The 72089-nt window shown below is 41.3% G+C and overlaps 1 protein-coding gene across 1 annotated transcript; it reads right to left on the bottom strand.

The window, feature by feature from the left end:
- Positions 1–16100: 16100 nt before the first annotated feature.
- LOC149287880 (sodium-dependent neutral amino acid transporter SLC6A17-like) lies at positions 16101–69942 on the bottom strand. Its single transcript, XM_089492237.1, has 11 exons — positions 69660–69942; positions 64581–64738; positions 63519–63645; positions 45188–45369; positions 42838–42948; positions 42235–42476; positions 37291–37483; positions 26651–26843; positions 23665–23824; positions 17513–17675; positions 16101–16469 (listed from the first exon to the last, which is right to left on the bottom strand). Exons 1-11 carry the CDS (start codon positions 69940–69942, stop codon positions 16101–16103), a joined length of 2181 nt encoding a protein of 726 aa, XP_089348363.1.
- Positions 69943–72089: the final 2147 nt, after the last annotated feature.

Raw genomic sequence — 72089 nt, 5'->3', positions numbered from 1 at the left:
AACATTTTTCCATCCGCATACCTGCCAACACACCTAAGATTTTGGTGGACAGTCCTGCTTTTTTCCAGTCCTGTCCAGTAAAAGTTGGGTTGTTGCAAAGTATGCCATTGTGAATAGGTAGCAAATGTTAGGCATGTACTACAAGTGGTCCAAAATCAATTTAAAAATGTAAAATAATCCCTATTCTTTTATTAAACATCTATGGATGATGATCTTGTGTATGATAAACGGAGGCCAAGTTCCTTGGAGCATTTGTCTCTAGGTCATTTTGTGTACAGTACACCTCAGTACGTGTGTGCAACTCTATTGGTCGTTTCGGCAGAGGGCTGGCCTGCCATCAACGAATGAAGTGCGTTCTGCAATTCACTCGTTGATGCCAGACCAGCCCCCTGCCGAAACGACCAATAGAGTTGCACACACGTTCCTTCACGGCAGCTGCTGCTGCTCCGATGTGTTGTTAACCACGTATTAACCCCTGCTAGGCAACCGGGAAGGAAACGAAGAGAAGACGGGCGAATATTCGCGGAATACGAAGGTTTTTTTCCCCCCAAAGACGAGCACGAAGACGAACACGAAGAGCCCCCTGGTGCCCAAGTCTAATAAAAACATTGGGTATTTCTAAACTCAGGACAAGTAGTAGAATCTATTTAGCTAGTTTCTTTACTTGCTTTTTTAGGTGAGTAAAAGATTTTTCAAATAAAAGTCATAAAATGTGTTTTTTTTCAATTTTTCACCATGTTTTTTGTTTATTTTTTTATAGTAAATAAGATGATACGATCAAAATAATGGTATCTGAAGAAAGCCCATCTTGTCCTGAAAAAAACAATATATAACTTATGTGGGTACACTAAATGGGTGAGGAGAAAATTACAGCTGAACACAAGCACCACAAAAGTGTCAAAACAGCCTCGATCCCACAGGGTACAAAACGAAAAATGAGCCCGGTTCTTAAGGGGTTAAGGCCAAAATGACTAGGAGAGAATGCATTACTTAAAGTTTTAGCTCTCCTACTTAAAAATCTAACACCCTTTTCTGCCAAAGGATTCAATATAGGATCTGAAAACAGGATAGGTAAACATGTATGTACAATATTACAAATCTGTGAGAAATCTTGAATATATGTAGTGAGAAAAGATAACGGATATGAAGCCAGACGCTTGACATGTGACTTTTGTGAACCCATATTTTGTAAAAGAGAGTTCCTATCAATTTTATTGACTAAGTGCTTGATGGTTGCCTTATGGTCATACCTGAATTTTAAAACATTAACAAACTCAGAAATTAAATCATTTTGTCCCTGCCAAATACGTATAAGATCATCAATATAGCGATAATACAGAAAAATATAAGAACCGAAGATGTTTGTATCTCCAAAAATGTGGGAGGCTTCCCACCAACCTAAATATAGGTTGGCGTATGAGGGAGCAAATTTAGCCCCCCATAGCGTATCCACATTTTTTGAGATAGAACATATCCTCTGTCATGGAGAGCCTGTATTGTGCGAGGGTTTGGCATTGGAAGGGTTAACAAAGCCAGATGTGTTTTACAGCCTACAGCTGACCCTCTTAAGCCACACAAACTGACCCACACCTTCTACATACCAGAGCTCTGCCATAAATTAATTAGGGTTCAGCCTCAGTGACCATTAGTGATATGGAATTTAGGATGATGGTGTTCTATGCTGGGTTTGGGTCATCTTGAGGACACGATGGGATATTTTTTGCCAGTTTAAACAGATGTATTTTAAAAATACATGTTTGATAGTAAGTGCTAGTCCTTTGTCACAAATGGAGGGGCGGAACTAAAATTAGTTTTTTTAAGAGAACCTCTCCTGGAACTTTCTATGGATTTGTAAATCACTGAAAGCTCTCATACGCAACAAGGACTTTGAAGTTCCTGCAGACACAGTGGCGTCTCCAGCTTTCATATTTAGGGGGCACATGGGGGACAGGGACCAAAGTAGAGGGGCCAATTATAAAACGCTACATATACACGCTATGTGTGTGTATATATATATATTAGGGATGCACCGATATATCAGTGGCCGAAATATATCTGCCGAAAAGGGCGTTATCGGCAAAATGCCAGAAAAAAAAACGGACGGAAATAATTATCCGCTAGGGCCAGGCTGCTTACCTGTGCGTTGGTCGCAGTGTGCCAGGAGAACCAGGAACCCAGCAGAGTCACATGAATGCACATCACATGACTCTGCTCCCTTCCTGGGAGGGGACAAGAGAAGTTTGTCGCACAGCAACACAGAAGGGAAGCAGCAGGACCCCTGCAGAAGTCTGCGAGTGAGAGATCTCTAGTTCGGGTAAGGGGGTGGGGGAGGGTGTATGAGCAAGTATGCGTGATTAAGGGAATGAATGAGTATATGAATGAGTGAATTAATGTTTGTAAATGAGTGTGTGATAGCATGGCATAGGGAGCCTGTAATCACACTCCTATCTTGTGCCCAGGTTCTAGCATGTACTGGCTGCCTGGGCGTGATAGGAGCGGATAGCTGTTAGCAATTATATATATATATATATATGTCCAATTTTGGTGTGTTAATCATACTTTTATTAAAAGTAAGTAACACACCAAAATTGGACAGAAAAATTCAATAACAATATATATATATATATATATATATATATATATATATATATGATTGTTAACAGCAATCACACTCCTATCATACCCAGGCAACAAGAACATGCTAGAACCTGGGCATGATAGGAGTGTGATTGCTGTTAGACTCAGCATTAAAGATATAGATGCAAAACCCCTAAATTACAGGCACAGATCACAGGTTGCACACCCCAAAGGCCAGCCCTGGGTTCCACATTGCCCACATAGAACCAGATCAGCACCCAGATTACACAGATAAGACGTGCCATCTTCGTCCCCAAACGGCCTAGCCTGAGCCATCTTTGTCTCCAAACACTGAAAACTCTCATACTCAACAAGGACTTTGAGGTTCCTGCAGAAGCAGTGGCGTCTCCAGCTTTCATATTTAGGGGGGCACATGGGGGGACAGGGACCAAAGTAGAGGGGCCAATTATAAAAGCTACATATACACTCTATGTGTGTGTGTATATATATATATATATATATATATATATATATTAGGGATGCACCGATATATCAGTGGCCGAAATATATCGGCCGAAAAAGGGCGTTATCGGCAAAATGCCAGAAAAAAACAAAAACGTCCCCAAACGGCCCAGCCTGAGCCATCTTTGTCTCCAAACAGCCCAGTTTAAAACATTTTTGTCCTCAAACAGCCTGTCCTGTGCCATCTTTGTCCTATAAACACACTGCATGTGCCATATTGGTCCCCAAGGCTCAAACACCCTGCTTGTGCAAGCTTTGCCTTTGTCTAAATCACTTATACATCTATGATACTGTCACGTTCTGCCCAGGCTGCGGAGCTGCATATCTGTCTTGTTTCAGTTTCCCTGTTTTGCTTCGATCCATTCCTGGATTTCCTTTTGCTCTGTTCTGATCTTCCATTCCTTGCTTCTGATTCAGCTCTTTGCTTCAGCTCTGTTTCCTTTATAAGGAGTGCCCCACCTGTGTGTTCTGTTTGTCTCAGTCTTCAGTCTAAGGTATGTCTCAGTGCTATGTGTTTGGTTTACATGTTTTGTTTGTTTCGTACCACTGCCAGCAGGGATTAGCGTTAGGACCCACCGTCATTGGAGTACTTTGGCGTAGTGGTGGGCTAAGCATACTATGGCCATATGATGTGACGGAATCTCCAATAGTTATCATACAGTCCTAGGCTAGTTTCTGTATTTATGTGTGTCAGTCTGTCCTGTATCCCCGGCAGCGGGGTGTCCTGTCCTGTATCCCCGGCAGCGGGGTGTCCTGTCTTGTTCCCTGTTGTGCCCTGTGTTATGAATATCTTGTCTGGTTATGTTTATTCCTTGTCTTGTTCACTGTTGTGCTCAATAACATGTATATCTTGTCTGGTTATGTTTCGTGCTTGGTCTCCCTGTCCCTTGCTTGTTATGTGTCTGCTATATTTCTCTGCTTAGCTTCCATACTCCCAGCCTGCAGCATCCTGCATATGAGTCTTGTGTGATGTCTCATGCCTGTTCCAGGGTGCCTGCAGGATTTGACTTTGTTCTGGACTACATCCGCTGCTATATCAGGGCACTGGTGTTTGGCTGCACATCCCTAGATACTCAACACCTGGGTGAGTGTGGTCGCCCTGCAACCAGGCCCTGTCCAAACTCCACTACTGCACTGTGACTCCTGCATACAATCCTCGGGCGCGCTGGGTCCTTTCAGTCATCTGTTTGGACCCAGTCCGTGACAGATACATGATACATACAAACACCTCTAAAATCCATCACTCACTCTCATTCACACAATCATTAATTCCCCCATTCATTCACAAATTAATCCACACAATTAATTCACACAATTCATCCACACATTTATTCATTCATTCTCTTACTCATCCACACATTTCATCCACACATTAATTCATTCTCTCACTCATTCACACCCATCATTTACACATATTAATCAATGCATTCTGACAAATTATTCAAGAAATTCATCCAGACATTAATTCATTATCTCACTAATTCACAACACACAATTCATCCACATGATTCATTCATTCTCTCGCTTATTCACACAATTCGTCCACACATTAATTCATTCTCTCGCTCATTCACACAATTCATCCATACATTAATTCATTGTCTCGCTCATTCACAACACACGATCATCCATACGTTAATTAATTTATTCTTTCACTCATTCACATAATTTAGCCACACATTTTTTAATTAATTGTCTCATTCATTCATATTTTCCCACCCTTCTCCAGAGAGTCTTCACTCCCTTACCTCGCCAGTCAACTGCAGCTTTCGGTGTGCCGCTCCCACTCCTTCTGCGTTCCTGCGTCCCCTGGCCAAGAAAATGGAGGTTGCACACACACTGTGTCTGTGGCAGCTGCCCCTTTTGCCACACATTAAAGACGGCCTTGATGATACATACATAGTAACATAGTAACATAGTTCATAAGGTTGAAAAAAGACCAAAGTCCATCAAGTTCAACCTATATACATATTGTGTCCCTACTGTGTTGATCAGAGGAAGGCAAAAAACCCTTATGAAGCAGATGCCAATTGCCCCATACCAGGGGGAAAATTCCTTCCCGACTCCAAATATGGCAATCAGAATAAATCCCTGGATCAACGTTCTGTCCCTATTAAGCTAATATCCATAACTTGTAATATTATTGCTTTCAAGAAACACGTCCAGGCTCCTTTTGAACTCTTTTATTGAGTTTACCATTACCACTTCCTCTGGCAGAGAGTTCCATAATCTCACCACTCTTACTGTAAAGAACCACCGTCTGTGCTGGTGTAGAAAACTTCTTTCCTCCAGCCGTGGAGGATGTCCCCTTGTTATAGATACAGTCCTGGGTATAAATAGGTCCTGGGAGTGATCTCTGTACTGCCCCCTTATATATTTATACATAGTTATTAAGTCCCCCCTAAGCGGTCTTTTTTCCAAACTAAATAACCCTAATTCTGATAATCTTTCTGGGTACTGTAGTCCTCCCATTCCCCTTATTACTCTGGTTGCCCGTCTTTGAACCCTCTCCAGCTCCACTATATCTTTTTTGTACACTGGTGCCCAGTACTGTACACAGTATTCCATGTGTGGTCTGACTAGTGACTTGTACAGTGGTAGAATTATTTCCTTGTCGTGGGCATCTATGCCCCTTTTGATGCACCCCATGATTTTATTTGCCTTAGCAGCAGCTGCCTGACACTGGTCGCTACAGGTAAATTTACTGTTAACTAAAACTCCTAAGTCCTTTTCCATCTCAGTCGTCCCAGTGTTCTCCCATTTAATACATATTCCCAGCCTGGATTTTTCTTCCCCATGTGCATAGCCTTACATTTATCTGTGTGGAACCTCATCTGCCACATCCCAGCCCAAGCCTCCAACCTATGCAGATCCATTTGTAATCGTGTACTGTCCTCTATTGTGTTAACCACGTTACAGAGCTTAGTATCGTCTGCAAAGATTGATACTTTACTATACAATCCCTCTACAAGGTCATTAATAAATATATTAAAAAGAATAGGACCCAAAACTGACCCCTGTGGTACCCCACTAGCAACAGTCACCCACTCAGAGTATGTACCATTAATAACCACCCTCTGTTTCCTATCACTGAGCCAGTTACGTACCCACATACACACATTCTCCCCCATCCCAAGCATTCTCATTTTATGTACCAGCCTTTTATGTGGCACCGTATCAAATGCTTTGGAAAAATCAAGATATACGACATCCAGCGATTCACCCTGATCCAGTCTTGAGCTCACCTCCTCATAAAAGCTGATCAGATTAGTTTGACAGGACCGATCCCTTGTAAACCCATGCTGATATGGAGTCATACATTTATTTTCATTGAGATACTCCAAAATAGCATCTCTTAGGAAACCCTCAAACAGTTTACACACAACAGAAGTTAAACTAACAGGCCTATAATTCCCCGGGTCACTTTTTGTCCCCTTTTTGAATATTGGCACAACATTTGCTATGCGCCAGTACTGGGGAACAGACCCTGTCCTTGAATATTAGAAATAGGGGTCTGTCTATTATATTACTTAACTCCCTTAGAACGCGGGACCTGGTGATGATGGATGATCGGCCGCACAGCTCGCACACCCCAAAGGCTCGTCCTGAGAGCTTCCAGCCGAAAAGCCTCTCTCTTTTGAACCACCATCATACCCCCTTCTCTGATTTTGTAATAACTGTCCTGATTATTTGAAAGGGAACATAAGGTCTTTATTTGTTAAATTAGGTTTAAACATCATGATTAACCAATTAATTATTGCGTAAATCTTGGGATACTGCATAATTGGTATTAAATATAGAAAAATCTTGATATAATTCATGATTTACAGTAGACATTAAAGACATGTTTTTTAACTGAGAAAAGTTTCACAAAATTATTTAAATCCACAACAGTCTTAAATAAATCAAATTGCACTGGAGGTGAAAAACCCAAAACTTGAGTAATAGAATCTCAGATTCTGATAGCTGATAATGTGATAAGTTAATAACATTTAACTGAGGAACCCTGAAGTCTTGCTTTTGTGTTCCAATTGATGGCTTCGTTTTTAAACCACCTTTTAATCGTTTGTTGGCCGAAACAGTAGGAGCCTCCGCTGAATCTCCCAAGATGTGGTCACTTTCTACATTCATTGAGGTCAGATGTGCCTCTCCCGAAAGGAGGTTAGTAGTGATTAGTAAGCAGGGCTCCATTAAGTTGCAGTATCTGTATTCAGCCTGCAGGGGAGAGCTCAGAGTTCTCAGGAGGGTCTGAAAAGACCCTCTTGGGAACTTGTTTATTTTTTAATGGGTGCCACTATCTTGTGAGAAACAAAATCTTTTGCATACAGTCCTGGAGTTACTTTCCTGAAAGTATATTAACTGACTTTTTACTAAGAAGGGCTTCTTAAATGGCATTGTTTCCAGGATGAAAATAAACTGTAATGACTAAAGGATTTTAAAAGAAGCAACTTGGATAAAATTGAAAGAGTGCCTCGACATCGAGGCATTACAGCAACGCCATTTCAGCGAAGAAAGTGATCGTTGATCACTTTCTAAGCTTATTTAATTTAATGACGGTTCAGGATCGTCAAAGGTCGTTAAGTGACCATTTTTGCGTGACAGTCCTGAACCGGCAAAGGTCGTTAAGGGGTTAATATTATACCCTGCAGCCAATATACATAAATATTAGCCCCTGCTGCCAATATATATAAATATTAGCCCCTGCAGCCAATATATATATTAATATTAGCCCCTGCTGCCGATATATATTAATATTAGACTCTGCTGCCGATATATATTAATATTAGTCCCTGCTGACAATATATATTAATATTAGCCCCTGCTGACAATATATATTAATATTAGCCCTTGCAGCCAATATATATAAATATTATACCCTGCTTCCAATATATATTAATATTAGCCCCTGCTGCCAATATATATATATATATATATATATATATATATATATGCCCCTGTTGCCAATATATTCTATAATGAAAAAACTGGACCCTACCCAAGCATTTCCTTGGGCCCCGCTCCACTCTCCCTAGCATGCAATCACTCCCTCCGCTACCACACCAAAAAGAAAATATTTGCCACACTGACTGCAGATCAGGGGAATACTGTGAGAGTCAGTGCAGTCTTCCCTCCTGACTGCACAGTGACTTTGAAAGGTCCTCTCCCCCATAATCATCCCCAGAGTCCCTTTGTCCCCTCATTCACTAAACCATACCTCTCTTTTACTTACTCCCTGTAGTTCAGGTATAGATCAAATTAACAACACATGGAAACAGCACATGCAACTGAATAAGACATACAAACCCTGTATTTGCAGGTATACATAAATAATGTATGGAAACAAAGCATTGCAGGTATAGATCAATAGAACACACAAACCCAGCATTGCAGGTATAGATCAACTGGAAATCACATGTAAACTCAGCACTGAAGGTATAGATCAAATAAACAACACATGGAAACAGCACTCCAGGTATTGATCAACTGAATAAGACATACAAATCCTGTATTTGCAGGTAAACATAAATAATTTATGGAAACATAGCATAGCAGATATAGATCCACAGAAAAACACAAAAACCCATCTTTGCAGGTATAGATTGGAATTCACATAAAAACTCAGCATTAAATGGATAGATAAAACCCCCTACAGGCATAGATCACAGGTTGCACACCCCAAAGTCAGCCCTGGCGTACACATTGCCCACATAGAACCTGAGCAGCACCCAAATTACACACATATATGACGTGCCACTGTTGTCCCCAAACAGCCCAACATGAGTCAACATTGTCCCCAAACAGCCAAGCATACGCCATCTTTGTCCCATAAGCACGCTACCTGTGCCATCTTTTTCCCATAAACACCCTGCATGTGCCATCTTGGTCCCCAATACTTAAACACACTGCACATAGTCCCTATCTACCGCTTCTCACTGCATCCTGCCCTATCTATCCCTTATCACTCCCTTCTGCCCTATCTACCCCTTCTCACTCCCTTCTCCCTATCTACCCCCTCCTCACTATCTACCCTCTCTCCCCCCGTCTTACTATCTACCCTCCCCCCTTTGAAGTTCACTCACCTTGTAGAATATGGCATTATATTCTGGCGCTCAGCATGAAATGCTGACACCGCGACCAAGACAGAGGCCTCGCGGAGGAGAGTAAGAGGTGCCGAATGGTTCAAAAGTTATTCTTGAGCGACCGATCGGCGCCTCTCTCTCTCCTCTGCGTCTATTGTGGTTGCACACAAAAAAAGACGCCGTTTCAATTGGGAGGGCACACGGGGGGGCACAGCATGATGTAAGGGGGGCATAGGAAAAGCTCTGAAAAAGAACAGAATCCTGGACACAATGTTTATTTTGACTGCATATATGACCCAGCCAGGATATATAGAATTTGTTTCTTGAAAGCTTTGATAAGGGGGTTGTAATTAGCTGCATATATTTTATAGTAATCAGAGGTTTGACAAGTCCCCAAATATTAGTTCGAGTGAGGGCGAAATGTTGGAGCTTTCATTGACATTCTCTCCCTGATTAAAGGATCACCGCAAGTGTCACTATTTCGGCGATAGTTATGCCTGCAGAGATGCGGAGGAAGAAAGAAGATACCTGATTGAGAAGAAGAGATGAAGGCAAGGAAGATGTGCATAAAAATGCGGAATTAGTCTGCATAGTAGGGAAACAGAGAGCGTGAGAGAATGAACAAGAATGCGAAAGTGAGTGAGAGAGTGAGAAAGAGTGAATGTGGGCACTGGGCAAAGAATTTCGTTCCTGAATTAGAAATTCCTCCGAATTTTCAGTTGAACTGAATGGGCAGAGAATTTGTTGCCCAAAATGGAATTGGCCAAAAACGACCTGAAAAATTTGTCTGAATAGTTTTTTGCTGATTTGCACATGTCTACTTTCCAGCAAAATGAGATTGTGACTGACTGTTTCTACTATTTGGCGGGGTAAATTGATGTTCAGGGCTTCACATTTTTGTAGTTAATCTTATATCCCAAGGCCTGTGGGAAGGATCCCAGAATAACATATACAGACAGCACACGCCACAAGCAGCCGTGTGAAAAAGAAAGTACACCCTCTTTGAATTCTATGGCTTTACATATCAGAACATCAATATAATGCGAACAATAGCACATGACATATTTCATTGTGTCGCGATTTATTCAACACAAAAAGGCCAAAATGGAGAAACCATGTGTGAAAAACGAAATACTATAGCTTCTAGAAAACCTTTAGCAGCAATTAGTCTCTCACATCATTGTGGAGGAATTTTGGCCACTCTTCTTCTGTTTGTTCTGGCCTAACATCTCCCCTTTCATCTTGTCTGTCCAAAGGACATTGTTTTAGAAGTCTTGTGGTTTGTTCAGATGCAACTTTGCAAACCTAAACCGTGCTGCTATGTTCTTTTTAGAGAGAATAGGCTTTCTCATGGCAACCCTTTAATATAATACTTGTTCAGTCTTTTTCTAATTGTACTGTCATGGACTTTAACATGCAACATGCTAACTTAGGCCTATAGAGTCTAAGATGTAACTCTTGTGTGTTTTTGCAATTTCTCTGGGCATTGCATGGTCTGACCTTGGGGTGAATTTGCTGGGATATCCACTCCTGGGAAGACTGGCAGCTCTTGAATGTTTTCCACTTTTAAATAATCTTTCTTACTGTAGAATGGCTTTAAATTGTCTGGAAATGACCGTATAACCCTTCCTAGATTAATGAGCTGCAACAATTGCTTCTCTAAAATCATTTTTGGTGTCTGTCCTTTTTGGCATAGTGTTAACACATACCTGATGCTACAGACCAGCAAACTGATAAAACATTGGCTTTTATAGAGGTGGTCACACTTGCTGATGATCGATTGTTCAAGGGCATTTGATTAGCAGCAGCTGTCTGCATCTTATTTCCTAGGGAAGCAGTAAGGATTTATTTAGTTTTTCACACATGGCTTCTCCATTTTGGCTTTATGGTCATGTGTTGTTGTTCATCTGAGCTGAACAGATGATTATTATGTCCTGATATGTAAAACTATAGAATTTAAACAAGGTGTACTTTTTTCACACGACTGTATATTGCCAGTTGACCAGGTTGAAGACTTTTTCAGCAACCAAGGCCACTAGAATGGATGATATACTTACATTTTTGGCTGCTTCATGATATGACTGTTGTCCAGAACCTCTCTGTTGTGAACCCCACCTGATCTGGATGGATGAGTGTTTCCCTCACGTTATTTAAACATAGTCACCCACATATTTTAATAGAAATGTAAGAAATTATGCGTCTTGTTCTGGGTTGTTGTGCCCCTGCATGTCATTGGGTGCAGTAAAGTATTATCATACAGATTTATTTGTAATGCCCTGTAGTTTGAAAGATAGAGAGACTATATTGCATCAAATTCCATATTCAAATTAAATTATTATTTTTTTAAACTTAGAAAATGAATAAGGTAGAAATAAAACATTTTTTTGTCCGAATTGATTTTGGTCACCATGCATGTCCAATATGCAAGAAAGTATTGATTATTGCTCACAAGTGAAAATATTACGCACATTCAGTGATGCAATAACAATCAACATACAGTATAAACACATTTTAGATGAGATTCTAAAGGATTTCATACAACACTAAATTACTTATTTTATTCAAGAAACAGGAATGATACATCAAAAGTTGCTACACACACCACTGCTAGAGTTATATTACAAATGTTCTTTGACCTTATGGTATGTATTCTATCTCTTCTATTGAACATAGAAATGAAATTATAACTGTTTCTGCTAGCATGCAGTCCGTTAGTGACTAGAGAGAGAGAAGGCAATAAAACAAAACAGTAAAACATATTTTTATTCATATATTTTTAATGTTTTGTAAATTAATAGTTCCAAGCGGGGGACATACTAGATGCAATTATTACTTAATGTATTTGAGTACTGTTCAATTAGTTATACATCATTGTTTTCTAAACTACAACAAAGCACAGAGTGGAGAGAAATGTTAAGATGACAGAAATTGTCACACAAAATAAGCAAGATATTATAGCTGAGGGCAGATAAAGAAATTGCCACATCATTAAGTGATACTGCAGCATTTAAGACGACTGTGTAGCATGCCACACCGGCATTTAGATTTTACACAAAGCCATGTTAATAATTTTGCAGGAGATCACAAATTTATTGTATTTTTCCTTTAGGTGATGCACAACCAAACCACTACAATCCTCAGTTACTGAACTGACAAATGTTACTTTCTCCTATTGGGTAACTTGGCTGTTCACAGTCATGATGGCTATACTATTACACGTAGCTGTAATATATATATATATATATATATAAAACAATAAAACAGAATATCATAGGGAATTATATATATATATATATATATGTGTGTTAATGGTGCTTTTTTAACTTTTCTACAGTAAAGTATATTTTAGATACACACTAACAAAAAGAAAATTCTTCTTGTGCTTATTGTTCACTTCAGGGCATTCTATTAGCCTAATTATGAAGCACAATTTGTGAGATTATTGCTAAAATGCTTCTTAGTTCTAACTGCTTTATCTAGAGATGCTAGATTAATAGTTGTGTTATTGCTGTCTCATTTATTATGTTGCATGACTAATCCTTTCATGAGACTGGACAATGCACTTGTGCTTTGAGCCAGGGATAGTAGAGCACGTCTAGTTGTCAGTGTGCTTTTCAGTTTGTGAAAACATCTCACCCAGTTTCCTTTTGTGCTTTTCAGGCTGTTGTATGTATTATTTTAAGCCTTTTATTGGGCAGATTTAATATGGGTTGAAATCCCCTTGGAGACAGATGAGTCTGTGCGCTGAAAAAATGAGAAGTCTAATTAGCCCATTAGATTGCTTGGCTTTGGTCCAGGCCATCAATTGTATGTGTCTGAATTCTATCAGGTAACACAGATGTGGTTAAACCCTCTTGAAGCAGGCTTTTGCCTTGCTATGAGCACATTCATTCTCCTGTTCCCACTGAGAAATATACACCAAATGACTTAGAAAATTGGTGGATGGTCACACAGATTAACCTAACCTTAACACACAGTGTTAACTAACCCTAACAGAAACTGCATATGTAATAGAAAGTGATGAGCAGAGCTAATTCCGCAAATCAACAATTAGCACTTCAGCTCCTAAAAGCTGGATTGTACAGTCACTTCTCACTAGAAAGTTATATTTTACAGTATACATTGCAAAATTATATTTACAAAATAACAAGAAGCATAGTTAACTTATTACTGGAAGGACATCATTTACACAGACATATACAATTAAATATACATTATCCACAACAGTATAACAATATATAGGTATACATACAGTATATTATCTCTAGCATAAGACCCTTTTTAAGGTGTCAATGTTTTAAACTGAATTATGAAAATAACCTCTCACTATTTAGTTTTGAGTACTAATTCCAGTAGATGAGGACTTGAGTATCAGCCTTTAATGCAAAAAGTTGCAGTGGAACATGCCAAAGTTTCTGCAATGGCAAAGAAAAGCAGAATATTCCTATAAAAAAAGCAACAAATGATTCCAAAGTTCCTAGTGACTGGCAGACTGATAAGAAGCAAAAAAGCAAAAGTAAACTGCAAATCTTGATATCAAACATAAGAATCTTACCTTCCACAGTATATATATGCCTTTATGGGTTACAAACATAACATATTAACCCTGAGTTGTAATATATATTTCCACTAAAGTGCATGGCTTATTTAAAATATATAATAATAATAATAATAAGCATCAAAGGTTGGTATCAAGTTGGATATAATTGTATTGACTTGTGTGACTAGTGTGATACACTTTTAGTGATTTGCATGTCCATATATTAGATTTATCTAAATTACACTTGGAGGCATGTGGGCAAGCCATAAATATGCTTGTGCTACCCCTACCAACCTTAAATCTCAGTAGATTATAGAAGGCCTAAAACAGTAACAAGACGGCATGCATCTGAATTTTCTCCATTAACTCCAAAAGATACGTGATGGTTTTAGGGAAGGTGACCATACAGTATAGCTTGCTCGCTAGGCTTCAGTAAGATACAGAGCTATAGGTTCAAGGTAGGGGTGCTTGTGCTTCAGAATTAAACAAACAATTGCTTGATCAGCAATGGAATTGTCATTACATACACAATGCCTAGGGCTGAAGTCAGTGTGGATTACATAGGAAAGGATGAGCTTTATTGGCCTCTCTTTTTCTTTGTTTCAAATCAAGCCATGGCAGGGAGTGCTCGAGTGCTGGCATTAGTGTAGAATTTAGTTTTTTGATGTATGTATAATTCGGATGGCACTAGCCCTAGTAGCTAAGTGCAGGACTCACTGTGGATTTGGTGTGCGGCAAGCCGTGTGTCCACCATACACAGAATATTACACCAGTGCTACTCCTGTGTCAGTACACCTAAGGACCCCAGGAAATCATCAATATCACATCAGTTAGTACCTTTGTGACCAATGACACAAATGAGTTACCAAAACCAGTGCTCTGTTCTCTGCTTTTCTCGTTCTCACTGTGACAGTGAGAAACAGACACACTAAGTAAAAGTGATATCCCTGGATACCAGGACCTAGGTATATATATATATATTTATATTTCTACCAGAAGCTAAAGGTTTATTTTTTATATATGTCATTTTTAATATATATATTGGATGGTTACTGTGTTGGGAATATATACCTGAATTGATGTTTTTTAATCCCTTTTTTAAAAATAAAAATCATCAAAAATAATGTATTACAAAAAAAAAGCCCTACTTATATATAATTTGTGTTGGTACATTAAATGATTTTAAGTTATTTCTTTCTCCATATGTTTATGTGCCCCCTTTTGGTGAGGTACACTAAATGAGAAATAATAGGAAATAACGGTTAAAGAAAGACATCACCAAGTATGAAACGTGCTGTAGTTCTATAGCATTAAAAAGGCCCTGGTCCTTAAGGGGTTAGGCAAAAAAGTTTGATAAGTTGCTTGATATATTTTATTACAGATGTGACATTTGTCACATGTATAGAGAATAGAGATAAAAAACATATGGGATAGAGAGATATTCTGAAGAGATGTACTTTTACATAATATGTGCACCTGTAACCTACATTACAATAGAACATATTGTAAGTTCTTGCTGCAATTAACCCATAATGAAATAATGTGTCACGATGTGATGTATTCACTCCTGCCTAGCAGATCTAATTGTTCTCTTTCCTCTCTAGACCCCAAATGAGTCAAAACTGCTTTAAAGATTAAAAAACAAAGCTTCTAAAATGAATATACTCTTAAGTACACCTGATGGATCACAAAGTAAATGTGAATTCTTATGTTTATGATGTTAGAAGTAGCCTTGCCATGATGAATAATAACAGGAAAATAATTAAAAGTTGAATTAATGTGTCATGTCTCTCCAAGAATTCTTATAGTCCATTAGAACCTTCCCACGTTCTGTGTTCAGAGCAAGATTTTTGGGCATGCCTTTATTAAAATATATATATATTAATATATATATATATATATATATATATATATATATACTATATATTAGTAATATATCAACACTGTAAAACTAAATGTCTTAATTACCCTATATGATGAATGCCTAAAACTCGTAAGGACAGTGGTTTACAAAACATATATTTTTCTGTGTATTAAAGCTTAATATAATATGAAATCCATTTGTAATAATGACATAGATACTTAGTGAATGTAAATTTACAATAAACATTATAAATAGAAGCATCTTAACCAAAGTCCACAAGTATTCAGAATTCTACAAATTGACTCAGCACAGGCTGCCATTTCTGTAGAGCTCAGGAAAGCACTCACTGTCCAGAACAATGGGTTTGTTGTCAGAAACAAAATCCTAACATTATGGAAACAATTATTTTAGATTTATAATCAGACTTTTCATGAAAATGTTTTCATGAAGTTTAATTTTTACAAATAAATAATCTAAATTGCAATTGACAATGTTGTGAGATGACAATAGGGAAAAATCACAGTTCCGACTCAGGGGTTGTTGCAAGGATGTAGCCACTTCCGTAGCGTCCATTAGCTGCTCCTCCTAAATCCAAAGGAGAGGTGTTTTCAGGGCCCAAGTATGTGCGATGAGTAGGCATTGGGGATGGGGTCTCACTGGGGACTTTACTTAAAATAAAGCGGGTTTCATCATTATCCTCCAAGTTGGAAATATCTTTCATCATGCGACCTTTTTTGTAGGAAACAGATAGTCTGTTTGAGCCATCTGGTATCAGTTGAAATTGCCACAGAAGGAAGATAATAGGGAATGGAAGCAGGGCTAGAATTATAAGGCAAATGAGAAGTGAAAGTGCCCAGGGTGGATATAACAAATACTGCTCTGTGGCCTGAAAAAGAAAAAGGAATATATTCCTGATGACAAGGGTAAACTTGGGAAATAACTTTTAATTTAAATTGTAGATTAAACCTAAACACATCAGCTGTTGTTTTGTTAAGAAAAGGTCTAGTCTGAAAACTGCACCTAAAAAAATGAAAATAACATTTAAAAGAAAACAACTTCCCCTATCCTGCAAATCCTTTTTGGTATTTTTCACTTTTGGCTTGTTTCTTATTTTCTTATTTTGGCTAAGTTTCTTATTACAGATGTGAATGCATTTGACAAACTGCAAAAGTTTTCTTAAAAACTGTGAATTAAGACAGCCTTGGCCCATAAGATGAGAGGGACTTAGATGAGGGCTTGTATATTGGTTCAAAATGTAAAAATGCAAATTGAATACAGTATCCCCATTGATATTGATAAAGAGGGCTACATTGGTTACAAAATATACTAAAACATATCCATACTGTTTGATGGTATTTATTAAGGTTATGATATAGAAACATTTGATAATCATATTCTCCTCTAACCAGGAGGTCGACTACACTCATTTTTGTCCTTATGTGGCTACCAAATAAGTGGCTGCTTTTAATTTTACTTATTGTCTTATATGATATTCTATAAATATTTAAAAGGAAACTCCTACTGTTGTTTTATTAATAGTATAAGATTCAAAATAAGTATTAAACATATTGGGCTGTTTTGAAGTGGTTTGCGTTGTTAATCCAGCTGGACATTTTGACTAATGAAACTCAATCCAGGAACAGACTCCCTAGCATTGCCACAAAGAATTAACTTGGTGTAGCGATTGTGCAGGGAAAGTTATCCAAAATCACATGACCGACAATAATAGTAGCCTCTTGGTCCGCAGATAAAAGAAAACTTATTGGAACAAAATGAGATAAACAGGTTTTTGTCAATGCTTACCTATATTATTGTAGCACTATATTTCATGCTCATGTCAAAAAATATTTATTCCCCAAGGACTTCTCTATTAATATATGATAACACAATACATACATTTCAGACCCTGTATAGGAAGTTCACACTCACCAGTTCCCTAATCCATGCACTGTAACCTGGAGGACTGATCCCAAGTTGGATAACACTAGTAGTCAGCAGAAGAGCCATGAAGATAGGTGAAATATATTTCCATGTATAAAAGTAGTAGGCATAGGGGCGGAATCCTAGCATATCTGTGAGCTCCTGCATAAACCTGCATAGGTAGAAAAAATCTGCTCTGTACATGGAACAAACATGACATCAACAAGCAGTGATTCTAGAACAAAATTGCTAAATGTTCATCGCACCATAGCAATGGATGGAATGGTTCAGTAAGTAGGATCATGACATTGGTGATAGGACACATATAAGAGACAGATCTTATGATAAGGTACTCATAGAGTTTTAAGAAGGGTAGGAGTCACTTTACGCAAGACAGGTCCAGTAATATTAACAACAGAAATACATCTGGCTAATCTAAACTAATAAATGGAAAAACATATCTAATACCAAAAGACCTGCACTGGGGGAACATCTGCTAACTCAGCCCACAAGGTTGCCATAGATCAAGTGGATGAGACTTAAGTCTGACAGGAGGAAGAGAACCTTCAAACACATATGTCTCCTGAATAGTCTGTATTATACATCTGCTAAAGGACCTCTGGCAATCCTAAATCCTTTCCCGCAAAAGAAACAGGTTGGTAACTCTGCAGAACTCTCCTCACATCTAAGGAATGCAACTCAGACTCTTTCACATTCTTAAATGTTAGGCAAAAAGATGACAAACATGATGTATTGATTCATATGAAAGGTAGAGAGTTTATTGGGAATAAATTCTGGTAGTAAGTGAAGTATCACGCCATCTTCCAAGATCTTTAGAAAAGGTGGACAGGAGGACAGGGCTTGTTGTTCATAGATGTGATTGCTACCAGAAACACTACATTCAATGGTGAGAGGGTAAAGGGAGGTCTTAGTGCCATCATTAGGAGTTTTGGACTGAGATCGTAATCTGGAGAGTGTCATAAAAAAAGGGTCCAGACCCAGAGATGAGGCCCCAAATCAAAGCCCCAAAAGATATTCAGTGCAGCAACATGAGCTCTAATAGTGGCCAGAGACAATGCTTTTGAGAAGCCTGAGCAGAGGAAAATTAGATAAGTTCCTAAGAGAGTACCATTATGAGAAGATCTTCCAAATGGTGGATATATTAGACGTTCCAAAAGGATGTTTATCACTCCATAAAAAAGTCTGCGTTTGAGTACAAGAGTGCACTCAATCTCTAGGCCCTCAGCTGAAGTAGTGTTGAAGGTGGGTGAAGCACAGGACCTTGAGAAAGCAGGTCTAGATGGTCCGGAAGATGAAGGAGTGGATTTAAGGACATCAACAAAAGATCTTTATACCATATTCTCCTCTGCAAATTTGGGGCAACCAGGGTGACATCTTCCCCGTCTGTCCTTATCTTCCTGATTACTCTGGACAGAAGTGGAAACAGAGGGAATATGTATCCTAGACTGCCTGGTCAATTTTGGGTAAAAGCATTAAATGCCAGGGGACCTCCTTCAGAAGAAAAAAGGCTTCGGTATTTCTGTTTCTTATAAAAGCCATCAAGTCTATGCATGGTAGGCTGAAACAAATTATAGTTCAAATTTGAAGGCTTCACCCCCAGGTGAAGATTCAGAGAACACTGAATGCGGACTGCTCCCAGAAGAGATTGTCTTCTGCCCAGACAAAAATGCATGCTGCTAGGTGCACTTGAGCAAAAGAAAAAACCTGCCTGTTCAGATAACCACCACAGTATTGTTGTCTGACTGAAGCAGCACCTATTTTTTGTAAATAGGTCACTAACAAGCCTGTAAGGGTTTCCAAACGGCCAACACATAAATAACTGATGTGGAGAGATGCTTACAAAGTTGACCAGGTTCTCTGAATGGAGAGACTTCCTAGGCATTCTCCCCAGCCGTGTAGACTCGTGTCTCTTGAAATCACCATCTAGAGAGGGGCCTTCCAGAACAGATCTCTAGAAACATGACTTATCTTTACCCATCACTAAAGAGAAACTCTGATGTGGCTTGGGAGAGAAACCATTCAGGTGAAAGAAGACCTGGAACAGTCACCTAATCTGGGTAGAAAAGTCTATGAAGGACAAGGAGTCTGGCCAAGGCCCAATAAACGGTGTATCTTTTCTAATGGAAGCAAATCTGTAAAGTGGCATCCACCATTGTCTCCGAATATATTAGTCTCTGAGAAGGAAATAGGTGTGACTTTTGAAAGTTCACAAAACAGCAGCGTTGTTAAAGAACCTGAATTGAACTGTTAACCTGGAAATGTAGAGTGGTGGGAGACAGGGTTGCCAGAAACAAGTCATCCAGATGACTACAGCCAGCACCTTTGTAAATACCTGAGGGGCTGCAGACAGTCCGAATAGAAGGGCAGACAGTGAAGATGGACAACCTAATGAGAAGTGGTTGGGAGCAATAAGGATGTTCAAATAAGCATCTTGAAGGTCTTTTGTAGACAAAGTGTCCTGGATGGAGCAATGTTGTTTTTAAAGCCTCCTCTTGAACTTTAAAGAAAGGATTAATCTGTTCAACAAACAGAGGTCTATAATGAGACAGAAGGCCCCAGAGACTTTTGGTACCAGAGAAACCAGAGAATAAATTCCCAAGCCTACTTCTGCTAAAACAGGCAACAACAAGCACTCCCTTTGTCTGTAACTCCTAAATCATGTCCCAGAACACTTGGAATCTTAGAACGTTGAATGGAGGGGGATACATTCACAAATCTCTGGGGGGGAAGCAGAGAGAACTCGCTAACATAGCCCGGTTAAATTCAACGTTCTTGTAATGATCTTCCGTGCTGGACTAAAAAGGAGAACCCTCCCCTACACAGGATGCCTAGTAATAGGACATAGAGGGTGCTGGTTGAACCCTTTTTTCTTTATTTTTAAGGAAGGGACCTTTGTGCACATAAGGCTTCTCCTTGTAGGATCTGGAACATCTACATATTTCCTGGTCTTTAGAAGGATGAAAGGAGCTAGACTTCAATCCAGGGGAATTTTTACACTGAGGTAGCCAGTATTTCTCTCCCAAGACCGGCTCCAGTAGGTCTTCCGGGTCTTTGCTGAATACGTTTTTTCCCAGGAACAGAATTCTGCACAGCTTATTCTTAGACACTGAGCCTGCGACCCAAGACTTCAGCCTATAAGGCTCTCTGTGTCACCACACACAAAGTGGAGGTCTTGGCTTTATCAAGCAATTCCCTTTCCTCTTCAGAAGATAATGCCTCAAGTCATACTTTTGGGTTCAGAAGAAGAACCAAGATCCATTCTTTCCTGCTTAGAAACTGAAAGGCCAAAGGAAGATAGCACAACTGATGTTGACGGAGGAAGGTGAGGCTTGAAGTTCAGACCAGAACCAGAATTGCCTACATTCTCTCTCTGGGTCTCGAACACGTGGCACAAATTTTGTATTTGGAATCACTTAGGAGCTTCTTGCAAGAAGAGATGCTACTTGTTTGGACCTAGAGGAGACCTTCCTAGGAGCTTCCTTTCTCAGTCTGTTTTTAAGTTATGGTAGTGATAAAACACAACTGCCAGCAACTGGCATCTGTCCATTTAATTATGGTACCTTTGGCCTAGCAAACATGCCCTGCATTTGAAAGACCATATGAGGCAAAATTAAATTTAAGGGCAAGCACGTCTGATGTAACAAGCCTGCATGCATTTGCCCAGAAGACCAGAGCCTACCTCCCCTTCCTACCGAAGGAAAAAAGAGGCCTCCGGACTAGGAGTAGCCAGCCCAATGACCCTCCTTAGGTGTAGTGGAAGCAGCCAGGGACCTGAGTAAATCCTTCACCTACGAAACATACCATGGGAGGGGAAATGCCTAAAGCAATGAATGAGAGAAGTTAATATAAATGGAGGTGCAGAAACCTATAAAAGTATACAAAAATGATTTTAATCAAACATCATATATCATATGATTATGAAAATATTTACAGTCCAAAGAAAGTTCAAAAATAAAGACAAAAAAATGCAAAGAGACAGAAAAGCTGTTCTGTGGAGGCACAACCAATGTTTCTCTTACTCTATCACTGCATTTTTTTGGTTCTCTTTTTGCATTTTTTTCTGTTTCTTGCCTCTTTTTTTCTCTATTTTTGGACTGTTTGAATTTTTTTGTACTTTTATAAGGTTGTGCACCTCAGTTTATATTAATTATTGAGACTGTTGCATTTAATATTAAGTATTTTTCTGCTTTAGTTGAGTGCCTCTCTATACTTTTGTAGGGCCCCCTTTTGACTGACTGGCTTTACTTCCCCAATTACTAGAGCATGCAGGGAGCAGGGAAACCGGTTCTCCCATGAACTTAACAACACAAAGAAGTGGAAGAGATACAGCTCGTACCTAGAGTAGGGCAGGAAAACAATGAAGGGGCAATTGGGAAGGGGATGTTGTTATTGGTTTTCCTGCCCTATCTGAGGGAGGAACCACATCTCATATTAAATGCTGCAGGTACATTGTTACAGAGCTTCTAGCTCGGTGGATTTAGGCAACCACAGTTGCTTCTCTCTCTTCATGTAATCTCAGACAGACTCAATGATTTTAAGATCAAGGCTCTGTGGGGGGCATACGATCACTTCCCAGACTTCTTGTTCACTTTTATGCTTAAGATAGTTCTTAATGACTTTGGCTGTATGTTGTTGTTGCCATGCAGCAGAATAAAGTTGGGGCCAACCAGATGCCTCCCTGATGGTATTGCAACGGCTTTTGTGCCAGAAGCTGTTCCATTAGATCAGACAGCAGAAAGCCGGCGATGCTGGCTTCTGCTGTCAGGAAGGAATCCAGGCTGTCAAACAAAAGCCTGATCTCCCGTGCAGCGGCAGGGATGTGTCCCTGCCGCTGCAAGAAGGGCAGGACGTAGCGGTACGTCCATAGAGGATTCTTTGGATGCATTTTTTGGACGTACTGTTACGTCCATAGGGGACTGAATGGGTTAAAGAAAGCTACAATAAAATATGTTTTACTTTTATTCTGTTGGTGTTTGGAGTTTCTTGTTCACTCTCATTCTACAAACATAGGTAAATGAACACACACTCAAACATACATTTACATACTTATGTTAACACACACATTTCCACATATACACTCATGGTAATACACACATACATGGTGCAGAAAAATGGCAGCAGGTGCTTTGGACTGATGATACAAAATTTGAAAGTAAGGCAGTAAGTTCACAGAAGGACTGGAAAGCGTTACAAGAATTAATGTTTGCAGGCTACAATGAAACATGGTGGAGGTTCCTTGCAACTTTGGGGCTCCATTCTTGCAAATTAAGTAGGAGATTTTGTCAGTGGTCTTCTCAATGCTGATAAGTACAGGCAGATATTTATTCATCATGCCATACCATCAGGGAGGGATGTGATTGGCCCCAAATGTATTTCGTAGCATCACAACAACCCCAGACATACAGCCAAAATCATTAAGAACTATATTCAGTGTAAAGAAGAACAAGAAGTCCTGGAAGACTGCAAAACTGTGTGCAAGTGTACCTAGAAGAACTGATGCTGTTTTGGTCACACCAAATATTGACTTGATTTAGGTTTTTCTACTGTCAATGATAAAAATAAACTATTAAAATGCCTATTTTGTAGTACTCTTACTGCACATCATTTTTTCACACCTGCCTAAACTTTTACACAATACTGTAAATGTAATATAAGTGTTATGGACCTCAGATCCCTTCTTGAGATTGAATCTGAAAAAGAAACCTTTGAGGTCCAAAGACGTTACACATTTTTCTGTGTTGGCCACATAACAAAGTACTAGATTCCATCTTCTTTTGGACCAATACAGTCATATCTTGTTAATGTATAGTTCACAGTTCAGTTGGGATTTGTCAATATCTTCTAACAACATTGTGGAGGATCATAGAGGTTCAACATTCTACTACTGTTGTATAAGATGTATATAGCAATCTATTTTAAAAAGTAACACAATATCCATGGCCAATGTTCCCTCTAAAGTAAACAAGATACCAAACTTAATAGTGACAAGTTAAACTATGCCTCCTATTGATACATATACATGTTCTAGTAAATTGTTAAAGTGCCTCCCACCTTCTTTATTTACAGAATTAAACAAAAATATGAGTTAGAAAGGTCAAGGTTTAAGGTGACTGACAGACATGGTATAGTTGGATTCTTACTTCTTTGTGCCATAAACCCAAGCTACTGCAATGTTTTCCAGGATGACGACAATGGTGAGTGGTAGTGTGGCAGAGTAATCATCAAACATGTTGACGAAATAATTTCCAGAACGCTGAACAAAGATCAAGCCCAGCAGGAAGGCAAGGATGCAGCAGCTGACTACAATTATTAGCAGAAAGAAAAATTATATGGTGAAATTATGTGTGGTGCACAAGTGCAACAGTACACACATGCAAATTATCCAGGCAATGTGCAGCAGACCAAGACAAAAAACAAATCTCATCCCAAATTATTTTTGAAAATTGGTGCATAACGTATAACATAGCTGTAGAGTGTAAGAGTTTGAATGTTTTACTTATGTGCTAAGCCGTAAATCTGCATTCCACAGATTTGTAGAAAGGCTGCATTAAAGGAAACTACTTATGTCACACTTACCCAACCTATAATATCTTTTTTTATTATTAGTTTTAGAGAGTGTGCAAAAGCACAGTGTTGTGAAGGAATTGGTTTCATTCATCCAACTCTCATGAAAATGATGGTTACATTTCAACCCATTTGCTTGCTGGCTTAGATGTAATGTGCTAAGCCATTTAAGTCACAAACAAGTTTGAAAGTCTATGTACTTTGTGGCCATGTAGGTGATTAAATCACAATAGCCAACTCTGCAGATGGCTAGTAAACTACAATCAATTCTTACAATATTTTATTAGCCTAATATCAGGAAAAGGTTTATGTACAGCTACTAGTATTTTTATAAGCATTTATGTTTTGAACTCTCATCTTATATATAAAAAATTCACACAAAAACACTTGAATAGCTAACAGTTCTTGACCGTACCTCCAAAAAAGTGGAAAAGAAAAGAATAAATGTGAAGGGAGAGTGAATGGAATTAACAGAGGGTTGGAACTGATGGGGAGTGAAATGTAATAGAGAAACAAGAAAACATGGCTCGTCCCATAGGGTGTGTTGACAGCGGCATAACAAAAAATACCACTGCCCCACTGGAAGAGGATGGGGCCCCAAGCTCCTCCTACACACACATACAAAGTAATTGACTTACACACCGACACACACCGATGTTCTGTTTCTTAACGGATCATAAAAGGTGGTACACTGTACCGCTCACCATCTGATGTTAGACCGGATTTTTTTGGTAGCAGATCTTTTCCAGTACAACGCTCCAACTGGGAGATATGGCTCTGGATGGAAGGTAGCCATCCAGAGATGGTGAGCGGTACAGTGTACCACCTTTTATGATCCGTTAAGAAAAAGAACATCTGTTTTACCAAATAAGGCACCTGCCAGTGATTCTATAAAGACATAGTGCTTACTGCCTACCCCAAGGGATTCATACCATCAGCACGATGTTTTGAATTATTCAGTGCTGAAACACTGTTGATACAAATTTATGTTGCAGGACAATTGCTACAAGGTTTTTTAGTTGGATACAATTTTTTATAGGTTTTTCTTATATGGGACTTTATACTTATTAAGCCTGAACCATGTACCAATATTGATTAGGAGTGTTATATTATTATATGTTTTATTATACATTTTTTGGTATTTCTTTTTTTCTGTTTAATTAAGCAACTGAGTCTAGCCACAAGGGACCTGTGGTTTTTTAGTCTGACAGTTGTGATTTTATTAAAAGTGGTTTTTATACTGTCACATATATTTCTTGATTTTTCTTATTTCCCTAAACTGCCATTTCCAAATGTCATTGTGGTTTACTGAGGACTGATACAATTGTTTTAGTATTTTTCCATATGTTGATTCCACTTGAGGTATAGGTGGTGTTTCAGTTAACCTCGTTATCTTGATCGTGAGCTGAACTGTGTTGTGTGTGTTTTTTTCATTCAGGATTGGTACTGTTACCTTACCGGCGGTTCCAGCGTTGCCGCGAGCAGGGGAGCCGAGACGCAGCCCGCGCGTTCAGCCCCCTGCTCGTTCTGTTCGAGGGAAGACGCGTTGTGGTCCGTCCTGCCGTTAGACGCGCGCCCCCGTGTGGTGATCTAAGGTTAGACGGGACGCGCGTCTCAGCAGCATGAGAGCCGTTCGCGCATGCGTGAACGGCTATCTCATGAATATTTATGCCGCGTCTTAAAGGGGTACTTATCTCTTTTCCTCCTCCCCCTAATTTAGGGGGTAGGAGGATCCTGAGCTAGAGGACTATTTAAACCTTCAGTCTGCATGTACCCCTTGCCTGTGATAGTGCCTTTATTGCCTTCACTAGCGTTCCAGAATCTTATTTGCCTTTTCGTTGCCTGAACTTTGCTTGAACCTGACCATCCGTTGTTTGCTGCCTGCCCTGACCTCTGCTTGTGACCCCGACTATCCGTTGTCTGCTGCCTGCCCCGACTTCTGCTCGTGACCCCGGCTATCCTTTGTTTGCTGCCTGTCCTGACCTCTGCTTGTGACCCCGACTATCCGATTGCCAGCTCCTAGTACCATCTGGTTACTCCTGTACTGCTCGTCATCACCACTTGGGGGCGCCTTTCCTTGTACTGCAGCGTGGATCCACAGCCTGAACCACCGTTAGTGACAGGTACTCCCAATACCAAGCTACAAGAGTCCCTGTTGCCTAATTATTTATTTGTTTGGAGGTGGGAATTAAGAGACTAAATTGAAAAAGAGATGGTTCAGAAATGTGCGGCCTTAGAAAGGGAAAGAATGGTGGAATGTGAAGATGGACACAGGAATGGGGGGAGTAAAAGAGTAATTGTTCAGCAACTTCAATTATATATCTATCCACAGATTTTATTTCATAATATGTGCATGAGTTGACTAAAAATGTGATTGGAAGCCCTATGAATGTTCTGTAGCCCACATGAACAAGTGAATACTTGGGCATATCATCAATATGGCACGGTTCTGCTTTGGAAATAATTTGTAATAATTTAAATTTCTAATTAATGAAGCCAAGAATACCTATTTTAGGGTTACATAAAACAGTGTCAATGTTCCTGTACTTTAGAGCAACTTACCTGTCAAAACTTCTTTTCGTACTTTAAATGTGTCTACAATGGGTGTTATTATACCGGACATTGTGCCAATCATGCTTCCTAGACCAAGGTTAATCAACATGAAGAAAAACATAACAGACCAGAAGGGAGAAGCTGGAAAATGGGTCATGGCTTCGGTGAATGCAATAAAAGCCAATCCTGTTCCTTGCACTGCCTGTAGAAACAGCAGGAAAAAAATAAAAAAATATTGTATATTATATCCAATCAATTAATATCAATTTATCATTTTTAAAAAAAAAAAGGCTAAAATAACAACTAAAAAGGCTACATCTCCTATAACCTTTATCATGATTCCGGTTGAGGGAGATGAGAGCTGTAGTGCATGGGGAGCTCATGAGGAAGATTTCTGTTTCCTGTGACTGCTTTAGGCTAGGTTTCCACTTGGTTTTTTAATGCTAAAAACGCCCATAAAAACGCCCATAAAAACGCCAATAGCGCCACCTGGCGTTTTTTTTGTGGAAAAACGCAGCAGCCAGATGTTAGCTGTTTTTCAATAGGAAATCGCAAAATGCCATTTCCACTTGGCGTTTTTCTGTCTGGCGTTTTTTCAGTCCTCTTTGGCGTTTTTCTGCTTTTTTGGGCTCTGTGGCAGTTTTTCAAAATCGCAGCATGTTGACACTCTGGCGTTTTTTCAAGGAAATCTTGGCGTTTTTCTCCAATAGAAGTCTATGGGAGAGAAAAAACGCCATGAAAAAGCCATGTGGGTTTATTGCCTTGGCGTTTTTTATGGCGTTTTTTCCACAGTTACAATGCAGAGGATGGACCCAGTATCTGTGTGTCCTACGAGAAATAGGCTGAAAACAAACAGTTTCACACAAAACAAAGTTCATATTGAATTTTACACCATTTGGAACAAACATGCCATTACAAACAAACATACCCGACGCATCAACTGGATCCTGCGTGCCAAAAGCAACAGCAAACAATTTGCACCATCATTTGGTGCCAATCTTCCTAGAGGAGCAGACATTCGGAATAAAGCATGCCTTACAAACCACAGAAAAGAGACAAAGGGGTCTACCAAGTAAATGACATTGGGGGCAGATACTTGCCATTTATCCTAATCCCTTTTAGCTGGGTGAAACTGCTAACTTGTAAAGGCTGGAAAAACTGCCTAAGGTCAAAAAAAGCAATTTCCACAGAAAGGCTAAAACGCCAGAAAAAACTCCAGAAAAAAACGCCAAAACGCAGGAAAATGCAGTGGCAGTTTTCTTGGCGTTTTTCATCAAGAAAAAAAAACGCAGGACAAAAACCCAAGTGGAAACCTAGCCTTATAGCGGTATCATAAAATAAAAAAACTTTCATAAAGAGAAAGTCCCATGGCAAAAAAATTTCAATGCAATGTTATATACAGTATTGTACTTTAATACAATTTGTTTTATTCAATTTTGATCCAATAAAACTTAGTTCATTTGCAGACCTGGAAGCTGTAATTATTGTCATTTCCTTACTCAAATACCACTGGGGTGTCTATTTTTTAAAAATATATGGTTGTATTAAGCACACTGAATTGGCCAGGCTCAAAGATGTACCAGATAGAACATTGGCACAGGATCACCAAATGTCAAAGTTCAACTTTAAAAAATGCTATTGCCCCAAATTTGTCCCTTTTGCCCCCAGACAGCCAGGCAAACCCATGCATGGGCAGTATCACTGTACTCAAAAGATGGTGCTGAACACATATTGGGGTGTTGTGTGACAGTGACATATACCAGGACCTGTAAATTCATACCTGAAGTAAAATATGTGTGGAAAAAAATGCAAAAGCAAAGTTTGACAAAGACTAGTGGTAGAATTAGTGCATGGAAATAGTTAAAATACTAGCATTTGAAATATCTATTTAGCAGGTTTTTGTGTATAGATGAGTAAAAGATTTTTTAATAAAAGTCAGAAAAAGTCATTTTTTCTCCAATTTTCACCATATTTTATACTTTTTTTTATAGTAAATGATATGATACAATCAAAATAATGAGCCCTTGTCCTGAAAAAAACAATATATAACTTGTGTGGGTTCAGTAAAAGGGAAAGAAGAAATTTACAGCTAAACACAAGCACCGCAGAAATGTCAAAACAGCTATTGTCATGAAGGGTACAAAAAATAAAATCAGCCATGTCATGAAGATGTTAATCAATGTGTCAGTGCTTGGGTGTCAAGATCCTCACGGTGGAATCTATGAGGGCGCACGCGCGCCCCCGCCTCTCTTGATCCATCCCTGAGTGGAGAAGGCAGGGTACGCGTGCCGATGACGCCACACACAGGGCGGGCGACCCCTGGCGGTAGATTTAAAAACCGGCACTGAGTATTACTCAGTGCTCAGTTATTGTGCCTGACAGAGTTATTCTACGTTTGCTATTGCTACTTATCTGATTCCTGTTACCGACCCCTGGCTATTGATTACTGGACTACGTTGCTCCCTCCCATCCTGACCCCTGACTATTGATTTCTCGACTACGCTGCTCTCTCTACCGTGAGTACCATACACCGATGCATTTAGCTGATCGGTCCCTGTCTGTTTGTGAAGCATCCTGCATACCGGGTTCCTCATCCCATCTCCTGACATTGGGTGATTAAGACTGGGCCATTCCTTATTAAAAGTTGGCTTTATATGGGGTCAGGAACAAAAAAAACCTCTTAAAATATGCACTAGAACTTTTTAAATAAGAAAACAGCACAATATTTTTGAAAACTAATTTTTATCTCATACTAGTAACAACAAAAATACAAGCAGTTCTCTTTAACCATGTATTTAGTACAAGAAATCTTTAAAATTATTTTCCTTGGAAGGCTTTTCACAAGATGTGTGTGTGTCTGTATGTGAATACCTGAGTGTGTCTGCAGGAATTTGTGCCTTTTTAGCCAAAAAAGCGTGTGAAATCAGGCACTGACTTTGGGCAGGAAGGCCTGGCTTGCAGTTCAGGTTCCAATTAATCCCAAAGGAGTTTAATGGGGTTAAGGCCACTTGAGTTCTTCCACAGCAGACTCATCAAACTATACCTGGATAGACCCTCTTTGAACTCATGCAACGTAATTTGCATGATGGCACTTGTGGTTGCTCTTCGGAGCAGTCACAAGGCTATCAGGGTAGGGGGGGATATGTTGCTACATGCCTCGATATTGAGGCATGTCAGCAACACCGTTTATGGTTAGGAAGTGATTCCGATCAGTTCCAAAGTTGTTTTAGCCGGGTGCCGCCATTTTTCTTGTGGGGGGGCTTTCCTCCCCAGATCCATGGTCAGCCTCACTTGTGAGGCTTCCATGGATGCTGCAAAGCCACCGATCGCGGCTGTTTAACAGCAGCGCGTACATGTACGGGCATTGTCATTATCACGTTGCAGTGCAAGCCTGTACATGTACGGGCTTTGTCATTAAGAGGTAAATGTGTGTGTCTGGGTATGTTAGTGTGTGCATCTGTCTGAGTATGTGTGTGTATGTGTGTCTAGGTAAGTTAGTGTGAGTGTCTGAGTGCCTTAGAATGTGTATCTGGGTGTGTGTTAGTGTGAGTGCCCCAAGATCAGTTTCTAAATCTAGTACTGGGGCTGCCTGCAGGTACCCAGGTGTCTTTGTCTACAGTTTTCTTTTGGAAGAGGGGCAGTGAAATATGTCCCTAGCCGAAAGATTGGTGACACCAACAAACTCACATTCACACATATAGATAAACTCTCTTCATCTCTTCTTTTCTTTCCATTTCCCAGAACACCAACATTCTAACAAACACCATATGCTGACACTAAATACTAACCTACACACTCATAGCGTGGTTGGGGGAAAAAGTAAGATTTTGTTTTAAAAGAATCAAAAAATATTTTTTGTTTTGATCAGACTTTTTTCAACAAATTTAATCTGCTAGTGAAATGCACACCCACAAAACAGACTAGGGATAAATATACAAAATATGCTGAACTATGGTTTGGTTGATGCTCATTAGGGAAAACTGAGTGTTTACTTACTTTCAGCTTTGGTTTTAAACAGTCATATAGAAAACACTAACATGGCAGCTTTTTTGTCCCTAAGAGATTTCTCAATGTGGAATGTACAATGCAGATAGGAGAATATATGTGTTCTACTCCAACTGATGACACCACAGCAGTTTTCTGCTATTTCACTATGTGCATGTTGCTTTCTTTCAATGTAGCTTTCAACAGGGCCAGCTTTACCTATGGACAGGGTAGCTATTACTGCTTGAACACCATCTGAATTGTAGACTGGGGTAGTTGTGGCTAATGTTTACCACCCCGTGGTCATAAAAACGTCCCTATTAATGGGTAACTAACATTTGCCTCCTACCAGGAAACCCCTCTCCAGAGCTTAAAAATGATAGGGAGGGGAGGAGGTAAGGAAGTACTGGGGTGGAAGAAGGGAAAGGTGGGAAGGATATCCTCCCCCCATGGAGCAGCTGTTAAGAATGTATTCCTTTTTGACCAACACCATTATTTCAGAACATCGCAGATCTACTTATATATTACACCTATTTAGAAAGGACTTCATAAGGATTCAGTATCATGTGTAGTAGTGTTTCAGTTAATTACAGAATCTACTAAACTGTAAGGTGGTTCCATTTTCTCTCATGCATTAGAGGGCACTGGCAACCATCTTGGGAGAAACAGTAGATGAAGTCCAAAATACACTCTGCATTTTTTTAATCTAGTATTCTATTTATTAGCCTGTTTATTTGCTGTGAACTCTCCAGCTGTTTCTCACTTTTATTTGAAAAATGATCTACAAAAAGCAAATCAAAAACATGCTAACTAGATTCTAATATTTGTCCTGAGTTTAGAAATATCCAATGTTTTTGGGGGTTCTGCAAGTTATAGGGCAATAAGTACAAGTAGCATTTTGCTATTTCAAAACAATTTTTTTCAAATCTGGTAATCTTGTCTTCATATCCTATTTGGATTCAGTTTACCAAATCAAAGCACAGATTCTTTGAAAACTAGACACCCCAGAGTATTTGAGATGCTAGTATTTTAACATTTTCCTTGCACTAATTCTACTACCACACAAATTGTACTTCATCATAAATTTAAAGCTCATGGTATATGTCATTTCAAAACAAGAACCCAATATGTGTTTAGCAACATCTGTGTACAGTGATATCACCCATACACAAATTTGTCAGGTTATTTGGGGCTAAAAGGTTAGATTTGGGATATGTGCAATTCAGTTTTTTAACTTGGAATTTTGACATGCTATCCTTCTGCCCCATGTCCTATTTTGGATGTCTTTAAAGATGCTGTAGGTTAAAGGTGAGTCCAGAAGATGTTAGGGTGTCACATCTCGTCCGGAGCGAGCCACCAGGGTGCCCGAGGCGTCGCGCTCCCGTCCGAAGCGCGGCGCCCGAGTACCAGCTGCATCGCGGTCCCGTCCGGAGCGCGTCGCCCAAGTACCCGCTGCGTTGCGGTCCCATCCGGGGCGTGTCACCCGAGTACTCGCGGCGTCGCGCTCCCGTTCGGAGTTTGTCACCTGAGTACCTGTGTACCATTCGTCCACGTCGGGCAGAGTCTTAGCAGCGCCACTGCATCCTCACACACGGCGGTTCACAAGAACGAACCGCCGCTAAGTGAAGGACGTATACAACGTGTGACAAACCCTGTAGCATGAGGGCTATACATGTCACATTTAGGGGTCCTAAGCACAGTCCTCTTGGGCAATCAGAGTCGGGAACACCAGCTTGTCAGAAAACAGCGCTTTATTTTAACTGCTCAAACCCCAAAACCAAATCATAAAAACAAAACCTAGCCCCCAATTGGAGCCCTCTCTACCTAAACTATGCTGGTCCAGACTGATCAGCCTAATCACCCACTAACTTGACCTCCCAGACAGACCCAGCTACGCCAGGCTCTGGAAAACCTCTCCAGACAGCACACAAAATGTCCAGGCAGGTATTGCCTCACTTGGCTCAGGGATGGTCTTCTTGTTCAGGGCCCCTCTTTGCCCTAGGAGCGCAGGGAACTTCCTCTTTCCCCAACAGCCTCCCTCAGTATCAAGCTCCAGGGGTTTTTAATGCCCAGCACCTTTGCCTGATGCCGGCCCCATAGGAATCCCGGACCGGATCCTGCAGATTTCTTGCCTCCTGGAAAACCCGACATGGAATTTCCACAGAATAAGGAAACGGAGCATTGGCTCACCCTGCTCTCCAATTGCTCCAACCCAGGGACCCATATGTATAATCTGCATAGCAGCTGTACCCAGATGCCATGCTAATCATCTCCCTGGGGTTCACAGTCTCACAAACGCTACACGCCACGACCCCTTCCTCTCCCACACCCCCATGGAGGAGACGAAACGTCTCTTGGACGTCGTCAAGGTTGGGGGCTGGATCTAGAAGGGCGGCTGATTTAAAATACTTGTTCAGTGCTCAGTTGTTCTAACGACTGCGCTGTATACTTACCTGCTTAACGGTGTTCTCTGCTGGATTTCTGTTGCCGACCATTGCATGTATTTTGACCTTGGTGACCTCTCTGCTCCTGACCCGGATTGACTGACCATTCTCTGCCTGATACCCAGTACCGACCCTTGCTTGTATTTTGACCTCGTTGACCTCTCTGCTCCTGACCCGGATTGCCTGACCATTCTCTGCCTGATACCCGGTACCGACCCTTGCTTGTATTTTGACCTCTTGACCTCTCTGCTCCTGACCCGGATTGACTGACCATTCTCTGCCTGTTGCCCGGACAATACTATCTGTTGCACTGTGCTGTCTATGCCGCTCCTACCCAGGAGTCGTCCATACCTTTTGAGCACACTAAAGAGACTGATACCTCATTCCCTGCATCCTGGTTTCCTCCCCTGTTCAAACGTAATATAACAACTGGGCCCTTATAGAAACCGCAGGGTTAGCTGTGGCTGCTCTTACCCAGCAGATGGCGACATTCACTCAGTCCTTACATGAAGTCCAAAGAGGACAGAATGAACTGCAACAACAGATAGTACAAATGCAAGGTGCACCTCAATGTTCAACTATACACCGGAGACCGCATGAAATACAAGACTTTCATAACCTCGTGTCAGATCTTGTTCGGCCTCAAACTGAGAAACTATACTACAGATTATATCAAGATCCACACGGTTATCTCGCTATTGTCTGAGGAACCACAACTCTGGGCCCATCACCTGCTCTGCAGCAACAGCCCTGTACTGGAAACGTGGACTGGAAATGTGGACTTCCTTCCGACAGGCCATGGATGCCCTATACGATGAACCTTTCAGGACCACTTCCGCTACAAGTGCCTTAAGGGCCCTTTGTCAAGGCAAAAGACCGTTAGAAGACTACATAGCAGAATTCCGGTGTGTCTCCCTAGAGACAACATGGAACGAATCAGCACTGCATGACCAGTTACAGTTGGGTCTGTCGGATTCTAAACGTGATGAACTTGCCGACTCTGCTATCCTGTCCTCCTTGGAGGACTTCGCCAGGTTGTGTATACAGATCGACAGGAGGTTACAGGAGAGAGAGGCCAGACGACTATCGTCTCATTCTCAGGCTTGGTCCTCCACCAGATCACAAACCAAAACTACACCCAAAGAAACCACAGAGGAACCTATGCAGATAGGACTCATCTGAGGTCCCTTGTCTGGTGCCGAAAAGGAACGATGTCGGTCTCTTGATCTCTGTCTCTATTGTGGCACTAAGGGCCACTACTCCAACGAGTGTCGAAACCGGAGACGACCATCCAGGGGTAAGGGTACTGTCAATTCCTGCCACCCACGGTGTTTCTCCACCTTCACCCCATCATGTGTCTCTCTCCATTTCATTGCAGTGGAAGGGGGATTCCATCGCTCTCTCAACGATGATTGACTCTGGAGCCAGCAATAACATACTCGACACCAGCTTAATCCAGCAGAACGGCATACCCGTCCAGAGGAAGACGACACCTTCACTCTCAAGGACTATATCGACGAGAACCTAGCCAAAGGCTTCATCAGACCTTCCACATCCCCTGCTGGAGCAGGGATATTCTTCATTCCCAAGAAGGATTACGTCCTTGCGTTGACTACAGGGAGCTGAATAATGTGACGGTAAAAAATTGATACCCTCTACCGTTGATCCCAGAACTCATGGAACGTGTTGGCACCGCCTCCTTCTTCACCAAAATAGACCTGAGAGAAGCGTACAATCTGGTGAGGATAAAAGAGGGACATGAATGGAGGACAGCTTTCAGATCCTGATACGGACATTTCGAGTACCTAGTCATGAATGATGTGTTCCGAGACATGTTGGATCAGTTCGTTGTTGTTTATCTGGACGACATACCGATTTACTCTCCGTCGCTGTTAGAACACAGAGAACACGCGCCTCAGAGATAACGAACTATACGCTAAACCCGAGAAGTGCGTGTTTGAAACACAGTCAGTAGAGTTTTTGGGCTTCATATTAACCTCTACACGGGTGGAGAGGGATCCAAAAAAGGTCAACGCCATCCTTCAGTGGCCTTCCCCGATGGACAGGAAGGGTGTTCAGAGGTTCGTCGGTTTTGCAAACTTTTATCGGAAGTTCATCCGGAACTTCTCCGGAACTTTCTCGCAAAGGGCTGATACCGCAGACTCGCAAGGTGGTCCTTGTTCTTCACCAGGTTTCAACTCCACATTACCTACAGACCAGGTGCACGGAACACCAAAGCGGACTCGATATCCTGAATGTGCGACGTATCCTTGTCTCGTCATCAAGACGAGGAGACCGTGTTACGACCCGGGCATTTCTTGGCTTGTACCCGCTCTTTCTGGGACTTGTTTCATCCCCAAGCGTCTGACCCTGTTCCCCCAGAGAACCATCAATTTCACAAGAAAGACGGGTACTACTTCCGTGTGGACCTACTCTACGTGCCTCCCGCAGCTCTTCTCCGAGTTCTACAACACTGCCATGACACACCAGCAGCAGGACATGGAGGTGTTGCCCAAACCACAGACCTGATAAAAAGATCGTTTTGGTGGCCCACTCTATGTAACGATAGAAGATACATAGGCCCGTACTTCGTGACATGTACACCTTCATCCGTGACAGTCGAATTGCAATTGTCTCCAACGATGAAGATCCATCTCATCTTTCATGTCTCGTTACTGAAACCCTGGCACGATAACCCTTTCCCGGGACGATGTCTTGATCCTCCTGCTCCAGTTACCATAGACAATACGGAGGAATATGAAATAGCATGTATAATGGATTCCAGACGATACCAGGGACGCCTTCAATACCTTATTCGGTGGAAGGGATATGACATTAGCGACAATTCATGGGAAGACACCCGGGATCTACACGCGGAGGACCCGATACGTGCTTTTCACTCCGGCCATCCCAGTAAACCAGGCCCCTTGAGGAGCCGGAGGCCCCTCCTCAGGGGGGGAGCCTGTCACGGTCCCGTCCAGAGCGCGTTGCCAGAGTGCCCGCAGCGTCGCGCTCCCGTCCGGAATGCGTCGCCTGAGTACCCGCAGTGTTGCGGTCCCGTCCGGGGCGTGTCGCCCGAGTACTTGCGCACGCCACGCCACCCTTCCTCTCCCAGACCCCCATGGAGGAGACAAAATGTCTATTGGATGTCGTCACAGTTAGGGGGCGGGATCTAGAAGGGCGGCTGATTTAAAAACTGAGCACCGATACTTGTTCAGTGCTCAGTTGTTCTAACGACTGCGCTGTATACTTCCTGCTTAACAGTGTTCTCTGCTGGATTTCTGTTGCCAACCATTGCATGTATTTTGACCTCGTGACCTCTCTGCTCCTGACCCGGATTGCCTGACCATTCTCTGCCTGATACCCGGTACCGACTCATGCTTGTATTTTGACCTCGTTGACCTCTCTGCTCCTGAGCATTCTCTGCCTGATTCCTGGACAATACTATCTGTTGCACTGTGCTGTCTACTCCGCTCCTACCCAGGAGTCGTCCATACCTTTTGAGCACACTAAAGAGACTGATACCTCATTCCCTGCATCCTGGTTTCCTCACCTGTTCAAACATAATATAGGGACATCCCTTTTGGTAACACCCCGTGAATGTCATTCCCCAATCAAAAAATGTCCCCGAATTTTGTCTGATTCAAACAGCCAGTTAACAAAGTTTGTTGCCCAAATACAAACACGTCAAAAACAAAACAGAAATTATATCAGAATCAATTCTGCTTGCCGTGCACAAGTCTAATACTAATACACTCTCATTCTCCTCCCTACTCTTCCTCTCACAGATCTGCCCCTCTCACAGTTCTCACAACTCTTCCCCTCTCATTGTTCTCCATCTCCTCCTCTCACATTGGCCCTCCCCCCCTCTTACCTTGCACACAGCCTGTGCAATCTGCCGTCCTTCCACTCCTGGGTTTATATACCTGCCACAAATCCAACAGAAGGCACAATCCTATTGTGGGAAAATGTCCCTTTGGCTCATTACACTCTCTGTCTCAATTTAGGGAATAAGTGGTTCTCTACCTCTGTACTAGGGTATACTATGCTTACTCTTAGCCAAGAGGATAACTCCTCAAAATGTGGCTAGTGGACAGGGGTTTACTAGTTATTTTGTGACTTAATGAAAGATTTTTATTAAAAATGGGAAGACACAAAGAAAAAAAACATTGTACCTTCCTTCAACCGATGTGTTATGGTGATATGGTATATCATAGTTACCTTGTTAAGTTCATCCTCTAATAAGCAGGCTTCAAGATGCAAGTTTTGGAAATCATCTTCTTTAACAGTTTTGATGACTTGATACATTTCCGCATAGTCAGCTGTTGTCAGGTGAGAAAAATTTACATGCGATGGAATAAGATCATAGCTTAAAATGTGAGAGTTGAGAAAGCCAAGAATTTTTTCTGCATTACTGGAAGATAATATAAAACAAGTGTTAAAATCTGAAAAAAAGGACCCAAATAAGTAATCCTTTAGAGAGAACAAATACAAAGTTGTATAGATCAAATATAATTTGGTCTTACATGAAAGAGTGTGTTATAAAATTTACAGGACATGATAATATATTATTTCACAAAATAAATTTAAAGTAAATTTTTTGTTTTAAGCAGGGTTGTGTAGGAAGTTTACATTTTTTGGCTACTACAGAAAGAGGCCATATTTTTAGAAGGGCCAGTTTTAAACAAATATGGATATTTTAAGAAAAATTCATTCATAGCCAAGTCATTCATTCATTGCTGGAGTGGCATTGTGTTGAGTGGCAAGAAATTCACAGAACCAAGTGCTATTTTAAGCCAATTAATGTGCTCCACTGGCACTTTTTTTACTTTCAGATTTCAACAAGGTGCCAGGAATCATCCAGGATATAGTATACATAGTATAAAGATCTGTATCTGGCATCTCTCCCCTGAATGGATACTATAGTATGCTGTGAATTTTTTATGTAGCCATTTCTGCAGGTACACTGTATGATCAAAAGTATGTGCGCACCAGACTATCACACCTATATGAGGTTGTTGGACATCCAATTAGAAAACTTTGGGCAATAATATGGAGTTCAACCCTTTGTAGCTATAACAGCCTCCACATGATTTTGGAGTATGTCTATGGGAATTTGTACCCATTCAGCTGAAAGAGCATGTGTGATGTTGGATGTAAAGGCCTGGCTCACAATCAGCGTTCCAATTCTCCCTGAAGGTGTTCAACTGGGTTATGGTCATTTGTGTTCCTCCTCATGAAACTCATCAAACCATGTTTTTATAGGCCTTGCTTTGTGCACAGAGTCACAGGAAAGCTGACACTGAACATGCCATATGATTGGGAAATTAGTTGTTTGCCTTATTCTTCAATAATATTTAACATTTAATGTCAGCCATGTACTTTCCAGTAACTGGGATCAGTACATATTTTTTTATTGTTTTTTAAATACTTTTTTAGAAGCACTAATATTAGCAAGTCTACTGCTATTAGTCCCTGAGGACAAAATATGTTTGCAAGAGCCCCATGGTTGATGAGTGTCCACATTCCATTATCAGCTTATCATTTTCACTCATATGCTATATGACCAAAAGTATGTGGACACTTGACCATCACACCTATCGGAGTTTGCTGGGTATGCAATTCCAAAACATGGGCATTAACACTAAAGAATGAATGGGAAGGGGCAGCTGCTCTTCATCGGTTGATGCCAGACGAGCCCCCTGCCGGCGACCAATAGAGTCGCTCTTACGGACCTTTAAATCCTGGCGCCAAAGCCAGGTGTCACGTTCTGCCCAGGCTGCGGAGCTGCATATCTGTCTTGCTTCAGTTTCCCTGTTTTGCTTCGATCCATTCCTGGATTTCCTTATGCTCTGTTCTTATCTTCCATTCCTTTCTTCTGCTTTAGCTCTTTGCTTCAGCTCTGTTTCCTTTTTAAGGTGTGCCCCACCTGTGTGTTCTGTTTGTCTCAGTCTACAGTCTAAGGTATGTCTCAGTGGATTACATGTTTGGTTTGTTTCGTACCACTGTCAGCAGGGATTAGCGTTAGGACCCACCGTCATTGGAGTACTTTGGCGTAGTGGTGGGCTAAGCATACTATGGCCATATGATGTGACGGAATCTCCAATTGCTATCTCATAGTTCTAGGCTAGTTCCTGTATTCATGTTTGTCTGTCTCTTATGTTTCTTGCCTGGTCTCCCTATGCCTTGCTTGATATGTTTCAGCCATATTCTCTGCTTAGCTTCCACACTCCCAGTCTGCAGCATCCCGCACATGAGTCTTGTGCTATGTCTCATGCCTGTTCCAGGGTGCCTGCAGGAATTACCTTCATTCTGGTTTATATCCGCTGCGATATTAGGGCGCTGGTATCTGGCTGCACAACCCTAGGTGCTCAACACCTGGGTGAGTGTGGTCACCCTGTGTAAGGCACGTACCGTCTTCCGTCAGATCCTCCTCCTCCGCCTCCGGTAGATATTGCAGGAGAGCATGAATACGAGGTTCAGCACATTCTCGATTCCCGAGTAAAGAACGGCCGCTTGGAATATCTCATACATTGGAGGGGCTATGGGGCGACGGATCGTTCCTGGGAACCTATAAGTAATATACATGCTCCTGCCAAACTCCGTGCTTTCCATCGTAACCACCCAGATCGCCCCAAACCTGATCGCCCCCGGAGGGGTCGTCTGGGAGGGGGGCTCTGTAAGGCACGTACCGTCCAGCGTACGGTACGCGCCGTCCGAGGTCCGGGACGTACCTCCCGGGGCAGACCGCATCTGCTTGCGGCAGCCTCCTGGTCCTGGTCACCAGCGCGGGCAGCGTGCTCTTCACTCCCCGCGTCCACGCGGGGAGCCGGGGAACACGTCGGCGACGCGGTCCGGGTTCCCATGAAGGGGGCGGCGCTTCGGCACGCCGCCCTAAGTCCTCCTCCTCCTGCTAACTGTATGCCGGAGGGAGGGGGAGGAGTGGGGACAGAGTGGGGGCATCTCTGGTGCCGTCCCATAGGAAAGAGGTGGTTGGGGGCGGTACGGAGGGTGGAGATCCAGACGTGACGTCAGACGCCACGTCTGGGATCTCTATAAAACTCCCAAGCTCCCTTATGTCGGCGCTCAGATATTCTGTACTCGAAAGGAGGGGTTGCTTTACTTCCGCGACAAGATTTTTGTGCCTCCTCCGGTATGTCAGGAGGTAATCCGTCTTCACCACTCTACTTTGGCTGCAGGACACGGAGGTTCACGAAAGACGGTGGAGTTAATCCAACGTCTCTTTTGGTGGCCGGCTATGCGTAAAGAGATTATCGCCTATGTTTCAGCTTGCCAAGTGTGTGCCACCTCCAAGACCTCACGTCAACGACCTGCCGGACTCCTTCAACCTCTACCAGTACCTGAACGACCATGGACTGATATTTCAATGGATTTTATTGTAGACTTACCTGATTCACATGGGTATACAACCATCTTGGTAGTAGTAGATCGGTTCACTAAGATGGCCCACTTCTTACCAGCCAAGGGTCTACCCAACTCTTCTGAAACAGCCACCTTATTCCTCAAAGAGATCTTCCGTCTTCATGGCTTACCCCGCTCAATCACAACTGACCGTGGAACACAGTTCACCTCTCGTTTCTGGCGTGCCTTCTGTAAAGGACTACAAATACAGCCCAACTATTCCTCCTCCTTTCATCCGCAGAGCAACGGGCAAACTGAGCGAGTTAATCAAATACTCGAACAATATCTACGTTGCTATATAACCTATCTTCAAGATGACTGGGTCCAATTGTTGCCAACAGCAGAATACGCCTATAATAATCAAACACAAAGGACTATTGGCTGTTCTCCATTTTTCGCCAACTTTGGGTATCACCCTGCTTCCTTGCCAGCTGCTCCTACTTCCGATTCAGTGCCTGAGGCTGCAACCAGACTTCAACATCTCATCCGGTCCTTTAATACCACACGAACCAAGAGACATACAAGATCTATGCCGATCGTCTCCGTTCTCCAACCCCGTGCTACCAAAAAGGAGACAAAGTATGGCTCTCCACTACACATCTTCGTCTATCCTGCCCATCGAAGAAACTCGGTCCTCGTTTCATTGGTCCCTTTTCCGTCCTTGAGATGGTTGGTTCTGCTGCGGTCCGCCTCCAGCTACCCAATAAATACCGTATCCATCCTGTTTTCCACATTTCCCTTGTGAAACCGTGGAGGCCCTCGTCAGATCCTCCTCCTCCGCCTCCGGTAGAGATTCCAGGAGAGAATGAATACGAGGTTCAGCACATTCTCGATTCCTGAGTAAATAACGGCCGCATGAAATATCTCATACATTGGAGGGGCTATGGGGAGGGAGTGTTAAATGGGGCATAAGGCATTGCCTGTGACCCGACTACGCTATATTTGATTGCTGCCTGAACCTGATCTCTGCCTGTGACCCGACTACGCTATTGATTGCTGCCTGAACCTGATCTCTGCCTGTGACCCGACTATGCTATTGATTGCTGCCTGAACCTGATCTCTGCCTGTGACCCGACTACGCTTTTATCTCCACTACTCTGGACTGTTTTCACTTACCTCTGGTAGTCCTGCATTCTGGGCTCCTTCTACCCTGCTAATACAGACGCCAGCTAGTGTCTGACACCCTGCAACCAGGCCCTGTCCAACTCCACTACTGCACTGTGACTCCTGTATACAATCTTCGGGCGTGCTGGGTCCTTTCAGTCATCTGTTTGGACCCAGTCCGTGACACCAGGTTTCCTGCTTAGTGATCCCTCACCCTTATAAAGCCAAAAACGAGCATCGGGTTAGAGTGTTAGGGATTTATTTTTCTCACATTATTAGTTTTTGTTTCTGGTCAGAGTGTTAGGGATCTATTTTTCTCACACCATTAGCTTTTATCCCTTGTGGATTCTTGTATTAACCCCTGCTATACTACAGAATACTTAAAATAGGCTAGAGACAGTGACCTGAATGGGGGGGGGCAGGGAGTTGAGCTAGAATATATTTAAAGATTTTGTCTTAACTAATAGGCTAGCCTAGTGTATATACGAACACGAAGCAACGAAGATTCTTTGCGTTTGTTTGTTTTACAAATGAAAATGCAACAGTCCTGTTAGTTTTTATTTTCTCCCGAATATGAATGCAGAAGTCTAATATATACCCACAAAATGTATTGTTGAGCACCTGCCTAAGTGTACTTACTGAACCACACATTTTTCATTCATCACATTGGCTTTGAACCCAAGCACAGCAAACACAACAAGGGTCGCCAAGACGGACGTGAAGAAGTTGATAAAAGAGACCAGAGCTGCATCAAATTGGCAGTTATTGTCTTGCTTGTTGTAGCTGGAAAATGCAATGACCCCACCAAATCCTAGTCCAAGAGCAAAAAACACTTGTGTGGCTGCCTCTCTCCAAACCTGAGGGTCTAGCATCTTCTCAACCTGAAGTATGAAATGGGGTAAGAAGCAAAAAACTAATAAATAACCCTCTGCATTCTTATTATTATTATAAAATACATTGTTAATAAACTATCCAAAAATATATATATTTTTAAAAATAATATTAAAACCATTATCATTCGCTATTACATCCGCTATTACATCCTCTATAAACAGTGAGCTGACAATTACTTAAAAAATGAACAAGATACATTTTGCCTTTTCTGCAAGGGATTTATTCTTACCAGTCCATTAAATACACCAGGAAAAATTAGTATTAAGGCTCTGTGTGGGATGTAGTGTCAACCATGATAATGTTGTGTGCTAACATCGCCAAATACTTAAAATAAAAATAACACTTTACCTTTGGGGTCAACATGTGAAGAATGCCATCAACAGACCCCCGTAACAACAACACACGGACCAGAAAACAAATCAGGACTACGTATGGAAAGAGAGAGCTGAAGTACATTACCTAAAGAAATAGCAAATAGTGAGTAAGTAGGAAGGCAACATATTAAAACACCAGGGTAAGAAAGCAGAGTGATTGCCATAGCTGGGAACTCTGGTTTTGACCTAGACCATGCCTATCCCCCCCATTAAGACTGTCTGGGGCTAGTCCCACCCCATGTGGCTACAATGATGACTAGCCATGTCCCCTGTGAAGACACTCTCCCAGAAGAGGGAGAGCTATGGGTAGCCATTTTTAGGAAGTTACCATGTATCGGAATGGGTTTCATAGCTTGGGGCTCTAGTAGCCTAAAGAAGAAAGTAGTTTTGCCATTATGCATATCTTTGGATGTATCTCAAATTGAGTATTATGTACAGTACCAGAGTCCCCTTCTCCAGAAGAAAATAGTGTTCAGAGAAAGACTATTAATATGGTGAATACCAATTTTATAATTATGATTATAAGACGACCCCCCCAAAATCTGAATATTAATTTATGAAAAAAAGAAAAAGCCTGAATGTAAGATGACCCTATAGGAAAAAAGTTTACCAAGAAAATGTTAATTCATGTAAACTATGTTAACAATTTTTTTTAAATAAAAGCTATGATTGAGAAAAATATTTTGTTTTTATTTCCTTTTTTTTTCAACCTGCCCCCCCAATTATGCACATCTGCCCCCTGGCTTGCCACTCTGCCCCGGAAATGTCTTATACCCCCTATATGCCACTGTGCCCTATGATATGCCTTTTAACCCTCTAAATGCCACTGTGCCCCATGATATGCCTTTTGACCCCCTATGTGCCACTCTGCCTCCAGAATTGCCTTATACTCTGGCATTTAGGGGGTTAAAAGGCATATTATGGGGCAGAGTGGCATATAGGGAGGTATAAGGCATTTCAGGAGGCAGAGTGGGGTATAGAGGGTTAAAAGGCATTTCTGGAGACACAGTGGTATTAAGGGGGTTATAAGGCATTTCACACAGCACTCTGCCTCCAGAAATGCCTTATGCCCCCATTTAACACTCCCTCCCCCTCCCTCCTCCAAACTTACCGGAGTTTCTGAGTCCCCGGTGCGTAGTCCGGGCAGCGTGTAGAGCGCTACGCGATTCGCGTACACAACTTCCGCTGCAGCCGGGAGGAGGTGCGGTAAGCAGCGGGGGTTGTCTGCGTCCATCGTGCAGACCTTCCCTGGCTGTCAGAGATCACGGGGAACTCTGATCTCTGAGAGCTATCATTTATTAATATATAGCATTCTAGAAGAGGTGGTAGAGGTTAATATAGTGAGGGAATTTAAACATGCATGAGATGGGCAAGGTCAAGGACCAAAGACTGAGGTTTGCACAGGAGATAAAGATTAGCAGACTAGTTGAATGTTTCTTATCTGCTTTCAAATTACCGCATTTGCTCGATTATAGAACATAGAACAAATGCTCTGAAAAATAACCCTCGTCTTATAATCGGGGTTGTCTTATAATCAGACCTTAAATGGGGTCTGACTATGAGACTAAGATCCAGATCCCTCGCAGCGTTGCAGGGAACCTGGATCCTCCTGTCTTATGCACCCCATTTAACACCCCCCCAAACTTAGCGGTGCTTCTGACTCCCTGGTGTGTAGTCAGGGCAGCGGGTAGACATATACGCGATTCTCGTAGGCAACGTCCGCTGCAGCCAGAAGGAGGTGCGGTCTGTTAAATGGGGGGCATAAGGCATTTCTGTAGGCAGAGTGCTCTATGATATGCCTTTTAACCCCCGTAATGCCACTCTGCCTCCAGATATGCGTTTTAACCACCTTGATGCAACTCTGCCTCCAGAAATGCCTTTTTACCTTCTATACGCCATTCTGCCCCCTGAAATGCCTTATACCTCCCTATTTGCCACTCTGCCCCATAATATGCCTTTTAACCCCCTAAATGCCAGAGTGGCATAAAGGGGTATAAGGGATTTCTGGAGGCAGAGTGGCACATAGGTGGTCAAAAGGCATATCATGGGGCACAGTGGCATATAGAGGGTTAAAAGGCATATAATGGGGCACAGTGGCATATAGGGGGTATAAGGCATTTCTGGGGCAGAGTGGCAAGCCTAGGGGCAGATGTTTGATTATGAATCCTTCAAAACCAACTTACCCCTGTCACAGACAAATATGCTGACATGAAAATTTTCACTATATAACAAAGCATAAGTAACTTAGATATAAACCATTCTCATGGTTATACAAACTGAGAGTGGTTAATACATTTACTTTAAAAATATAATCTCCCTCTTACTTTGCCAGATGATTGGATGCCTTTGATCATGGCCATTCCAACAATGCTCCACGCACACAGTAGACACAGTGTCATTTTCCAGTTAAGATTGCCGCCTTCTGAAATATTATCTGAGATATCTAGAGCTTCCCTATACCAGAAATATGTTGTGGCTGAGCTTTTATCACATTCTGGTTGCACTCCTAAAACAAAAATAATTTATCATAACAAAAATCTTTTTGACATGATTTTCAAAGGGCAATGTCCAACTAAAGATAGCTACAGACCCCTAGAGGTACCCTTAAGAATAACAGAATTGATCAAATGGACTGGATAAAAAATGCTGGCCCGTTCAATACATTTTGACCAATTAAAATATTATTTTCTTAGTCAATATAAATCAATAGATTGGGTTCTATGTATATTATAATTATTGTTATCATTAATTATGCATTCTATTCCATTCCCTTTTTAGCTAATACTTGTACCTGTATATGTGCAGTGTCCACAGTCAGGACCAGCACTGACCAACAGATACTCCAAACCAAGTCTTAATTTATATGCTGAACATAAAACTGACCAGTATTCTCGAGGGGTTAAAGAATCTTATAGTCAATACACATTTATATATCATTAAACTCTGTTTCTTTTACCCCCAGCCAAGTGCTTGTGTAGAAATTAAATGAGCTATCATTCTGCTGTTTGTGGGGAATGTAGAAGGTATCATAACACTTTTAAATACAGTAAGGACAAGTGTTTTGCCATGTGAAAAGTACAATTAATGAAGCTGTCATTCTGATTAAATGAACAATTCCATATACATGTGTCATACACCTCATGGATACACTGTAAAATGTTTAGTTTTAAGTGTCAACTCTCAGTAATGTGGAAACCATAGTAAAGTATGTTATGGGTACTTCAATATCCATTCTTTAAAAAAAGGGAAAAATAAAGTACCTACCTTAGAGAGAAGCTACAGAGCTGCAGCCACCTTTTCCCTCCATGGTCGAATAATTCTTGCTTATGCAACCGATCAGTGGCAGAAAAGTGCTTGTATAGAAATCATAGGTTTTTAGACAGGATCAGTGGCGTCTCCAGCTTTCAGATTTAGGGGGGACACATGGGGGGCCAGGGACCAAAGTAGGGGGGCCAATTATAAAACGGCACATATACACTATATATATATATATATATATATATAATATATACATACACACGTTAGACGTGCATTTTTAACTACATAATAGTAAAGACCGTGATTGAAATATGATTTCAAAATAACAGCTAAACTGGCAGTTATTTTTCATTCTTTAATATTAGCCCGTGCTGACAATATATATATAAATATTAGACCCTGCTGCCGATATATAGAAATATTACACCCTGCTTCTGATATATATTAATATTAACCCCTTCTGTGGATATATATTGATATTAGCCCCTGCTGCGGATATATACTTATGTTATACCCTGCTGCCGATATACATAAAAATTATACCCTGCTGCCGATATATATTAATATTTGACCCTGCTGCCAATATATATTAATATTAGCCCCTACTGCCAATATATATTATTAGTCCCTTCAGCCAATGTATATATAATTAGCCCCTGTAGCCAATATATATAATTAGCCCCTGCAGCCAATATATATTAATATTAGCCCCTGCTGCCAATATATATATAAATAATAGACCCTGCTGCCAATATGAATATAAATACTAGACCCTGCTGCTAATAAATATTAATATTAGCCCCTGCTGCCAATATATGTTAATATTAGTTCCTGCTGCCAATATATATTAGCCCCTGCTGCCGATATATATAAATATTAGCCCCTGCTGCCGATATATATAGTATTAGTCCCTGCTTCCTATATATATTAATATTAGCCCCTGCAGCCAATATATATTAACCCCTTAATGACAATTGCCGGTCCTGGCACGGCACGGAAAAGCATGTGCTTTACTATCGCTTTCTGCACCCAAAAAGCGTTGCTGAATGCCTCGACCTCGAGGCATTCAGCAACGCCGCGATCGGCACGAAGGGGCCATCTCTGGCCCCTCCACGGGGCGTCAACATCCGCCATACTTTGTATGGCGGCGGACGCCCGTTTTAAAAGCGTTTAGGAGGCGATCGACGATCGCCTCCTAAACTTAAATGGTGTCGCTGGAATGCCTCGATCAGGAGGCATCCAGCGACACCAAACACTAACCTTTTGATGGGCTGTGACCGCTCCGGAGAGCGGTCACAGCCGCAGCTGCCGGCAATCTTCGCCATCAAGGAAGATGGCCGCCGTCCTGTAACAGGAACCACAAATTTTAAAAGTTCGCTAGATGGTCCAGACCATCTAGAGAACTTTGGCTCCACTTGCAGGTTGAATACAGGTACTGCATTCACCATGCAAGTCAATGGAGCCCAGCTTTCTAATCACAGTGTGATTAGTAAAAATAAATTAAAAAATAAAATAAAATTAATAATAATTAGAAAAAAATAGTAAAAAAACAGTAAAATGTAAAAATCATTTCCCACTGATGTCACTATCAGGGGAACCTCCAAGTTGAAAAAAAATGTTAAATTTTTTTTAAAAAAAATAAAATAAATAAATATATATATATATATAAAAAATATATTTTTGTGAGCAAGTCCTAAAATTAGCATATTAGCTTAAAACAATTCTCGCATGGAAAGAGTTAAAATACTGGCATAGTAAATGCCCGTGGGGTGTCTACTTTTAAAAAATGTATGATTTGATGGGGTAAATTGAATGGGCCAGGTTCAACAACGTCCCAATTAACACGGGGGGAAGGATGGCCACACATCTAATTTCCAATTAGAAAAATGCACACGTACCAAATGTGGCCTTTTAGTTCCCCCAAAAAATGACACACCCATGCATGTGGGGTATCACTGCACTCAGGAGATGTTGCTGAACACATTATGGGGTGTCGTGTGACAGCGGCATATACCAGGAGCTGTAAATTCATACATAAAGTAGGTGTGTGTGGGAAAAATACACACACAAAAATATTACTGCAAACTTTGAAAAAATGCTGGTGGTAAAATATGTGCATGCAAAGAGTTAAAATACCAGCATTTAAAATACCCTGTGGTGTCTAGTTTTGAAAAATATATGGTTTTGTTGGGCACACTGAAATGGCCTGGCTCAAAGATGTACCAAATAGGGCATGGGCAGTGGATCCCAAATGCCAAAGTTCAACATTGAAAAAAGCGCATGCCCCAAATGTGGCCCTTTTGCCCCAAAACAGCCAGGCAAAATCATTCATGTGAGGTATCGCTGTACTCAGGAGATGTTGCTGAACACATATTGGGGTGTTTTGTGATAGTGACATATACGAGAACATTTTAATTCATACCTGAATTAAAATGTGTGTGGAAAACCAAATGCAAAAAAATGACTACCACAAAGTTTGACAAAGACTGGTGGTAGATATGGTGCATGGAAAGAGTTAAAATACTAGCATTTGAAATACCCTGGGGTGTCTAGTTTTCAAAAATATATGGGTTTATTGGGCACACTGAAATGGCCCGGCTCAAAGATGTACCAAATAGGGCATGGGCAGTGGATCCCCAAATGCCAAAGTTCAACATTGAAAAATGCGCATGCCCCAAATGTGGCCCTTTTGCCCCCAAACAGCCAGGCAAAATCATTCATGTGGGGTATCGCTGCGCTCAGGAGATGTTGCTGAACACATATTGGGGTGTTTTGTGATAGTGACATAAACTAGAACATTTTAATTCATACCTGAAGTAAAATGTGTATGACAAAACAAATGCAAAAAAATGACTACCATAAAGTTTGACAAAGACTGGTGGTAGATATGGTGCATGGAAAGAGTTAAAATACTAGCATTTGGAATACCCTGGGCTGTCTAGTTTTCAAAAATATATGACTTGATGGGGTAAATTGCATTGGCCGGGTTCAAAGATACCCGAAATGGCACATGGGGGGAAGAATTACCAGATTTGGAAAAAATGGCTTTGAAATAGCAAAACGCTACCTGTACTTATTGCCCCATAATGGGTAGAAAAAAGCAAAAAAACATAAAAACATTGGGTATTTCTAAACTCAGGACAAATAGTAGAATCTATTTAGCAGGTTTTTTCATTACCTTTTATAGATGAGTAAAAGATTTTTCAACTAAAAGTTAGAAACAGTCATTTTTTTCTAAATTTTTCACCATATTTTATAATTTTTTTAATAGTAAATAATATGATACAATCAAAACAATGTCATCTAAAGAAAGCCCTTCTTGTCCTGAAAAAAACAATATCTAATGTGTGTGGGTTCAGTAAACGGGAAAGAAGAAAATTACAGCTAAACACAAGCAGCGCAGAAATGTTAAAAAGGCCATTGTCACAAAGGGTACAAAAAGTAAAATCAGCCTTTGTCTTGAAGGGGTTAATATTAGACGCTGCTGCCAATATATATAAATATTAAACACTGCTGTCAATATATAAATAAATATTAGACCCTGCTGCCAATATATAAATAAATATTAGCCCCTGGTGCCAAAACATATATAAATAATTGCCCCTGCTGCCAATATATATTATTAGTCCCTGCAGCCAATATATATATAATTAGCCCCTGCAGCCAATATATATAATTAGCCCCTGCAGCCAATATATATTAATATTAGCCCCTGCTGCCAATATATATATAAATAATAGACCCTGCTGCCAATATGAATATAAATACTAGACCCTGCTGCTAATAAATATTAATATTACCCCCTGCTGCCAATATATGTTAATATTAGTTCCTGCTGCCAATATATATTAGCCCCTGCTGCCGATATATATAAATATTAGCACCTGCTGCAGATATATATAGTATTAGTCCCTGCTTCCTATATATATTAATATAAGCCACTGCAGCCAATATATATTAACAGAGCTGGCCTTAGGCGTTGTGGCGCCCTGTGCGGACTACTCCTCTGGCTCCCCCCCTCACTACCCCCCCTCTCTGCCCCTTCAAACTACCCCCCCCCTGCCCCTTCAAACTATACCCCCCCTTGGCCCCTTCAAACTACACCCCCCCTCTGCCCCTTCAAACTACACCCCCCTCTGCCCCTTCAAACTACACCCCCCTCTGCCCCTTCAAACTACACCCCCCCTCTGCCCCTTCAAACTATACCCCCCCTCTGCCCCTTCAAACTATACCCCCCTCTGCCCCTTCAAACTATACCCCCCCTTGGCCCCTTCAAACTACACCCCCCTCTGCCCCTTCAAACTATACCCCCCCTTGGCCCCTTCAAACTACACCCCCCATCTGCCCCTTCAAACTACACCCCCCCTGCCCCTTCAAACTACCCCCCCTCTGCCCCTTCAAACTACACCCCCCCGCCCCTTCAAACTAGACCCCCCTGCCCCTTCAAACTTCAACCCCCCTGCCCCTTCAAACTACACCCCCCCTCGCCCCTTCAAACTACACCCCCCTCGCCCCTTGAAACTACACCCCCCCTCGCCCCTTCAAACTACACCCCCCTCTGCCCCTTCAAACTTCACCCCCCCTGCCCCTTCAAACTTCACCCCCCCATGCCCCTTCAAACTACACCCCCCCCACTTACCTTGTTGCCTGAGTCCTGCGGTGAGAGCGGGAGGCATCCGTCTTCTCGCTCTGCTGCGGTGCCGGCATTTCATGTTGAGCGCCGGAATAGTCCGGCGCTCAACACGAGATGTCGGCACCGCGACAGAGTCACGGAGAGTAAGGGGCGCCGAGCGGTTGCTGAGAACTTCACGAGCAACCGCTCAGCGCCCCTGCCCGGGACTTAGATTAAAGCATCGTTTTTTGTTTTTGTTAAACTTTATTTAACATGAATGATGTTAAATAAAGTTTAAAAAAAAATAAATAAAACCCGATGTTTTAAGTTAAGTCCCGGGCAGGCGCCCCTGCTACCATGGCGCCCTGTGCGGTCGCCCTGTATATTAATATTAGACGCTGCTGCCAATATATATAAATATTAAACACTGCTGTCAATATATAAATAAATATTAGACGCTGCTGCCAATATATAAATAAATATTAGCCCCTGCTGCCAAAATATATATAAATATTTGCCCCTGCTGCCAATATATATATATAAATATTAGAACCTGCTGCCAATATATTTTATAGTGAAAAAATTGGACCCTACCCAAGCATTTCCTTGGGCCCCGCTCAACGCTTCCTTGCATGCAATCACTCCCTCCGCTACCATACCAAAAAGAAAATATTTGCCACACTGACTGCAGATCAGAGGAATACTGTGAGAGTCAGTGCAGTCTTCCCTCCTTCTGACTGCACAGTGACTTTGAGAGGTCCTCTCCCCCATAATTATCCCCAGAGTCCCTTTGTCCCCTCATTCACTAAACCATACCACTCTTTTACTTACACCCTGTAGTTCAGGTATAAATCAAATAAACAACACATGGAAACAGCACATGCAACTGAATGAGATTAAAAAAAACTTGTAGTTGCAGGTATACATAAATAATGTATGGAAACATAGCATTGCAGGTATAAACCAACAGAACACACAAACCCAGCATTGCAGGTATATATCAACTGGAAATCACATGTAAACTCAGCACTGAAGGTATAGATCAAATAAACAACACATGGAAACAGCACTCCAGGTATTGATCAACTGAATAAGACATACAAATCCTATATTTGCAGGTAAACATAAATAATGTATGGAAACATAGCCGATACAGATCAACAGAATAACACAAAGCCCAGCTTTGCAGGTATATATCAATTGGAAATTACATATAAACTCTGCATTAACGGTATAGATAACCCCCCCTAAATTACAGGCATAGATCACTGGTCACACACCCCAAAGCCAACCCTGGCGTCCACATTGCCCACATAGAACCTGACCAGCACCCAAATTACACACACATAGGATGTGCCATCTTTGTCGCCAAACAGCCCAGCATGAGTCAACATTGTCCCCAAACAGCTGAACGTACGCCATGTTTGTCCCATAAACACACTATCTGTGCCATCTTTGTCCCCATTGCCTAAACACCCTGCTTATACAATCTTTGCTTTTTTGACAAATCAATAACACACCTATGATTCACAAACACTTTTACAATCACTCACTAATTCGCATAATCATTTATTCATTCACACAAATTATTTACACATATTCATTAATGCATCCACACATTAACCCATTCATTCTCTCTCTCATTCTGACTCTTTATTTCAATATTCTTGCCACCCTTTCTCCCTATCTACCCCCTCTCCCTCCCTATCTACCCTATCTAACCCCTCTCCCTCCCTCCCTAATCCCTCTCCCTCCCTCCCTACCCCCTCTCCCTCCCTATCTACCACCTCTCCCTCCCTATATACCCCCTCTCCCTCCCTATCTATCCTATCTACCCTATCTAACCCCTCTCCGTCCCTACCCTATCTAACCCCTCTCCCTCCCTACCACCTCTCCCTCCTTATCTATCCTATCTACCACCTCTCCCTCCCTATCTACCCCCTCTCCCTCCCAATCTATCCTATCTACCCCCTCTCCTTCCGAATCTATCCTATCTACCCCCTCTCCCTCCCAATCTATCCTATCTACCCCCTCTCCCTCCCAATCTATCCTATCTACCCCCTCTCCTTCCCAGTGTATCTTATCTACCCCCTCTCCCTCCCAATCAATCCTATCTATCCCCTCTCCCTCCCAATCAATCCTATCTATCCGCTCTCCCTCCCAATCTATCCTATGTACCCCCTCTCCCTCCCAATCTATCCTATCTATCCCCTCTCCCTCCCAATCTATCCCCTCTCCCTCCCAATCTATCCTATCTATCCCCTCTCCCTCCCAATCTATCCTTTCTATCCCCCCTCTCCTTCCCAATCTATCCTATCTATCCCCTCTCCCTCCCAATCTATCCTATCTTTCCCTTCTCCCTCCCAATCTATCCTATCTATCCCCTCTTCCTCTCAATCTATCCTATCTATCCCCTCTCCCTCCCAATCTACCTCTTCTCACTCTCTAACCCCCTCCTAACTTTCTTCCCTCTCCCCCCTTCGAAGTTCACTTACCTTGGGCTTGTAGAAGTCCAGCGGTGCGATCGCGAAGTCCCTTTGCAATTGCCCCCACGGCCGCCCTGAATCCGGGCCCGCGGGCTGGCCGGCAGACGAACATTCATGGCAGCTGCAAAGTTAAAAACTAAGCGGCTGCCACCAGGACTGTCCGCCGTGCCGGTAGCGTACCTGGCGGGGGGCGGTTCGCCTGGAGTGCCGCTCACTGAGGAGTGCCAGCACGCCTCCAAAAACGATGCGCGCACAACACTGAAGCCACGCCCACCGTCTTCCGCGCTCTCTGCACCGGAAGGACGGGACACAGAAGAAGAGGAAGAATGAAGAGGAGGAGGAAAAGTGACAGTGCCAGAGGAAAGGTAGGAAAATATTAGTAAGTGTGTGAGAGTTATGGGTGTTATGCTATAGTTTATGATGAATGTGGGTTTGAGATTGCATGGAAGTGTGGGGGGATAGCATGGCATAGGGAGGCTGTCTAGGCATGATAGGAGTGTGATTGCTGTTATCAATTTTTTTTTTGTCCAACTGTGGTGTGTTAACAACACTCTTATTAAAAGTAAATTACATATCAAAATTGGACAGAAAAATTCAATAACAGTATTAATATATATATATATATATATGATTGCAAACAGCAATCACACGCCTATCATGCTAAGTCAGCCAGTACATGCTAGAACCTGGGCATGATAGGATTGTGATTGCTGTTAATTATATATATATATATATATGTATATATATAGGTATATATATATTAATATTGTTATTGATTTTTTTTTTGTCTAATTTTGGTGTGTTACTTTTAATAAAGTATATTAAAAGTTTTTGGCCAAATTAATGCAGAATTTTCAGTTTCAGTCCAGAATTTTCATTTCGGTGCATCCCTACTATGTACTAAGCCAGTCACTGAAGTGTTAGGCCTACACCACATCAATGTTTGGCTTAGTATATAGTGATAGGGGTTGTACTGCAGTATTGTCGGTGTCTGGCTCAAAGTATAGGCACACATTGATGGTGGTACAGCGTAATCCCTAAGTATATAATGATAACAGTTATGTTGTACCACCGTCAATGTGTGCCTCAGTATATAATGATAACAATTTTGCTGTACCCCTGTCAGTGTTTGCCTAACCATAGAAACTATTCAGTTTGAAAGTGTGTGTGTGTGGGGTGGGGGTGTGGGGGGGTGCCACATACAGGATCTGCCACAGGTGCCAAATACTCTAGGTACGCCCTTGCGTCGTGCGGCAGTCAGGCCCAATGGCCATTCCTCAGCTCTTCGTCCCACGTCTTAAAAGGGGTGGGATAAAGAGCTGAGGCACGGCTATTGGGCGGCGCGGTGCGTGCACGCCGGCCGCTTTAATTTCATTAGGCGGCCGCACGACCACCGCTTTCAATGTCGCTCACAGCCGCTTTGGTGGCGCAATGGGCCACTTGACTAGACTTGCCCCCCAGGCCTTAGGCTGCCAGCCCTCCCCTGGTAGGGGATTTAGGTTATCATAACATTTGTAACTTGGGGTTACCTCGCAAGGAATGTTAGTGTTAAGGTTACTGAGTAGGGAATTTTAACTGGGTTTCTGTAGTTGCATTGGGAGTCATAGTTTTGTGTAATACAAAATGCCTATATTCTAGGGATGGTAAGGGTTAAAAAGGCATCTTGAATAAATACCAAAAGTATTTTCTCTGGGTCATATCCTGCCAGACCCATCATAGAACCAGTGGAGCATACAAGCAGTGTATCTTCAAAGGATTCCAGATATCCTGTCCTAGGTGCCATATAATCTTTCAAGGGACCAGGCACTGTGGTTACACGGAGGATGTAGCATCAGAATTATGATTTAGGAAATATGGTTAAGTTTCCATAGTAGAATCATGACATAAAGATGTTCTGTATGATGAGAATGTGCCCTCCAGAATGACAGGAAATATGGCAGGAGGGGTCCAGGAAATAACACCTCACAAACAGGTAGATGGGGAATGTTTGGCACCTGTACGTTTATAATAACATGGGGGACATGATCAACCAAGAGTCATGAATGCACAAGTTACCGAATACGCCAAATATGGCATTTTAAAGTATGAAGCTAGAGTTTGCTTGACCTAATTAAACTTAAGAGTATCCTAAAGTGCCTGTCTGGGCTACATATTTTCCTCCCACAGGGACATAGAAATATGATTCCTATAAGAATGGGAATCTGAGGGAAACTGAATTTTCTTGAATTATTTTTCTATAAGGGACTTCAACATCATGCAGCTTTTATCAGTGTTCATTTTAATACTGTTTTGTATTCTCTTTTTAGTTTATCTGTGACCATTTTATTCAGATTTAATATAAATTAATCAGTTCTGTCTTTGCACTCTAATATCGAATTTGAAGCTTTCAGAACTATCACGTTACTGTTTCTAATTTGGATAGTATAACTTTTTTGATCAAATTGAATTTTTATATAATTTGAGTAGTTCAAAAGGTTACCAAAACCTCTTAAGGTATTTTTAAAACCTAAGAAATTGTTGGTGGCAGCAAGTTAAGTTTTGAGGTGGTGATGGAGACTAGGGTGACCACATTTTATTTCTGCCATTCAGGGACACACTATGAAGCGCATTAGATTACAGACACAGGTGTATTAATATGCATTAGACATGCATTTTTAACTACATAATATGTACTTATCTCTACATAATATGTACTAAACCCCGGCACCACTTTCTCCTGTGCCCTCTGGAATGCACGCTCTGTTTGCAATAAACTAACTGCTGTTCATGACCTTTTCATCTCTAACCACCTTAGCCTTCTTGCACTCACTGAAACGTGGTTGACACCCTTGGACACTACCTCTCCTGCTGCTCTCACTTTTGGTGGCCTTCACTTCAGCCACACTCCCAGACCTGGAGACAAACAGGGGGGTGGTGTTGGTATTCTCCTCTCTCCACCTTTCAATGTCTACCACCAATTTTCTCCCCGATTGCTCTTTGATCACTTTGCTGCTTGGCTTTCCCACTTTCTTTCCTCCACCATCCCTACACTAATCCTAGGGGACTTCAATATACCTATTGATGACCCATCCTCACCTGCTGCTTCCAAACTACTTTCACTCTCGTCCTCCTTCGGACTCAATGGACTAACTCCAAAACGCACCGTGGCGGTGATCATATAAATCTAGTGTTCTCCCACCTTTGTTCCACATCTCAGTTCTCCAACTCTCCCATCTATCTGTCTGATCACAGCCTGCTTACATTTAATCTCGACATACCACACACACCCTCCCTACCCAAGAAACCACCATAAATCTACCGTAACATCAGCAACCTCAACACTCCACAGCTTTCAGATACACTATGGCCACTCCTCTCAAGTATCCATCTCCGTATAACCATGCACTAGCCTCAGCCCTAGATATGGTTGCCCCTGTAACTGTACGCAATCACCCACGCCGTCCACCTCAGCCATGGCATTCCAAACAGACACACCTTCTTCAAAGGTGTTCACGTACTGCTGAGCGCCTGTGGAGGAAGTCTTGTTCACATGAAGACTTCATCCACTACAAATTCATGCTCCGCTCCTATACATAGGGCCCTTCATCTCTCTAAACAAACATATTTAATTTCATTATTCACCTCTCTTTCCCATAACCCTAAACATCTATTCTCCACATTTAACACCCTTCTCAGACCCACAGCAACTCCCTTGCCCTCCAACTTCTCTGCCCAAGAGCTTGCCACCTACTTCAAAAACAAAATTGACATCATCAGGGATAACATCCTCCCCCATAGTGTCAATCATATGGTACCCCAACCTCCCTCCTCACCTCAATCCATCCTCACCTGCTACAGCCCAGTTACACCACTCGAAGTTTCCAAGGTCCTGTTGTCTTCCCACCTCACCACCTGTCCCCTCGACCCTGCACCTTCACCGGTGTATTCCCATTCTCATTCAAACATGCCATCATCTCCCCCATCCTAACGAAACCTTCACTTGATCCCACATCCCCATCAAACTACCGACCAGTTTCACTTCTCCCGCTAGCTTCCAAACTGCTGGAACGATTAACCTACAATCAACTAACAAACTTTCTCTCGTCAAACTCTCTACTTGACTCTACAATCTGGTTTCCGTCAACAGAGACTGCACTGACTAAGATTACTAATGACCTCCTCACAGCTAAAACGAAAGGCCAATTCTTACTGGTTGTTCTCTTGGACCTCTCAGCAGCCTTCGACACAGTCGACCACCCCCTTCTCCTACAAACCCCCCATGCTCATGGCATCCGTGACATGGCTCTTTCATGGCTTAAATCCTACCTTTCTAACCGTACTTTTAGTGTCTCATTTACTGGAACTTGCTCCTCTCCTTTACCGCTAGGTACTGGTGTTCCTCAAGGCTCAGTCCTCTGCTATTCTCCATCTACACGTCTTCCCTCGGAAAACGTATTTCTTCCTTTGGTTTCCAGTACCACCTATATGCAGATGACACCCTACTCTATATTTCTGCTCCTGACCTTTCCCCCCCTCTCTTCTAACTCACCTCACTGACTTTCTATCAGGAATTGCATCATGGATGGTGTCCCGTTACCTAAAGCTCAACATCTCTAAGACCGAACTCATGGTAATCCCGCCATCTGCTATGTCCACTTTTCCTGACATCTCTATTACTGTTGATAACTCCACTATCCAACCAACAGACCAGGTTCGCTGCCTTGGTGTCACCCTCGACTCTGCTCTCTCCTTCATCCCTCACATCCAGTCCCTCACCAAATCCTGCCGCCACTACTGAGGAAGCCTGATTGGGCGAAACGCGTCTACGTCAATGCGTTATACCCGGAAGTCGCTTCTCTTCGGCTGGAGAAACAAGAGAGACTCTGATACTCCTACAAATATTTCTGTAACGTGAGCACATTGCACTTTGCTATACAATAAATCTTCTGCATCACACATCCTGCCTCTCCACCAGTATTTCGTTTCTCAACATACCGATATACGGATCGGAAACCAGTTGAAATCTGCAAACGGAGGAGAGACATTCCAGAGAAGGAATCCCTCTATGCCTGATTTAGTCTGAGCAAGCTGATTTGCTCAACTACACGTGAGTGTGATATTATCCTGGGGGGAACGCTAAAGACATATTCATTACAAAACGGAAAGCACTATGATGTTTGTTTGTTTTTGAATTTTATTTTTACATGTCAATACATTCACATTGTAAAACGGATGGACGTCAGATATACACAATTGGAAATATAAGTATATACTTTAATTATTAAAAATTATTATTTTTTGTGGATTATACACTGTGTTCACATTTTTTGGTGGATCATATATATATATTTTGGTGAAAATTATTCACATAGTTGTTAAATAATTTTAATATTGTTTTTTTTGCGCAACACTTTATATATTTTCATATCTGCACTCTGCCTATTTACTAGTTCATTTTGACATTCCATCCATATAGCTTCATCATGTATCACCTCAAAACCAGGGGCGTAGAGTATTTGGCACCTGGGGCGGATCCTGTATGTGGCACCCCCCCCCCCCACACACACACACTTTAAAACTGCATAGCTTCTATCATTAGGCAAACATTGACAGGAGTACAACATAACTTATCACTATTTACTGAGGCAGACATTGACGGTGGTACAGCATAATAACAACAACAACAAGTATTTATATAGCGCTTTTCTCCCAGTAGGACTCAAAGCACTTTACAGGTATGTGCATATAACTGCTATCATTATATACTGAGGCAAACACTGACGGTGGTATAGCATAACTGCTATCATTATATACTGAGGCAAACATTGACAGTGGTACAGCATAACACCTATCATAACACCTATCACTATATACTGAGGCACGCACTGACGGTGGTACAGCATAAACACCTATCACTATATACTGAGGCAAACATTCACGGTGGTACATCATAACACCTATCACTATATACTGAGGCACGCACTGACGGTGGTACAGCATAACACCTATCACTATATACTGAGGCACACATTGACAATGGTACAGCATAATCTCTATCACTATACATTGAGCTATACATTGACAATAATACAGCATAAACCCTATCACTATATACTAAGCCAAACATTGATGTGGTGAAGCCTACCACTTCAGTGTCTGGCTTAGTATATAGGATGCACAGAAAAGAAAATTCTGGACTGAAACCGAAAATTCAGCATTCACTTGGCCGAAACCGAAATGACCCCCCCCACACACCTTTAAAAAAAAAATAATAATAATAAAAAAATATATATATATATAAATATATATATAATAACAAATAGCACTGCACTCCTACCTAAACATAAATAAGGTGACAAATACTAGATTCCTAGTTCAAAAAAACATGGTGCCCGGTGCTTGGCTGATAGCAAACTAACAATAATCTAAAAGTAGTGAAGCCAGCACTCACGGTCTTCAATAATGCTTCATTTTTATTTGCAAGATGCCAAGATGTCAACGTTTCAGTCCACCTCGTGGACTTTCCTCAGGATATATAAGGGCTGCAACTAACGATTATTTTCATAATTGATTAGTTGGCAGATAATTTTTTCGATTAATCAGATAAAAAAATAATTGTAAATTTTTTATTTCTTTAAAATAATTTAATAAACAAACAGGATGTTGAAAACAAACAGCAGAATAAAAAAAGTTTTGCCACACTGTCTCCCAAATATGCCAGTGCACGCTCCCCACATGTCTTATATACCCTATATGCCTTATACCCCCCCAGATATGCCATAGTGCCCTCACAGATTCACACTCGTTCACAGCACACTGACACCATTCTTTTATAAATAAATACAAATTAATCTTTACTGCCCTCAGGATTTAGATTCCCCTTAGTTTGCCCCCCTTTGCCTCTAACTGCACATTAAGTGAGCCTTATTAAATTAAATTAACCCAAAAGACCCCATTAACCACAACTTCCTCTAAATTAACCCAAAAGACCCCATCAACCATAACTGCCCCTAAATTAACCCTAAAGACCCCATCAACCATAACTGCCCCTAAATTAACCCTAAAGACCCAATTAACCATAACTGCCCCTAAATTAACCGTAAAGACCCCATCAACCATACCTGCCCCTAAATTAACCCTAAAGACCCCATCAACCATAACTGCCCCTAAATTAACCCTAATGACCTCATCAATCATAACTGCCCCTAATGACCCCGTTAACCATAGCTGCCCCTAAATTAACCCTAAACACCCCATCAACCATAACTGCCCCTAAATTAACCCTAAACACCCCATTAACCATAACTCCCAAATACTTCATCTTCCTGGTACACCATTTGAAGGGGAAGACATTTAAGATTTCCGATTTGGAGTAATCTTGAGGCTTGACAGCTCACCAGAGGAGCGGAATTCCTCAAGAATGTTGGGCAGTGAGATCTCAGTACGATCCACTACAAAGAGTAGATCGTCCGTGTAAGCAGCCACCTTATGATGTCCCTCTCCGTCTTGAAACCCCAGGATGTCATGTTTCAATCGAATAGCCTCCAAAAAGGGTTCCAGGTAGAGCCCTGTGCGGGACGGCTTTTTTAATCCCGCTCCCGCTGATTTTTTGCCCACTCCCGCAATGTGGGTGTTCCACTCCTGCCCGCTCCCGCCCCATTTTTGGCCAATCACGCCCACCTCCTTACCTGAACTGCAGAGTTCCCGCGCAGTCCCGCAAGGCTGCCTTCTCGCTGCTCCCTCACAGCGTCTCTTCTCTTGCTACCTCAAGGAAAAAGGCGGAGTCATGGGAAGTGATGTCACATCACGTGACTACATTTTGTTCCTGGGCGGAGCAAGAGAGGAGACACTGTAAGGGAGCAGCGAGAAGGCAGCCTTGCGGGACTGCGCAGGATTACTGGCACCCGCAGGTACAGTGCCTTACCGCCCGCTGCACCAGCAAGACCGCCCGCAAGTTTTTTTTTGCCTCCCAATGCAGTCCTCTAGTTCCAGAGACAGCACAAATAAAAAAGGGGAAAGAGGGCAACCCTGCCTAGTGCCAACTGCCCCTAAATTAACCCACCACCTCCCCTAACTTTCAGCAGCCCAAATATTAATTTTATACTTACCGTTAGATAAGCTGCTGAGCAGAGTGGACGCTATAATGAAAGGGGCTGGGCCAATCGTCAGTGTGATTGTAATGAGGGACTGGGAGGTAGCAACTGCTGTAAGTGATAGGTCGGATTATAAAACGAGGGGTATCCCGGAATGTAATATGCTCAAGTGGAGTGAATTTAGCTATCCCCACAGATCAACAGGTGCGCAGGTGAGTACTTCTGACACCATGTCATGAAATGCATACAACACTGGGCTGCTTTCAACACTTGTTTATGGCGGAGCTTGACTGGAGAGCAGACATAAACTGCATCCTGCTTGAATCCTGTCTCTAGAGCACTTCCTTCCCTGGGCTGGCCCATCCTGTGATGTCACTCAGGCTTTCATCACACTAAGCATGTGGTTTACTTTCATGTGTGTCCTGTACAGGAAGATACAACTATTGTGATGGAAGCTGGAGTATGTCTTCCAAACCAAACCACATATCAAACTTGAATGACTGGTGCTCAAATGCTTCTGAGCCATTGTCAGCTCAATAAGTTATAATTTTGCTTGTGTGCTTCCTGTTGTTCCTGACATAAATGGAACCAGATATTGCTGAGCCCAGAATCTAGCAGCAGCCAAAATGCTATTCCGGTCCTCCTCCTTCTACTGTGGAATTGTCCCACATCCTTTAAAGTGAGTTTGGAAATACTACCTGAGCTCACGTACTGTTAAGTACTTTGAATCTGTGACAAGCTTTAAATAGCGGTATTCTTGCAGCCAGACTAACCGGAGACTTACTCCTTCACTGAAACAGCAGCTAAGGCCCCATCTGTATAAATTATAGTTTCTGAGTGCTTCTGAGACGTTGACGTTTGCTGTTTTGGCCATTTGCACTGATACGTTTGTGCCAAAGCCACACCCCTGTGCCTGAATCAATGCATTAGTTTTAACCCCTTCATGTCTGGGGACATACCATGTACCTCATGCCCAAGTGGGCTCATTGGTTCTGTAAAAAAAATGTCCTCACGGATCTGATCATTATGGTTTAGGCCACTGATTATTGTATTGACTTACATGTGATCTGATTTTAACCTAAGAAATACTGTGTTTGGCTCGAATGGGTTTGTTAAAAATGAAAAACATAAAATTTTACTGCAATCTTCAGGACTGATTGGCACTAAAATGGTTAAATAAAAAGTGTTAACATGTCCCTAGTAAAATACTTTGGGATGTCAACTTTAAAAAAAATATATATATATATTTTTGTTCAACATTTATTTTTTTTTTTGGCCACATTTAAAAAAAAAATCTTGTTTAGAAACAGCGATGTGCGACATCCTGTAAGTGCCAAAATAAATGTAAATGCCAGGCAAATGAAGTATTTCCAAAAACAGGACGAATACCGAAATACATTTTGGAGGTTTTTTTCCCCATTTGGACTGGTTATATATATAGTTTTTTTCTTGGTGAAACTGAAAATTTTACCTTTTTTTCCTAATTTTCACCACAGGTTTTTTTCACACTAAATGATGGTTTCTATATAATTATTATTTCAAAAGAAAATTATATATATTTTGTGGGGGTGTACTAAATGAGTTAGTGGGCAATCTCAGTTTAATAAAGCACAGCAAACTGCTCTGGTCATTTTGTGCAAACATTGTAAAAATGCCATGCATCATGTCTTACCTCACTGTATTAGCCTCTACCACTTCTGCTGGGAGGCTGTTCTATTTATTTACAGCCCTCTCAGTAAAGTAAAACTTCTTTAACCCCTTCAGGACCAGTTTGTTTTTACAATATTTGCGCAATGTTCTGTTCACAATGTTCTGCTGGGAGGCTGTTCCATTTATTTACAGCCCTCTCAGTAAAGTAAAACCTCTGTAACCCCTTCAGGACCAGGTTTTTTTTTTACAATGTTTGCACAAAATGACCAGAGCAGTTTTTTTATAGAATAGTTTTTTTTTATAGACACAAAGCTATCCTGAATCTAAGACGAGACCAAAGAGTGATTAAGGGCTGCCTCTTTATATGATGAAAAATGGGATAAACATGCCATAAAATTTTATGTTTGTATTAATCACAATTACAAAATGTGACCACCCACCTGCTGTTTATCAAGGTATGATTGAATGCTGCCATTTTTTAACATATTTACATACTGCCATTTATTTTGAAGCCACTAAATTCAATTTTAGTGTACACGCTGTTAAATTCACATTATATTTTGTTATGTATACTCACTTGATGCAGTTTGATTTTTTACAGTGGGACATTCACTCCAAGGCAGAGGGTATTGAAAAGACTGAAAAAAGTAAAATATGCTCCATCCGATGATAACATTATAGTAAAGGCCAACAAAGAAGCATACCTAAGGGAAACATGAAAATGAATCACAAGATAATCTAGACCAAGGTTCTAATTCTAATTACATTTTCTCCAATTCATATGCAGTTAGTAAATTCATCTACTTGTTAAGTGATCAAACTGATTCATGTTAGACAAGCAATTAAGGGTAAGAAATTAATATTATGTGAAGAGTATTAAACTCACTGTTCAACAAATAGTTAGTTTCTCACCTAGCACACCCTAAAGGTCCAAACAAACTAAGCAGAAACTGCGGAAAAAATATTTTTTCCTTTTAGTGAAACTGAATGGCTATTTGCTGTGAAGGCTGCCATTCATTTTTCTTCAATAATGCAGTATTGGTGCAATACTATATTAAAAGGTGTAAACCATTTACATTAAATGGGCAAATGAATCATAACCAGCATATTCACATTGCATTAGCAATGAGTGCTTGGTCACCCTGACGCATGAAATAAATTGTATTTTCTCATGGCACTCACACCAGAGGCACCCCAAATTTAGTATGAAGACATGTACGTATATGTATAGTAATGTAATTACCATCTGGTAATTAATATCTTATTTTTCCAAGATGTTTGTGAATTGTTAATTGCAACAGGAAATGGGCTCATAAAGTTTTCAGGCCAGTCTATTATGGTTATTTGATATGTAGGAACATTAATTTTACTTCCCACTAAAGGCACTGTTACATCCACTGTCACATAATTTATCATGTTTCTAATACTGTCGAAACCTGTTCTAGCAATAATCATGTAACATTTTGCACCACATATTTCTAGAGAATGTTTAATCGTGACATAAACTCAGATACAGGTTGCTGCAACAGAAACTTTCAGAGAAAAAAATACAATTATAGATGTACTGAATTGTATTTAGTGTTTTGTAAACATTTTAGTACAGCTAATCTGCACATAGCATAAAAACAGTTATACATACAACACAGCTTGCATAGCCTATTCCTCCCAGTCGAGGGCAAATATAATTCCACACTCCAATGCTGCCTCTGCGAATTCTTTGACCCACAGCCAATTCAAGGAAGAAGAGAGGGATACCAATTAAAATAAGTAAAATGAGGTAGGGGACCATATAGGCACCTGTAAATACAGATAATAAACTCAGAAGAGCAAAAAATCCAACGGAAAATCAAATTAAACACACATATGTAGATACAGTGTATATGCTATTAATTTTTTTTATGTATACATACCTCCCAACATTTCAAAATGTGAAAGAGGGACACTTTTTAATTTTTTTTTACATCTCGTGTAACTCACCGATTCAAGCAATTGTACTTTACAATGTCGCGCTCTCATTGCCACTTAAAACACACTTCGTTTTTGTCAGTAGTCATGAATATTAAAAATAACCAACACATTGAGTTGAATTCCCATGAGGCTTAGCCAGACATACTACTTCCATGATGCTGCCTGCGCAGCAACAGTAAAGCTGCAGATGCTAGCTGTGAATAAAAATTCCCATGTTTCTCAGCCAGCCAGGTGTCCACCATAATGCTGGGATTTTTTTAAATGAAAAAAGGCTAATGTTAGCCTCCCTCCCAGGACCCTTACACACACCTGCCCATGAACACACATATACACATACACTGCCTTTACACACACATATACACATACACTGCCCTTACACACACACACACATATACACGTACACTGACCTCAGACACACACATATACATGTACACTGCCCTTACACACACATATACATGCACACTGCCCTTACGCACACGTACACTGCCCTGACACACACATACACGTACACTGCCTTTACACACACACATACATGTACACTGCCCTTAAACACACACACACACACACACACATACATACATGTGCACTGCCCTTACACACACATACACATACATGTACACTGCCCTTACACACACATATACACATACACTGCCTTTACACACCAGCTAACAATTACCTATACTGCTCTTACACACACCGGCCCATAGACACACACAAGCTTACAAACACATACATACACCTACACTGCCTTTACCTCCCTTTCTCCCCATCTCTTACCTCTTCCACCATCCTTCATCCTTCAGCCTCCATCCTGTATCCTGCAGTGGGAGCGCAAGGTCTGTCACTTCTCCCTCATCAATACGTGCCGGGGAATGCTGACCTCGCACTCCCTAATGTTGAGCCGACTAGAGTGAGATCGTGATCTCCCAGCTAGTCTGCAGGCTGCCGCTGCTAACCCCCCCTGCAGCTGCACCTGAGGTGAGTATCGCTCTCGCCTTATCCCTTCCTCTGCCCCTGAAAGCGGGACAGAGGAAGGGATAGGCGGGACAGAGACCCAAAATCAGGACTGTCCCGTGTAAATCGGGACAGTTGGGGGGCATGTGTATATTTCACAATTTTGTAAGCAGTTACATGAGATAATTTATTTAAAGGAAAATAAAAAAAACATAAGGCCTTAAAGCTTTTTACCATAAGATTTACATGATTATTCTTTTTGGTTCATTTGAGTACAATAACCCCAGGGGAAAAAAGAAAAAAACAAGGCCCAATTTCAGGACATGACTGACTGTTAGTAGGGTTGCCACCCCACCCGTATTTTACTGGCACAGCTGGTAATTAACAGCCAGTACCGGCATAGGTAAAATACAGCAATGCAAAAGCCAGTATTTTTTGTGCAGTAGAGACTCAAGGGAGTCTCAAGTCATCTCTCACACATTTTCTGAGAGGGTTGCCAGTAATTACAACATGGGTCAGACAGGCTTAAACAAGTTGTGATTAGCATTTCACCCCCCCCCACAGTAAATTAAGCCTTCCATACATAAAGTACTGTAGAACTTTATTACATTAAATAAAAGTATAAAATCTCAGGGGAGCATAATTAAAATGCAAAAGACCATTTTTACGATTTCAGTGCATGTAAAAAAAGCTGTGCATTAATTTACGTCTACAGACAAGCAAGGGTTATATTATAATTAAGGGCAGCTTCTATTACATACACTGAGTACTCTACACCCCCTCCCCTGTCATTGTTTTCTCTGCAGCAGGACATTGTCTCACATACTGAGCCCCCTCTCCCCCTCTCCTTACTCCCTTCTCCCACCTCTTCTGTCAGCAGAGAAAGATCAGAGGAGAACAGAAAACAGGACAGAGGGATAGAGGGAGAGAGGCATTTGGCATTCAGGCAGGAAACGGAATTCATCATCCAAAAATGAATGAGCCAAAAATGAAAAATTAGTCGAAATACATAATATACACCTGTATGCATACTTTTACCTGTTCCATACTGTGTCCCTGAATGGCAGAAATAAAAAGTAGTCACCCTAGCCCTTACTGGTAGAGGCAGTACTAGGTCCCGCAAAGCCTACATGACATCTGTGCCCCAAAACAGCTTGTCTGTGCCATATTTGCACCCAAACTGCTTGCCTGAGCCATCTTTGTCATCAAAAAAGATGAGTAGAAGAGAAAGTACTTGTGGTGCAGAGGGGGTTATCAGACCATTTTTTTTGTAAGGGACCCCAAAACTACTGATGGCGGCCCTGGGGAGCGGCAAGATGGGAGAATATGCAAATGCATATTCAGATGATGCGCTGTGCACAGGTATGCCGCCGTCAAAGAAGGGAAGCATGGGCTCAATCTCCAGAAGTGTGAATGTCAGTGTCACAGGCGATCAGACATTGCTCCAGTCTTCCAAGTAAACCTTCAGTTCTGATGCACTGTATTATGGCTCCAACTTTTGTGGCTTGCCTTTTTGTAGCGCAGCCCTCACCGATCACTATGGCTGGTATTTTTTTAAGAAAGGGGTGGCAACCCTAACTTCTGGAAACTACATTTTAATACATAATTTACAGCTAGATTATGTTGTTCAATGCATTTTTTTATTACATTTGCACTTTAACCTCATTGACAACAATTGACTTTCAACCCCCTGACAGGCACAGGCACCTCAATTGTCATTAAGAGGTTGCATTTCTGTGACGTGCCTGATACATCAGGGGGTTAAAGGAGTGTAGACAGCAATCAACGATTGCTTTCTTTGCTCAGCTGGTGTTGCAGCAATGCCTCAACATTGAGGCATCCACCAACACCAAAAAAAATGTAAGGTCCCTGTACGATCACTCCTAGGAGCAGTCATATTCACTGTATTGAAAGGCTATATGATTTTCATTTATGGCTGTGCCCGGTGACATGTAAAAATGTAATAGAATTTTATATATAAGGGGAATAATTCAGTTCAGAGAAGTTCAAAGTACTAAAATTGGTGCTCCAAAAAAATTCTGGCATGGAAAGAGTTAAAAAAAACAGCATTTAAAATACAGTGGGGTGTCTAGTTTTCAAAAAGATATGGTTTGATGGGGTAAATTGAATTGGCTGGTTTTAAATATGTCCCAAATAGGTCATAGACTGGATGTCAAATTTTTCTAAAAATTAAAGATTAAGCACCACCCAAATGTGACCTTTTACCCCCCCAAACAACCAAGCATGGGTGGTATCACCGTACTCAGGAGGTGTTGTTGAACACTAATTGAGGTGTTTATTGACAGTGAGGTATATGCCCCAAATAAGACATAGGGGCAGTATCACCAGATTTTAAAAAAATAGTTTTCAAATAGCAATACGCTACTTATTGCACTATAACTTGCAAAAAAAACCATAAACAACTTGGGAATCTACTTAGCAGGTTTTTTTATAAGCTTTTGTACATGAGTAAAATATGTTTCAAGTAAAAGTCATATCTTATATCATCATATTTTATACTTCTATAGTATATTATATGATATCAAAATAATGGTGTCTAACCTGAAAAACAGTAAATGATAATTTTTTAAACAGCCATTGTCATGAAGGGTACAAAAGAGGTAGTTTCTTTTGAATGTAATGTCAGTCAGCTTGCCTGATTGCGATCATAGCGCATACAGCTGATCTAAGATGTCAGCTGAAAGAGTGCATTTATGGGAGTTGTCTAGCTGATTACTCTTTAGTACAGTAAAGTCCCGAATAAAGTCCATGCATGAATATAGACGGCACCCCTAAAGTTTTATGTAAATTTAGTGAAAATTTAATTTTAAAAAAAATACTAGAAAGCTATTTCTCTCACGCTCTCTTACATCCTGCTTTCCCCTGTGTGTCCAGTCTTGATTCCCAGTGCTAAAGAGCGGAACTTTTGGCCACACCTGCTCCCATGATTCAAGGAATGGGGGAGAGGCTGTCCCTGTGACTCCACTTTTTTGCAAAAGCACCCTAAGAAGCCTCAATATTGCAGACAGATTTGCATAGAAGGGGGTGCAAAGCATGGAATCAGCAACATTTGGTCATATATTGCTAAGCCTCTCTATCACAACAAAGTACCCTATATGGGGTTTAATCATCTGCCCAACTGTTTAATTTTCCACAGTGTATCATGCTACAGGACAGGCAACAACCTGTCAAGAACTATATGTGACACACATAAATGTCTTTACCTGTAACTCAACTAGAAATCTGTTGTGCTCCTCGAAACCTTTGTGCACTTGGAATTTCTAAGCCTAATCAATTCTGAATGATGGTGCAAAGCAAAGTGACCTGACACTGTTTTACAAATCAGATCTTCCAAAAATGTGGCAATGAAAGCACACACCCATTAGGAAAACACAAGGACTTAGTGACTATATTAAGTAAATCCAGATTTCTCAGTAAGTCCTGAGTTCTTGCTAAGTTGCTAACCTTAGTTAGACTAATGTGTAAGAAAGGTATAACACACACACTAAAATCAATGGGATTTAGTCAAATACTTTCCTAATGCATTATTTAGGGTCAACTCCGCAAACTACAACAATGCACTTTTGAGGACTGAAGTAAAACATTGCAAGAGAGCAGTAGTTTTAAAATGTCAAATTCACCATGTATTGAGTCAATCTCTCACAATGTTAGTCTAAATCAATACAGACATAAAAAGAAAATAAGGACAGAGTAATTTGGGGTGAGTCCCATGCTATGAGGCCACCAAACAAAATGGATAAAGATAATATAAATTGAATATGTTGTCATTATTTACCTCCTCCATTTTTTTGACAGAGGTATGGGAATCGCCATACATTGCCCAGTCCCACTGAGTATCCTATTTGGGCAAGTATATACTGTAATTTGTTGTTCCAAGCAGGCCTGTCTTCTTGTTCTATATTATTTTCCAGTTGCTTGCCTCGGGTGTCTTCTCCTGATACATTCAAAGCACTTGTCTTATGATCTACAGGTTCTTCGTGGGCCAGTAAGTCAGCAACTGACTCTGTAACATGCTGGTTGCCGTGCTCTCTCTGAGTAACTTTACTATTTTTAGGCATTTGGAAATGCGGATGCAGACAGGTTTAGGCAGTGTGAGAATGGCAGGCGTATCCCAGGACTTTTGGTCTACTTAACACCAGCCTCCACAATCACAGGAATCTGAAAAAGAAAGTTGATATTATGATCTATAGATATTTCCATGGAGAATGAAAGCAAAACAATTGATAATGACTACCAGAACTTTAACTTCTTAAAGAGATTGCTTGATCAATCAAATATCATTTATTAAAAAAGTTTTGTAAAAATACTTTTCGTTCCCTATCAGCTTAAAAATATAAAATGATACATTATTCATACTACATCTTGGACTGTATATATTAAAATGGTAATAACTAAAATCTTACTATTATTTGTACACTGAACACAAAAAGTTAAAGTTTGGTTACAATATATTCATAGTCATGAAAGGGTTGACGCAACCGTGCTCAAGGGTACCCTCTACTACAGGAAAACCAAATGGCCTCTTTAAACAGGGATATTTATAAAATGTATTATTCTCCATCATCAAGCAGCCTTGACAAAGCAGTATTTGCCCAGGGCTAAAGGGGAAATCACCTTAGTGAAAAATGCAGTATGGACAATATCTGTTTGTAACATGTTCTGAAATATGCAGTTTCATATTTACTAAATTACATTTGATAGCTTTTGTCATGCCACGGCATGAGTAACTGGAGTTTGGCACTGAATGGGTTAAGGGATTTGACTGAGGCTAGGTCCAGTAACATTTGTTTACACCTTTCCTTTTGGAGCCAGAACCTAAAATAAAACTTGATTACCCCATGCTGGGTATTGTCACCTTGGACGGGAAGGGATTCCTGTGGAAGAGTGAAGGGTCAGACATCCTGGCTACATCTCCCTGGGGGTGTATCAAGGGACACAGGGTAAAAGTATTCAATGCAAAATGTCCAAAATACGATGGGTGCATAACTTTTGTGCCCCCTTGTACATTGCATCCTTACGCCTGCGATGTGCTGTGATGTTTCAGGGAGACCAAACACGCCATGCAGGCATGACCGTAACAAGTATTATGTGAACGTGTCCTTGTGCCAACTGATACAGGTGTGGAGTTTGGTAAGAAAATGATCACTAGGACCAGAGAATTATGATGATTCTGGTGTCATAATTATGCCAAGCTCGGCCGGCGTCATATTACATATTTTGTGATCCCAGACCAAAGTTGAGCAGATATAACTCGCCTTCAGAAGGTCATAGTTCTGAACCCCCTACTCCCATCTCCTTGCTCAGGTAACAGGAAAAGGGCGGTCATAGGGGGGATAAAAAGGTGGGCAATTGGTAATGAAAAAGATCCTGTTTTTACCATCACAGAGACAACATCAAGGCTCCAAGGAAGTATGGTATGATACTCTGTTTTATCCCTTTTATTTTACACTGGTTTTGTACTATTTAAGTCTATGTATCTTTTTATATGCATTTTTGTGTAACAGCACTGTGACCCATTTTATACTCAGATTAAACATTTTTAATCAGTTCTGTCTTTGTTCTCTAATCGAATTCAGCCTTTTGTATACATATAGACAGGGGCGTACCTAGAGTATTTGGCACCCGGGGCGGATCCTGTAAGTGGCACCCCCCCCCCCACCAAATGTAAAGACATCTACAAAATTATGTTAAGAATATTTATTGCACCAATTTGTAAACTGTATGTCAACTGTAAACAACAAGAAATCTGAAAAAATAAATAACTTCTAAGTAAAATAAATACGTTTAAATAACATTTACTGAACATATAATAGTGCTTTCTTTAATAACCCTCCAAAAAAACAGCGTCCACATTGCCCACATAGAACCTGACCAGCACCCAAATTACACACACATAGGACGTGCCATCTTTGCCCCCAAACAGCCCAGCATGAGTCAGCATTGTTCCCAAACAGCCGAGTGTACGCCATCTTTGTCCCATGAACACGCTACCTGTGCCATCTTTGTCCCATAAACACCCTGCCTGTGCCATTTTTGTCCCATAAACACCCTGCTTATACCATCTTTGCCTTTTTGACAAATCAACTATACACCTATGATTAACACAAACACTTTTACAGTCACTCACTAATTCTCTTTCATTCACACAATTCATTCACACAATCATTATTTACACATATTCATTGATGCATTCTCACAAATTCAT

The sequence above is a fragment of the Sceloporus occidentalis genome, unplaced genomic scaffold (assembly GCF_023333645.1).
Source record: "Sceloporus occidentalis isolate IW3139 unplaced genomic scaffold, rSceOcc1.0.p SCAF_55, whole genome shotgun sequence".
NCBI lineage: Eukaryota > Metazoa > Chordata > Lepidosauria > Squamata > Phrynosomatidae > Sceloporus > Sceloporus occidentalis.
The sequence above is the reverse complement of the archived record's forward strand: the minus strand, read 5'-3'. Positions and strand labels throughout refer to the sequence as shown.

What these genes read in the sequence shown, in the direction of transcription:
- LOC149287880 (XM_089492237.1), bottom strand. Translation starts at nt 69,942, where the DNA reads ATGCCTAAAAATAGTAAAGTTACTCAGAGAGAGCACGGCAACCAGCAT. An exon ending in TAGAGGATGAACTTAACAAG is followed by an intron (nt 26,844 to 37,290) that starts GTAACTATGATA and finishes CTGTTTCTACAG; the next exon opens with GCAGTGCAAGGAACAGGATT. An exon ending in TGGGTTTATGGCACAAAGAA is followed by an intron (nt 17,676 to 23,664) that starts GTAAGAATCCAA and finishes CTACCTATGCAG; the next exon opens with GTTTATGCAGGAGCTCACAG.